This window comes from Aethalodelphis obliquidens, unplaced genomic scaffold (assembly GCF_003676395.1).
Source record: "Aethalodelphis obliquidens isolate GAN/ISIS:26980383/991018 unplaced genomic scaffold, ASM367639v1 scaffold3, whole genome shotgun sequence".
In the NCBI taxonomy this organism is placed as follows: Eukaryota; Metazoa; Chordata; class Mammalia; order Artiodactyla; family Delphinidae; genus Aethalodelphis; species Aethalodelphis obliquidens.
Genome location: NW_020837947.1, coordinates 50,275,886 through 50,347,974, shown reverse-complemented (window position 1 = coordinate 50,347,974; position 72,089 = coordinate 50,275,886). Strand labels below are relative to the sequence as shown.

The following is a 72,089-nucleotide window of genomic DNA, read 5'->3' as shown; positions in this document are numbered from 1 at the left end:
ACGGGGCGGCCGCGCACTTCCCCTCCGCAGCACTACCCGCGCCGGCATTCTTCACCGCGGTTACGCAGCTGGAGCCTCACGGCCTGGAACTGGCCGCCGTGTCCGCCACCCCTGAGCGGCAGACCCTCGTGAGCCTGGCTCAGCCCACGCCCAAGGTCAGTGACCTTGCTGGGCCCGAGACCTTTCCGAGTGGAGGGCGGAGAGGGGCGCGCCCATTCTTTTTCAGCTGGCATGGCTCAGGCAAAAGATGGAGAGAGAGAGACCTCACGGGGTGCTCGGTGCTTCGCCGAGCCCTGCGGGGAGCTCTAGACCTCCCTCTCTCCCCTGTTGAGCTAGGGGTGCTCAAATTTTAGTGTGCAGTAAAGTCACTCTCTAAGCTGACTGCAAACGTGGCCGCCTAGGCCCATCCCCCTTTCAGCAAATTTGAGGTGGTGCCCAGGAACCTGTATCTTTAGAAAACACCTAGTGTAAAGCCCTGGCTGAACTAAGAGGGCAGCCTAGGTGTTCCTGGAGGACAGAAGAGCAGAGTTTGTTTTTAGAAGAAAGAAGTTGCCTGCAGCTGGCAGAAGAGCCCCTGAATTGCAACTGCAGGGGTCTAATCTCTTGGGCAAAGCCATGGGTCCCTAATGCAAGAGAGAAATGTGGAGCTCACCTTGTTAGGACAGTTTGAAGAAGTTGGCTTCATTTCCCACTCCCCGTACTCTCTTCTGAGCCGCATGAATTTACACGAGAATTGAGCCTCTACTAGCAGGGACACCGCCAGAACCACCTCAAAGGGCTGCCACCTAGGGACTACCTTCCAGGCTTCCAGTTGGTACCTACCCAAAGCCCCCACTCCAGGCCGAGAAGGGCTCCAGATCTCTCTCCCCAAGAGGAGGGCCAGCTGCAGCCCCACACTGCAGGGAAGCCAAACACCTGGGCACACGCACACACACAATATTTAATATTGCTTTCTTATCCTTGATGTGTATAATAAGCTTGGGAAAGTAGTGTTATGAATATGTCGTCAGTTATGAATGGGAATGCTCTATGAATGATTAAGATGTCTAATTGAAATATTTCCATAATATACTAATCCTTTCTAAAAATACTCATATGCATATTTGTGTTTGGGATGCCTATTAATTTATACTTTCTCCACATCTATTTTTATTTACTCAAATGCAAGAAGCTCTTGTCTAAATTGGGAGACAGGCTTGGCACTTGGCTCAGCCTGAGGAAAATTTGCTGCAGGGGATAGAAAAGCCAGATGCCCCTCTTGAAGGAACAGGCCGCCAAAGAGTGGAAATGAGCCTCTCCCATCAATTATTATTCCCCAAACTCTATAGATATTCCTATCTCCTTCACTGGTCTAATTAGAAAATTTAAAATTTGGCTCTTCTTGCAAAGCTGCAGTTTCCTTACTCCCTGTTGTTTCTCTTTCTTCCCCACCCAGTACCCCCATGAAGTGAATGGGACCCCAATGTATCTCTATGAAGTGGCCACAGAGTCAGTGTGTGAATCAGCTGCCAGGCTTTTATTTATGAGCATCAAGTGGGCTAAGAGTGTTCCAGCTTTCTCCACGCTATGTTTGCAAGACCAGGTATGACCAAGAGGGCACTGAGCTCTTGGGGGAAGGGGGTTGGGAAAGAAGCAACAGTAGCCAGTCTTATGAAACGAGAAGTTACCTGGATAAATCACCAAGGCCAAGCATCCGTTCTTAACAGCAGTAGGAAATGATTTTTCTTAGCTTCTTGCTATGGGTTCAAAATAGCTAGCTATGGAATCCTTACTAAGAAATGTAATTATGTTATTCCAGGAAAGTTGGATATGATCTAAAAAAACCAAATATACAAGACCATTGTCTTTTTTTTCATTATCTTTTTTTAGTTTAATTGAAACAGCAAATTTCATCACAAATTTTAAAAATCTTAATGATTTTTAAAATTGTTAACAAAACAATATTTTCTTAAGAACACTGGAACTGAGAGACAGAACGTGATGAGAGTATTCCCTTGTAAGATTTTGGGAACTAGTCTCATTATTTTATATTTGCAGCTTTATATTTTCCATTGTGATGTTCATAGTTTTGGCCACTGATTGATCAGCATGAAGGATTAAAGAGTGCATTGCACACCTCCCTTGATTCTTTAAATGCTTTTAGAGTTTTTGTAAACAAATAGGTCTGGTGCATAATCCTGTGGTTGTAAATGACATTAAGAGGGAGAAAACAAAGTATGTGCCTTTAAAATTGCATCGTACGGAAACTCAGAAGTTTTGTTGTTAGGAATATCAGAAATGGCCTCTGCCAGAATTTTTCTGCCCTTAAGGGAAAGACATAAAATGAAGTATTCACAAAAATTGGCCGTCACCAGCACATTCATGGAAATTAATGACAAATTTCCCAAAAGGCTAATAAGTAGCTCCAAAAGCAAAGGATTTGTTTCTTTAATTCATTTTATACCTAATTAAAGCATAATAGTGCCCCTTAATATGAAGTACATTTCCTACAGAGAGCCCTGGCAATGTGCTCAAAACATTTAATCTTCTAACCTGGGATGTTCTTTTTTTCATGGCCTGGACTTTCAGACATGGTCAGAATTAGACATTGTTTACCTTGCATTTTTAAAGTATTATTTTCTGTATTTAATGCAATAAAACTGAAAATAAAGCACTTTGAAAATTAAACATTTTGGTCTAATTGTGATTTTGGTTACAAGCCTTCACAATTCAGCCCTTAGCTCTCAAAAGGAAATCCTCTCACATCCAGAACTGACTGGTTTTTGAGAGATTTTTCAAAAACAAATTTTTCAAGATGGTTAGTTTCTATCTTTGACCAGCTTTACTGGTTGACTCTGACCATTTGCTGTGTGTGTGTGTGTGTGTGTGTGTGTGTGTGTGTGTGTGTGTAAGTTGGCTATTTTTTCTCAAAACAAGTATTTGTAGACTCTTTAATCCAAACAAAATTTACTTACTGTCTGCCACTTAGCCCTTCGGCGGAAACCCTTTAACAACAAGCAAACTGCAGTGAAGTGGAATCCAGTACATTAATTTCGAAAAGGAGCCATATTTTCATTTTAAATATTCAGTAGCACATTTTAATAGAATGAAAATGACAAGCACCTTGATGCTGTCCACTTATGAGTCTCAGAAAAATCAGGCAGTGAGATGAGGTAAACTCAGCAAAACCTGATTAACATAATTACACCCTGATTTCCCTGCATGCCTCTTGGGAATTAGTGATCACTCTCCCAGCCCAGCCCGCTCAACCCTCCAGGAAGATGGGGGCCCACATCTGCATGCTTAGTCTGGAATCCTCAACCCTGATAATATCAACATTTTCTATGAGGGGAATCCACCTGCTGTGCTGCTGGTGACATTTCATAGAGCCTGGGTCTCCTGAGAAGTTTCTAGGTGGTCAGGAACAAATGGATGCAAGAACAAGAAGGGTAAACTCTTTCCCAAGGGAAGCAAAATTTGGGGAATTGGAATGGCTGACTCTCAAATGCATGTGCTTAAGTATAGACACCTTTTAATAAAGGAAAATATGAGAAAATAAGGGAAAGCTAGAATATTCAGAGGAAGAACTATCAGGACAGGCATTTAAAACACTTCTTAAAATGATGGAAATTTACATATTGAAATTGTTTATAAATTTATAAATTACACACTATATTATATTATACATCTATTGTATGACAGCTGATGCTTTTGGAAGATGCTTGGAGAGAACTGTTTGTTCTAGGAATAGCACAATGGGCCATTCCGGTTGATGCTAACACTCTACTGGCTGTATCTGGTAAGAATTGCACAATTTAATGACTTTGTTGTAGAAATTACCATAAAAATACATTACTGAAAAAAGAACAACATGTAAAGAATAACAAATTCCTGCTGAACAATAGAGTATACCTGTCATTTATAAATCTATATTTAAATGCAAATAATGTTGTTTTGTTGTATTCATGACTGCTTGCATTGTTATTTAAATGCAAATTACTGTGTTTGTTATCATCCAAGAGAAGATTTTATATTAACTTTCATACAATATAGCCAGTTTACATGGAATCAGATATCTTAGAGTGACAATTGAATAGATATTGATATGCAGGATTTTGTCAAAAATCAATATTAAATCATGAAAATGCCTTCATGTTAGAGCATTTATTGCATATTTTTATTCTAGGCATGAATGGTGACAACACAGATTCCCAGAAGCTGAACAAGATCATATCTGAAATACAGGCTTTACAAGAGGTGGTGGCTCGGTTTAGACAACTCCGGTTAGATGCTACTGAATTTGCCTGTCTAAAATGCATCGTCACTTTCAAAGCTGGTAAGCAGACACAAACTGCTGTCTCTTCTCCTTCCCCAGTTTTGCCATCTCACTAATTCAGCCACCTCCAAGTCCAAAAAAGAGGTGATGGTTTTCAAGAGAGCTGATACTCTTAGTCTGACTCCATTTTCGATAGCCATGGAACCTGCATGTTCTTCTGCTGGCCATCCACTTCCAGAGAGTGCTTTCCCCATCTGCATTTCCTGTGCTGCCTATCACAATTTCCTGGTCTTCATTTCTAGTTCCTACACACAGTGGTTCTGAACTGAGAAGTTTCCGGAATGCTGCCGCCATCGCAGCTCTTCAAGATGAGGCTCAGCTAACTCTCAACAGCTACATCCATACCAGGTGACCCTTGTTTGCCTTGAACGTGTACTTAAGAAAATTGCTTCCATTGTGAATGTGTGAGCAGACAGCAAAAAGCCAGTTCAAACATTGTGACTAATTATCCTGTTGCCAAGCCAGTTAATTTAATTAGAATCTGTGTCCTCGCGTATTTCGAAGGGTAGGTGAGAGGAGCAAATCAAATTACATTACGAAACTGAAAGCACTGCCAGACACCTTACACCTTTCCTGGATGAATAAGTTGATCCATCAATATAGCTGAACACATTGAGGTGAATGGGCCCAGATGTGAGCAAGGTGAAAAATGAAGGCTAAAGTGTTATGTTAGTTGATATATTAGAGAGTGGTCACATGACCCTTTAAAAAAGGCAAGTGCCTTTCTTTGGATGCCAATCCCAAATAGAAGGACCAGAGAACTTTCTAAAGCGGTCATCTTTAACCCCATCGTGACTGCTGTCTGGCTTTGGTGATTGGTATCTGTTGACTGATTTTGAGCCATAGCACCCACCATGTTACCTGGCCAAGCAAAGCCCACTGACAGAGGCTGTTCTTGGCTATTTGGAGAAACTCTCAGTCACTGGGGTTCCAGCAGTGCTCCTCCTGGCCCACCAAATGGGCAAATCCACCACGAGGTCTACAGACTTTCTGATTCCATTTTCAGACGAAAAAAGCAAGGCTTTTAAAGAGCAGTGAAACCTTGCTGGCTTCCTAAGTTAGGGCTGCAGTAGATCTGAGGTTAGAATAGAGTTGCTCTTCTTACTTATTCTCTAGATCTTGAAGAGAAGCCCATGGAAACCAGTCTCTATCATCTCAACATCACCCATAGACACTAGGCTGGGAGAAACTAAATCAAATGGGTAGAGGCAGTTAATGCTTCCATTACTGAAGGGGTCAAAGAAACCCCAAGTCACCTGTATTCATTTGGGATGATACCACTTCTGCAGGGATCTCCTTATCCTTTTATAAATCCTCTTTTGAATACTAATGAGTAAAACTGTTCCCTGTCCCAGAGTCGTTGAATGTAGCTTTTCGGAATTCCTATTCCTGAAAGCTTTAGGCTTCACAGTAGATCTTCAATAGCTGATAGCAACCAATATCTATTGAGTGCTTACTGTGTGCCTTACAACCCAGCATATTATGATTTTCCCTAAAAGTAGGGGAACAAGTAAATTTGTAAAATGTGAGTTTAACAGCAACAACAAATTGTTCCCTGTCCATGGAATATTACTGAAACTGTGATGAGTGGTAGAGCCTGTGTATGTTTTTCCAAATTAAAGTTCTGTGGTTTTAAATTTAAAATCCACATTTACTTTCAGAATGTATATAGTAAGCACTTACATTTGTTCAGAATTATAAAATGGAACAGTACATAATTTGGGCACTTTTTCCCCACTAAAAACTAAATTGTATATCATAACTGACCTCTGACATTTAGAGTCTTTAAGGTATAAAGAACATCACACCAGGAGAATATGATACTAGGTATTGATTCAGTCAAGCCTTTGCTGAGTACTCGCTTTGTGCAGGGTGGCTGGTGAGCACTGTGGAACACGAGAAAGGACAAGATACTACCCATTATCGTTGCAGGAAGTAGGCAGAAGTGTTACTCCAACTCAGACCAGGGAAGAGAAAAAGCAAAGTGGGGAGTGAGAGAGAGAAATTCTCGTTGGAGGGAGTGAGAAAAAAATCTGCAAAGTCTGATGCATCGAGAAGACATGTGAGCTAGTTCTTGGATTCCAGCAGGAGAGAAGGGGACCAACAGGAGGCAGAAGAGGGGCTGGTAGAGGTGCCATGGAAGGTGTAAGGAGTAAGGGAGAGGGAGTAAGGAGTAAGGGAGGAGAGGGAGAAAGGAGGGAGTAAGGAGAGTAAGGAGAGAGCCTGACATTTCAGGAGCTGCTTCTAGGACGACCTGAGAGAGTTAAACCACAAATTAACAGAAGTCTAGTTTCGAGAAATGACAAGTATACTACTCCTCTGTCACCCTCAAAACAAGGAAATTATTCATGGAAGAAACACATCTGCTTTGACGTGAGCCTTTCATTTCATGATATCAGCTACAGCTAGAATTTAATACTAATATCTAGAGTCATACATGTGACAAAACTGACTATACCTTACTGCTTAGCTCCTTCAAATCAGCGAACATTCTCCTCTAGCACTTTCCTGTCTAGAAAAATAAAATCTGAAATTGAGAAGTTAATGTGGCAAACTGAGCTAATTGTGCATTAATTGTTAAAGCTGCAAACTGAGCTGATTGTTACAGCCCGGTAAGTGATTTCTCTAATTACCTAGGACACGAGGAGAGGGCTAGAAATCGGCATTTCAAACAAACTATATACAACTATGTGTAACAACTATATATAACTACATATAGTGATAAACAATTTAGTTATATATAATAAACTATATAACTGACAATCAAATACCCGAATCCGTGACAGACACAGAACACTTACACCTGGAAAGAAAACTTCCAGTTATGTATGCTGATGGATGAAGTCAAGGGCAAAGATACTCTACAAAATAATTTTGAGCAGTCAGAGAGCCCCTCTCTTTCCTTCTCTCTCTGTCTCTGTCTCACACACACACATACACATGGTTATTGTTTCTGGGTAGTAGAGTACTCCACATATAATAAACAATTTGTGTTGACTGACTAACCAGCCCCTTCCTAACTAGAGAATAAAAGAAGTGGGTGAGTAGGTGAGTGGATAATCTACTCACAGAAAATCAAGAGTTAACTGTCTGTGGAGTCACCAAAATACGTCCTTTCTGAAAGTAGTTATTTCCCACAGTGTTTTCTCACTGTGGGAAACTTCAGCATGTTGGGTGGATGCTGCAGACACAGTGGGGGCTTATCTAGGCAGCCACTGCTTCCCACCCACTTCAGGGGGCTTCTCTCCTCTGCCTGCCTGAGAAGGGAAACAGAGCTGCTGAAGAGAGTAAGTGGCCAAGGTGAAAGGGAGACGTGGGCCTTGGGAATACTTTCCAGGAAACGTAGGAGATGTTTTTGGCAAGTAGAGTAAGCGGTGGGATTTATGTATTTTTTAAATGTAGAGAAGCTACACCGTGTCCATACCACATTATTAAAGGTGGTCTGGTGGTCCCTGTCCATTGGTGGTCATGAAGCTGGGCAGTGAAAGAGCCAAATGAGGTCCTCAGAGGCCCAGAATGAATGAGCAGCCTCGTATCAGGTTGAAGAGAGGGACTCTCTTGTGCCCAAAGCTAAGAGACAAGCATGAAAGTTGTTCCCCTGGACTCTGCACGGTGGGGTTATTGGGCAGTTAAACTCAGTGTTCAGCTACCTAACTCCTGTGTAGGAATTGATATCTGTCAGTTTCTAGCACCTGTGGCCATGGACTGAACCTGGCTGAGTCACAGATAAGTGTCTCCAGAGGTCAGTCTTTTGGGTGGTTTGTGTCAGTGGAGGGAGACCTCCTGGTAGACTGTATTGACACCTGCTTCCAAGCTATTGACTGAAGACGCATCAAGGCAGTGAGGAGGTGGCTTATAGGCATCTAAAGGCAGCAGAAAATTGAACTTGCACATCTGAGCACAGATGTACGTTGGACATCAAGAGAGGAAATTGTTCAGCAATTTCTCACATCTTTAATTATATGCCAATTTCATTGACATGAAAGTTGGGTGGCACTGCCAGCCAACAGAATTTAGTCTTTAATTTGCAGTGTAATAAGGAGGGAATTATTCCTGAGAGTGACTAAGTATAGTGCCTGAATAATAATTTAGAGAATTGCTTAGAAAAGGAATCCATTTTATTTGAGGGAAATAGCCTCATGAAGGAGTCTTGTGAATCAGACACTGTGGATGTTGTCACTAGTTTTGTCATCAATACCATTGGTTGGTTTCTACACTGGCAACCTTTTATTATTTGGTCTAAACTTAGTACCATGTTTCTTAAAATTACTTTTTCTCCAAAAAAACTGCAACCCCTGTGCTAATGAGGAGACAGTCACCGTGTGCTTTTGGCAGCATCATTATGTTCTCCATGCCTCAATTATTCCACCTGCAAAACAGGGACAGTAGTGCCTAGGCTAGGATTCTGTAGTATGTTATTAAAGAGGCTGAATCAGGAGATTAAGCTGAAGATGGTGTGTGTTCAAGGATGAGATATTAAGCCTGTTAGTGATGGATCTTACCTTGCTTTCATGGCTTCTCCTATTCCAGATATCCCACTCAACCCTGTCGCTTTGGAAAACTCCTGTTACTTTTGCCAGCTTTACGTTCTATTAGTCCATCAACCATAGAGGAAGTGTTTTTCAAAAAAACCATCGGCAATGTGCCAATTACAAGACTGCTTTCAGATATGTACAAATCCAGTGATATCTAAGCTCTCCAAGTCCCTACTTTTCAGGATGGGACAGTATCTGATGAACTTCTACCCATGGAGAACAAGCCTCAACTAACAAACCCTTCAGGAAGCATAAACCTGGGAATGTGTAGCCTTCAGGAAAAAATGTCAATTGACACAAAACAATTCCAGTAGCTCTGACCTGCTGCCTCACCCAGGGTGGGGTGGCCTGGAAGGAAAAGGGGGTGTAAGAGGACCGCCTGAGCAGAGAGGACTCACTGCTACCATGCCCTGGGAGGGGACCGAATTCGGGGTTGCCACAGGCCAGGCCATTCTGCCTCTTACCTGGAAGATCAGGCTGATCTATCAACAGCTGAAACATAAGTAGAACATTTTTTTTCCCTTTTAGCGTATAAAGTTGGGTAACCAAATATAGTTCTGTGTATAACATCATACAGCAGCCTTCAGAACTATCTTATGTTGAAGAATTTATTTCAAAAATAATGGTTAGGTTTTAAATCAAAAGTTTTATCAAAAGTTTCCCTTCTATTGTACTACTTCATAAAGTGGCCTTCAGAACTGAGTTAATAAGTGAAAGGTAGCTTATGCTGTGAGATTTGCTTTTTCTCTCTCTTCTTCCTTTCTCTTTCTTTCTTCCTCTTCCTCTTCCTCCTTCTCCCCCTCCCCCTCCTTCTTCTTCTTAATACCATAGGCCAGGCAACCTTGTCAAAGGAATTGGTGGACGAAAATGAGATTCTCACCAGGACTTCAGGTTGGATAACATCTAAAAATAGAAGAGCTTTACTAAAAGAACACAAGTCGAGGGAGGATGAATAAAAACAGCAAAACCAAATAAAGTGGAGATGAATGATGGAGTGAGGCAGACTGCTGTCCCATTAACACAGTGCTGAAACCAAAGGCAATGGGGGTCCAAACTCGTGTTTCAGCGAGTCACACCAGACAGTAAATGAACAGAGACATGAGACCAGAAGGAACTTCAAGGAGATGGATGCTAAAGGGCTTCTTGATCCAATGCTAACAGCCTGAGACTCTTCAATGCCTTTCAGAAAACCGGTTTCTAGTAAAGCTTTGAATGCCTGCACGTGCACACACACACTTCGTCCTACACTATAAGCTGCTCCTTTGGTATAAATCTCTACTTATGGAAATGTAGAAACAAACATTTTTAAATAGCTGCTGTACTTTTCACATTTTGATTTATTAGGTACTAGCACTGAGGAAAAATATTCAGCACTTGGACTATTATAGGATGAGTAAAACTTTCCTTGTATAAAGTGAATTAACTGATTTGTGAAGTTAAAAGGTTGTACTCATTGTATTTACAAAGAATAAAAAATATATTGAATTTAAATGAACTCTGCCTGATTTCTTAGCCTCCCTCCCCGGCTGGTTCTTATCTACCAGTTACAAGGCGGCGGCGGCGGCAGCTGGTGTAAAAACTGAAGCTCAGAGCACTGCAGCCTGAAGAACTGAACCACAAAGGCAATTTCCTTTTTACAGTGAATCCCATGTAGAATGATGAATAAAGAAATAAAACATAAGATTCTGTTCTCTGCAGCTCTCAAATGTAATTGCATCTGTTAGAAAAATTGCTGTGTGAGGAAGAAAGAGGCCGATTAACAGAGTCTTCATTCACTCACTCCTCTGTTTCTAACTCTCTTGCCAACATTTCAGTCCTGACCAGGAACTTAAAATTATTTAATGATCAAAAAGATAAAGTGTGAAGAACCATATTGGTGAGTAAGATGCGGAAAGAGCAGTAGAAAGTGCATTGAGATGTTCCCAGCAAATCTCAGGGCACTGGTCCCACAGCCAGAAGCCAGTGGTGGAAATCAGAGTTGCCCAAGGACATGGGCACTATGCGTTCCTCCTGGGCAGCAGCTCCAGCAAGAGTCTGGAGCAGAGGCACTAGCATCTCGTGGCTAAACTGACTTGGCAGATAGCATGTGTGGAAGTTCAATCAGCCATCCACTCCTAGTCCACTAATTCCACTGAGAAAAAGAACTTGGTCTTAAAGGAAAGCAAGCTACTCAAAGATTTGTACAAGAATGTTCTTTACAACACTGTTCATATTTAAGAACTAAAATGTCCACCAGCAGAGAATAGATAAATTGTGGTAAATACAGACAGTGTTACAATAGTTCAAGTGAATGGACTAGAGCTGATGTATAACATTGGTAAATCTGGAATATGGTGTTGGGGGAAGTGAATCCCAGAGGATACATACAGATTGGTTTTAATATAAAATTTTGCAACCTACAGAACAATAGTCCACCATGTTTATAGATATACAAATGTATAGCATATGTTTAAAACAAACATGAGTATGGTAAACACTAACCATATGATAGTGGTTACCTTTGGGAATGGATGGGATTGCTGAAGGGTACCAAGAAGACCCTCCCTCAGATGTTTCTGAAATGGTTGATTTCATAAGACAAAAGAGAATTGCAAACAAATATAAGTTCAATGACAAGATTTGGCAAAGATGAGCAATGGATTCAAGGCTGTTCATCCATGTATTAATCAAGTTTTACTTCAATAATGCTGAATTACAACCCCCAAGACTTTTAACAACAAACTTGTATTTCTTGCCCATGGGACTGCTGGGCTGGGCACCTGGCTGCAGTTTGGGTTCAAGTGGGCTCCAGTGTTTCCTCATTCTGGACTAGCATCTTCCTTAGAGAAACTTCTTTGCATAACAGAGTGCAGAAGTGCAAGGGGCTGAGCCAAACCATGCGAACACATTTAAAGCTGCTGCTCCCGACATGCGTGTTCACTTTCCACCAGCCAAAGCCAAACACATGGCCAAACCCAACCTCATGGGGTCAGGGAGTGTACGCTTTTCGAGGAAGATGAGGGGGGGAATCACTGACAAAAGGATAAAGAAGATGTGGCACATATATACAATGGAATATTACTCAGCCATAAAAAGAAACAAAATTGAGTTATTTGTAGTGAGGTGGACGGACCTAGAGTCTGTCATACAGAGTGAAGTAAGTCAGAAAGAGAAAAACAAATACCGTATGCTAACACATATATATGGAATCTAAAAAAAAAAAAAAAAAAGTCATGAAGAACCTAGAGGCAAGACGGGAATAAAGACGCAGAATAAAGTCCATTCTCTACTAGAGAATGGACTTGAGGACACAGGGAAGGGGAAGGGGAAGCTGGGACAAAGTGAGAGAGTGGCATGGGCATATATACACTACCAAATGTAAAATAGATAGCTAGTGGGAAGCAGCCGCGTAGCACAGGGAGATCAGCTCAGTGCTCTGTGACCACCTAGAGGGGTGGGATAGGGAGGGTGGGAGGGAGGGAGATGCAAGAGGGAAGAGATATGGGGACATATGTATATGTATAACTGATTCACTTTGTTGTAAAGCAGAAACTAACACACCATTGTAAAGCAACTATACTCCAATAAAGATGTTAAAAAAACTATCACAGTCAGAATCTAATCTATTGGAAATACTCTCAGTAAAGTTAAAAGGTAGTAAGTTTCCTGTGACATGCCACGGAATACTGATTTCCCACCGGAATTGCCTTTGTTTGGGGCATCTCTGCCATTACAAAGAAGAATCAAACCTGGCTTTCGTAAATCAACTATAGTTTCAAAACAAAACAAAACCAAACCCTGGCTTTCAACATTTGAGAAAGCCCAGAATTAAAAATCCAGTAGCGCTCTCATCTGGGATTCTGAAATCTCTGCTGTATGCAGCCTGGATACTTTAAGAACCTCACCGCTTGCTTAGATTTTAAGGCAGACATCCTCTAGGGCTGCTGTTGTGGGGCGGTGTCACTGCGGTCTTGGATACACAAATTCCAGATCTACAGTTTCAAGTTCTGCAATTTGAATATGCCAACAAGAGAAGGTGAACCCAGCCAAGTGATTACTGCAGTCAAAAACCAGACTTCAGTGCTTCTCCTTTGACAAATGTTTTTCTAAATCTGGGAGGGTCACATTTTAAGAGTAGTAATTGTGTACGATGACAATTAGATATGGAGTCTTACATTTGTGTTTGAATTACTTTTAGTTGTTCTTTGATGCTAGGGAAGAGAAAGAACAGAGGATGAGTTCAGAAACTGAATTGAGATTCCCAAATTATTTCACTTGTAGTTCAAGATTTTTAGTTCAGTTTAGGAGCCCAAGAACTGAACCCACTGGCCAGAGACCTGCACTGTGGTTGCTGTCCTTAATCATTTATATAAAAATGGAAACCCTCTGTGGTGATTGTTTTGTGATGTATAGAAATATCGAATCTATATCGAATCTATGTTGTGCACCTGTAACTAACATAGTGTTATAGGTCAATTACACCTCAGTTTTAAAAGAAGAAAGGACATGTAATCACAGTATTCTAATAGGTTCTGCAGTTAACAATTTTTACATTGTTATAATAATACAAACACTAATTATTGGTATAATTAAAAGTATGATAGGGAGCTTCCCTAGTGGCGCAGTGGTTGAGGGTCTGCCTGCCGATGCAGGGGACGCGGGTTCGTGCCCCAGTCCGGGAAGATCCCACATGCCGCGGAGCGGCTGGGCCCGTGAGCCATGGCCGCTGAGCCTGCGCGTCCGGAGCCTGTGCTCTGCAACGGGAGAGGCCACAACAGTGAGAGGCCCGCGTACTGCCAAAAAAAAAAAAAAAGTATGATAAAATTTTTGGACGAGGATGAGGGAGGAGAGGTGGAGGTACTAAATCTTCATCTCATAATATTTATACCTTTAAAAATTGCCTTTTCTTTTTATTGTATCTATGAGACGATAGATTTTAATCATTTCACAGTATGTAACTCAAAGCGTCATGCTGTGCAAGTTAAACTTATACAGTGACGTATGTCAATTATTTCTTAATAAAACTGGGGGAAAAACAAACAAGGTAGAGAACAGGAAAAAAAAAAAAAGGAAACCCTATACTTCTCTGAAGTTATTTGTGTATGTGTGGCTCTCTCTCCCAATGGTACATATGGCTCTACTTCATTCGTTTTACCATCTGCCTAATACTTCACTGTATGGATGGACTACAGTTTACCCAACGAATTCCTTATTGGTGGACTTGGGTGGCTTGCAGTTTCTCACTGTAGCAAATGAAACTACAAAGAGCTGTCCTTCTATGTACACTTCTGTGGACTTGTGGGGTATTTCTGTAGGATAAATTCTTAGAAGTGGCATTTCTGGGTCAAAAAGATTATATGCATTTTTAATTTTGATACCTATAACCAAATGGCTCTCCAAGAGGGTTGTATCAATTTGCACTCCTGTGAAGAGGGTATGAGAGTGCCCATTTCATTGCTCAGAATTTAAAAGTGCTTAATCAGACACAGGCTTGATGAACACTTCAGAAGCTGTTAGAAAAATACAGAGAATACATACATTTCAATAATGAATATGCCTCTGCTACTGGACTGGTGAAGTTGTTTTCACTTTTCACCCATGGTTAGAGCTTGGTTCACTAAATTTTTCAATCCAGGCCACTTCTGTGAACTTTTGACAGTACCCATATCACAATGAAGGTTGAGAGACAGTGGATAAATGAAAATATAGAAGGAGCTTGGCAGATACTTTCTGTTGCTAAGAAGCTGCTCTAAGAATCTCAAGTCACTCATTTTACAATAACATTTTTTATATTTGCTTATGGAGGGAGATCCCTGGTGGCCTAGTGGTTAGGATTCCAGGCTTTCACTGCCATGCCCTGGATTCGATCCCTGGTCGGGGAACTAAGGTCCCACAAGCCGCACGGCATAGCCAAAAAAGAAAAAAAAATTGCTTAAGAATAATAACTCCCTTTAACTGAATAGCTCCAGTACCTTTACAGCATATGGCTTATTTTTTTTCATATGGCTTATTTTTTAATGTAGTCTGTTTTTTAGATTTTTGAGGCTCATTTTAGAACATGAAGTTGTTTTTTTTCCTCCACATATTGCTGACCTGCATATAGACCATTAGGGAGGGTTGTCAGAGCTTTTGACCACCGCTGAGCTGGGCTTGTTGGCAATGTACAGAGGGCAGTCTCTCTCATGAAGAAACTAGGATGTTGCCACACAGCCTGGGTATCTTTCTGATGTACCAAAGTATTGCAGTGTTTTGCTGGGAAACTGTGAGTAGGGTCAAGTATTGAGGAGGCCAGGGTCATAGGTTTGATCCTCAGGGGAGCCAGGTGGCCTTATTCTGTCTGTGGCCCTAGTATCTCTAACGTCCTTCAATGGTTATGTCCCAGGACACTGAGCAAGTGGCAGTGGAGGCCTGGGCTCCTCTACTGTGAAGGCTGGAGAACAGCTCCCAGCTCTTGTCCCACCATGTGTCATCCAGGGCATCTTCTTTGCATTGACCCAGCCATGAGCCTAGAGGAAGGAGCGCTAGCCAGGGTGAAGAGACTGGGGTTCTAGTTATGACCAGTGTGATCTCCGGCAAGTCAGTTAACCTCTCTGCACCTCAGTTAGCCTCTCTGCACCTCAGTATTTTCATCTGTGCAAAGGAGCACTAGGCTTAGTGATGCCTAATTTCCCTTATTCTGTTCTCATCATTATATTTTAGTTGGGGCCAGGAGACCACTGGAAGAAATTCTCCTTGGTGGCAAGAACTAATCAGATTGATCGGATTTCCAAACATGCTCAACCTTGACTACTTTCCTTCCAAATCCTTTCATTTCAAATTGTTCTCAATCTTGGCTGCACATAGCATCACTCCAGGAGCTTTCGAAATGCTCAGTGCCCAAACTGCATCCACACCAGAGCAATTACACCAGAATCTCTGAGGCAGGGCCCAGGCACCAGTATTTGAAAGCTCCCCGGTGATTCCAGTGTGTGGCTAAGGATGAGAGGCACTGAGGTGGCCTTCCGTTGGGAGGCCTGGGACAGGGGTCATGTTCAGGCTCCCAGATCGTCTGTGTCCCTCATCCCTCGTGCCTGGTTGCTCTCCCCCTACTCACTGGTGACCTTTAAAAAGTTAATTCTTTCCCCTCTTTCCCTGCTCTGGCCTGTCATTGAGCTCACCCAGCTGATTGTGGCGCTTATGATTGAGAAGCTCTTCTGACCGCTTCCCTTTCCCCAGAAATTAACGTGATCATTAAGGCTTATAATTTCACTTACCAGTGCTATCAATCAAGGGGCTGCGAAACAGAGTTGAGTGCTTTTGTAATTGGCAGCAGCCTGTGATTCAGAGCAGGGCACCCAGGGGCTGTGAGAAGGCTGGAGGAGGGGAGAGTTGGTGTGCAGGAGGGGCTGTGCCTCCTTGAACTGACTCCCTCAGCTCTTTGTGACTGGCTCCCAGAGGGGCCAGTAAGCTCTCAGTGTCATCTGCCCTGAATGTCAAGGCGAGGAAACCAGTTCCTGCTGGCAGCGCTTCAGGCTAACCCTTGTCCACCCCAAGCTCTCTGCAATGGAAAGGAAGGTCTCTTCGGGTTCTGAAGAGAGGAATAGGAAAGATCAGTGGATTCTTTATACACTGGGCAGCTCAAGTCTTGTCAGGGAGGGGCAGTGGGTCTAGATTATCTGTAGTTCAGAAGTGAGGTTAAGGCTGTCAAGCCCAAGGGAGTGACACATTCCTCCCTAAACCGCTTGCTTAGAGATACCTTGGAACCCCACAAATAGCAGCTGAGCATGGAGCAATGCATGCTCTGTGCCCCCTCCTCCAGCCCAGAGTGACTCCAGGTTTCCTCCTGTATGCTGAGAGCTGGTGATCAGAGTGGCCCTGGGACTAGAGCTGTTCTCCCTCCTGGGAGGATTGGGCTGGCTGATGGAGTTTCTAACAAACACAGTGCCTAGTGGAATATCTCATACATACGTGGTAGGTGGATTATGGGCCAGAGGTGAAGGGGTAGTTATTTTTATTTCAAGTAAAACATTACAACAATATTAAAAGTGACTTTCTTTTATTAGATAGTAATATAGGAAATTTGTAGGGGAAAATTATATATAATTCCACCTCCCTAACACTATTTTTATTTTTGCCTATTTTTTCTAGTTCTTACACATGTACCTATATATTTTAACATAGTTGTAATCAGTGAACATACTTTCCGTTCTGATACTACTCTTAACATTCTATCACTAACATTTTTTACAGTATCTATGGAACTTAAGAATTCCTTTTGATGTTTTCATAATTCAGATACTTGGCATGTGCCATAGTTTACCTCTCATTCAGTTTTGGATAATTATTAACCCAAACGTTTAATAAAGTAAGTTCACATTATATGGAACAACACACATGAGACCTACCCATGTAAAATGTTAAAATGTAGTTTCCTGGTTCCTACCTCCTGAGATTGGGATTCAGCCAGTGTGAGGTGGGGCCGGGGCATCTGCACTCTGACAGTCCCGATGCAGGTGGTCCCAGCTCCATAGGCTCAGGCACGTGAGTGACATCTCCAAGGTCACACAGCTGCTCTGAACCCAGAAGCTCCCCAGCTTCTACAACTGAATTTTGCAGTCCATATAAAAGACCAGTCCCCTGCTTCTCAATATGGAATGTGTCTACTGAGTTAGTGCCTATATCAGGAGCTTACTTTTCTTCTCACTTATCTCCCAGGGCTCCTTCTAAGTGCTTCCCCCTCAGCAGTACTGGGGCCCCAGGACTCAATGCGCTCTTGAGTGCTCCCAGGAAGGGAAAAGAGTCTGGCCAGTGGTGTCATACTTCTTCATAAGAACTAGAGATCTAGTTCCCTGGTAGCCTAGTGGTTAGGATTCCGGGCTTTCACTGCCATGGCCCAGGTTCAATCCCTGATCAGGGAACTGACGTCCCACAGAGATCAAGGATGGAAAACACATTTTCTTTTCTCAACAAATTCTTAGAAATCATGACTGCCCCCTTAAAGAAATGATTTTTCTTTGGTCTTTTAAGCAAATTACTGACACATGCACAACATGGCTGAATCTTAAAACGTTCTGTTGAACAAAAGAATCCAGACAAAAGGAGCACTGGCTCAAGGACACAGCTTGGGATTTGAACCCAAGTCTGGGTGACTTTAAAGCTTACCCCTTTCTACTAGTCCCCAGCCTGCCTCTTGGTTTCTAGTCTGGGCTGTGGGTCTGCTGTTAGGGGAGGCCCTCAGCCAAGTCCCTTCCTGTGTTGGAAAAATGAGAGGCTTGGATTGAATTGCTTCTAAGATTCCTTACAGTTCTGATGTCCTATGATTCTGTAAGTCTAGTTCATTTAAACCATTTACTTATTTTTGAATAGTTAACAGTCACATGATATAAAATTCAAAAAGTTCCGTAGGGTATGTATACATGTCACAGAGCACAGGAGATTAAAGAGACACGACAGCTAAATGCAATGTGGTGTCCTGGATGGGATCCTGTGACAGAAAGAGGATATGAGTAGAAAAGCTGGTAAAAGTCAGTTTGGAGTTTAGTTAATAGTAATGTACCACGGCTGGCTTCTTAATTTTGTCAAAAATACTGTGGTCATATAAGATGAGGGGAAACTGAGTGAGGGGGTACATAGGAACTGTTCGTATTATCTTTTCAACTTTTCTGTAAATCTAAAATTATTCCAAAATTAAAAGCTTTTTTTTTTTAAGAGTTCATATACAGTGAAAGGTTTTCCTCTCAGCTCCATCCACTGGGCACCCAGTCCCCCCAATCAGACAACCAGTGTTGCTTGTTTCTTACATAATCTTTCAGAGATATTCAATGAATAATCAGAGAAAATATCTATATTATATAATATCATTTCTCAAAACAGAAATGTTTTATCTGTGAGATAAATTCCTGGAAGTGGAATTCCTGGGCATATAGTTTTGTTTTGTTTTGTTTTGCAGTACGTGGGCCTCTCACTGTTGTGGCCTCTCCCGTTGCAGAGCACAGGCTCCGGACACGCAGGCTCAGCGGCCATGGCTCACGGGCCCAGCCGCTCCGCGGCATGTGGGATCTTCCCGGACCGGGGCACGAACCCATGTCCCCTGCATCGGCAGGCAGACTCTCAACCACTGCGCCACCAGGGAAGCCCTGGGCATATAGTTTTGATAGTTATTGCCAAATTGCCTTCCATGGTGGGTGTGCCATTTATCCTCCTGCCAGACACTGTGTTTGAGGGCCTCTCATCTTACCAATACAGACTCTTGTCTGAGAGACCAGTTCACTTCAGTTTAAGTCATACTGTCAACTCCCAAAATATTCATGAACAAACCTGTCTAGAATGCTGCCAACAGAACATGGGTCCATTCTGAAGCACGTAGCCAAGCCACGCAGGGCGGCTGCAACGGCCAGAGGCGGCAAGGCTATGAAGAAGTGAGAGCAAATGAATAACATTCCTAATTTCAGTCACTACTGTCCTCAGGAGAGGACATTCACAGAAGGCCATTGTCTCTGCTCCCCAGCACACAAAGGGTCAAGCCTCATAAATTTGCTCATAGTGGGGAAAAAAAACCTCAGCAGGTCAAAGTGTTCAGATTACAGGTCCAGGAAAATCCCTTTGCAGAAAGAAGACAGCAAATCCCCAGTGCAGTTGAAAGGACAAAACTTTCTTCACCCTCAGAGACTCTTCAATGAATAAACCAGTTAAACATGGTTTGGATTTACTGAACATGAAAACAACTGGATTAAAGTATAATCTAGCTAGAAAGGAAAGGAAATGTACCGAGAAAGCTAAGTAATGACAAAGCTGCAGTGTCTACGTGTGCCAAGCAGGGATGGCCATTCCAGTTTTATAACCAAATATTCTTAAATGTTTAGCTTTCCTTTAGATCAAGATAATGAATCTCTGCTTGCATTGGCCTCTTTGATAACAACACTGGCATCAAGGCAACCGTGTGAACACGAGGGACAATGATGCCCAGGAGGCCAGAGGCCCTGGCTGTCACGATGGATGTGGCCTGGGCTCTGGCCTGCCTGCCAACAGTCTGTGCAATCCATATAGAAGGCAGCATCGCACAGGCACAGGCTTTAGAATCAGAAAGACCTGGTATGTATCCCAGCGTCACTTCTTACTGGCTCTGTGACCTTGGACAAATTACTTACACTCTGTCTCAACTCTTCTCTTGGTAAAATGAGGATAACACCCATCCAATAGAGTTGTTCTGAGAATTAAATGAGGTAATAATGTGAAAAGCCCAGGCTGAAACATTAAGTCCTCAGCTCATGGTCGGTCGGTTGGTTGTTTCCCAGTTTCCCTCTCATGCATGCACACCAGAACACTAATACCGAGTGAACCTACCCCACGCCACGCAGACTCAGGCACATCCAAATTACGTTCTATTACAGGAGGGTTCTGAATTTTTCACACTGTAGGTTCCTAACCCTTTTTGTGCCGAAGATTCCTACTCAGATGTTTATAAAAACACATAGGAATACAAAGGAAACCACACTCAACCAGTTTGTTGAAATACATTTATCCAAGTATTTTTTTTTTAACTTGTAAAAAAATGTGTGCTTTTTAAAAAACACATTAAATGAGATATTGGGGTGGGTCTAATCACTATAGTAATTTCCAGATAGTGAAAGTATTTCAAGATCTGCAGCAATAAATGTGATATTTGCATTTCTAAATTAATGACAGTCACAAGTTCTGCTTATACTACTACTCTGGTTTGCTACTACAATCATAATGAAAAAAATGCTACATTTCAGTTAGAGAATACTAAAGATACAACTTTTTTCCCATCCAAATTGAGACACCAAGTTAAGAACTCAGGTGTTATAAAACATCACCACTTCTGGCCTCAAGATGACTGATAAAAGGCATTTAGGATTTCCCTGGTGGCGCAGTGGTTAAGAATCCACCTGCCAACGCAGGGGACACGGGTTCAAGCCCTGGTTCGGGAAGATCCCACGTGCTGCAGAGCAACTAAGCCCACGTGCCACAGCTACTGAAGCCTGCATGCCTAGAGCCTGTGCTCCACAATAAGAGAAGCCACAGCAATGAGAAGCCTGCGCATCGCAATGAAGAGTAGCCCCTGCTCACCGCAACTAGAGAAAGCCCACGCACAGCAACGAAGACCCAACGCAGCCAAAAATTTTTAAATTAATTAATTATTTTAAAAAGCCATTTAATAACTGTCAAACCAGCACTCCTTTATTTTACTCTTCCCCTCTGGCTTCTTTCAAGATTTTCTGTTGGTCTTTGATTTTCTGCAGTTAGAATATGATATGCCTGTGTTGTTTTGTTTTGAATTTATCTTGGTGTTCTCTCAGCTTCCTGGATCTGTGGTTTCTTGTCTTTAATTCTGGAAAGTTCTCAGCCATTAGAACTTCAAATATTTCTTTTGCTCTGTTCTCTTTTCTTTCTGGCATTCCAATTACACATGTGTTACACCTTTTGCCAGTATCTCACAGTTTTTGGAAGTTCCGTTGTTTTTTCTATTGTTTTCTTTGCATTTCAGTTTGGGAAGTTTCTACTGACCTATCTTCAGATGCACTGATTCCTCCCTGTTTTATGTTGAGCCGAGTGGTGAGCCCATGGAAGCCATTCCTCATTTCTATGACAGTGATTTTGATTTCTAGCATTTCCTTTCTTTTTTTTAAAATAAATGTATTTAGTCATTTAATTTTTGGCTGCATTGGGTGTTCGCTGCTACACGCAGGTTTTCTCTAGTTGCTGAGAGCGGGGGCTACTCTTTGTTGCGGTGCGCGGGCTTCTCATTGTGGTGGCTTCTCTTGTTGCGGAGCACGGGCTCTAGGCGTGTGGGCTTCAGTAGTTGTGGCTTGCGGGCTCTAGAGCGCAGGCTCAGTAGTTGTGGTGCGTGTGCTTAGTTGCTCCGTGGCATGTGGGATCTTCCCGGACCTGGGCTCAAACCCGTGTCCCCTGCATTGGCAGGCGGATTCTTAACCACTGCACCACCAGGGAAGCCCTTCTTTGATTCTTAAAGTTTCCATTTCTCTAATTACATTACCCTTCTGTTTTTACATGGTTTTTTTTCCATTAAAACTTTTAACATATTATTTATTTATTTATAAATTTATTTATTTTTGGCTGCATTGGGTCTTCATTGCTGTGCGCGGGCTTTCTCTAGTTGCAGCAAGGGGGGGCTACTCTTCGTTGACATGCGCGGGCTTCTCATTGTGGTGGCTTCTCTTGTTGCAGAGCACGGGCTCTAGGCATGTGCAGGCTTCAGTAGTTGTAGCACATGGGCTCAGTAGTTGTGGCTCGCAGGCTTTAGAGAGCGGGCTCAGTAGTTGCTCTGAGGCCTGTGGGATCTTCCCAGACCGGGGCTCGAACCCGTGTCCCCTGCATTGGCAGGCGGATTCTTAACCACTGCACCACCAGGGAAGCCCTTGTCTCTTTCTTAACTCTGGGTTTCTCTCCTCCTCAGAGTCTGTCTTGCAGCTTTTAGCTGTAATCCACTATTATACTGGAGCCCTGGTGGTGTGGTGGTAAAGTGGGGGGCAAGGGCACATTCTGTAGTTTCCAGATTAAGTCCCAGTGTTTAGTTGGCCTGTGACCGTCACAGGTGTTTCCCAGGGGTATAGCTTTACCCCCTGTGCCCCTTCCTCCCTTCTCTGGCTGCAGCATTTCCCTGAAGTCTTGACCCCTGTGGACTATGTTTTATTTTTCCTTTAGGTGAGATAGGAAGGCTAGAGGGGCTGGTGTGGGAAGCATGCCCTTCCCCCATCAGGGATAAGGCTCTGGAAGTCTTATCCTGGAGAGTAAGCCTTTGTAATAAAGAAGGTTCTGGTATTTCACACTGATTATTCATCTCCTCTCCCTGCCAGAGACATAGGGGATCTTTCTTGATCTTCACCGTGGGAATCTTGTGGGGTTCCTGGACATAAAGCCCAGGTACATGTGGGGCCCCTCTAAGACCGTGGTCTCCAGGAGTTACTCTTGTGCTAGAGCACGCTCAACCCCCAGCAATTCAGTATCTGTATCACCGTATGTGTGTTCCTTACCAGTTTATGGCTCTAGCAGTTCCTGCTCCAGGTAAACAGGTTTTGACAGAGTCTGGCTAGATAAGCCTCTCTCCAGATTTGGGGGTGGTGATTTGCTCTGCAACATCAATTCACTGATGGGTGGGTCTAAGAAAAGTCATTGATTTTCAGTTTGTCCAGCTTTTCCTTGTTGTAAGGACAAGGGTGCCAACTTTCAAGTTTTTTACACATTGGGGCTGAAACTCAAGTCCGATTTATTTTATTTGGAATGGCTTTTCCCCTCCCTCCATTTGAACTCCCGTGTCTCTTCCATCCTCACATTTGCCGTGTCTCCTGTCTGTACTGTGTGAGTCTTTTCATGACAGTGTCCTAACAAGACTGAGTTTCTTAAGAAAAGGGCCTTTGTTAACCTCTGGTCTATGTTAACGCTTTGCTCATATAAAATGCTTAGTGTTGCTGTTTGATTTTACTGGGTCACTTCCATTTACGGCACTCATTCTAACAGTAAAAAGCATCTGTGGTGAGGCGTTAACCCAGCATCCTCTAAACTTCCTTTTGTGCTTTTAAATGACTTTTCCCGGTCTCAAGGTCCTATTTTCTTAGCAAAGTTGGAATAAGGCAAACTTGATTTACTGTAAATCAAGATTTACAAAAGTAATTTCTCAAGATCTGATAAGTCCTGACTTTTTCTCAATTTCCTGATTGCTTTTTGTAATGACTTAAGTAGCCAGGTTAAGATCAAATCTAACCAAATACCAGGAAATCAAAGGGCCTCCTAGCTAAGTGCCCAAACTTGGCTGTTTCAGAATTACCTGGGAAGCTTAAAAAAAAAAAAAATCCTGGACTCAGTCTTAGACGGTAATTGTGGTGCACAGCTAAGTTTAGGAAAATAAGATACTTCCGATCAGCTAGCTCTTCATGCCCCAAAGTGCTTTTTATACCCACTTAAAATCAAACTAAAAAACAAAACAAAATCAATTCATTCATTCACTCATGCTCAGCCTAAAGGACACTGGAAACGTTACTGGAAATTCACCCTTTCATTCAATCAATAAATTTACTGAGCGTTAAGTAAGGGCTGGGTAGGTGCCAAGTCACAGGCCTGGTCCACAAGAAGGAAGTGAACCAAGGTATGGCTTTTAGAGGCAGACATCCTTCCAGTCTAAATCCAGAACCATCACATCCTGGGTAACCTTGGGCATATTACTTAAGCTTGCAGAGCCTCAGGCTTCTCATCTGTAACGGATAATGTTATTTACTTCATAGGGAAGTTCTGTGACAGAGATCACAAAGGAACTATCAAGGAAAACATACTCCATCCTCCTAAAACAGTTTCTAACTTGTTTCCCAGTCCAAACACTTTCATATTGTAATAATCACAGCTGGCACTCACGGAGCAGTTAACCTATAAACCAGGCAGTGTGCTAAGCTACCTGTTCATTCATACCTCAAACAAATTTTATCTGTAAAGGCTTAGAGGCCAGCAGCCTCCTCCTTTCATTGGCTATATTCACCCAAAACAGGCAAAGCAAGCTGAAGCAACAGGAGTGGCCCTTAACAAGAGGGCTGAGTTAAAAAGATGCCGGATATAATAAAAAGGAGATGCTCCCTCATGTCCAGCCCAGAGGTCATCATGACTACTGAGGGTCATGACGGCAGAACCACCGAGCAGGAAACCAAATACCAGATAAACCTATCCAGGAACTGCCATGGGCTTAGTGGTACCATCGGCTGCTGCTACTGCCACATCTGTGATTTCCACTGCCATTGGACAGCTATCATTAATTCTTTACATGTCTCAGGCACTGCAGTTCTGTGGATTTTACATTTGGTCCTCAACAACTATAAGTTACTAAAGGCACCACTGCTGTTGACCCTTTACATCTTGCAGGAGTTGGGACAAGGTGATAACTTACTGAGAGGACCCGGAGCCTGAGACTCTTGCTGCATAACTCAACTGCCAATTTAACTTCTATTCTTTTAGGAAGACTCTTAAGGGCTTCTGGAACTTCCTCCTATATCATTAGAGTTAACAGCGCCTGCATTTTTACTTCACAGGATTAAAGGTGTCGTTTTAATAAAGACCATGGTTTCAGTTCTCAAAGAGACAACACTGAGGAGTACCTCCTACATTAGGTAAAAACATGTTACCTAGAATAAACAACCTTTCATCTAATTTGAAACCTTCAAGTTTCTAAAAGCAGGCCTGCCCTTAGGAAATTGTAAAGACTAAAAGTAAGCAGGCCAGTACAACCTATCCTAAGCCACACTATTCCCTTGTCTATAAATGATCAAAAGAAAAAGAATTCCACAGTGAGTAGAAACCTAGGCACTGTTGACATTTTTCTGTTGTGGGAGGTGGTCCTCCCACAATCAAAAACAGTGCAATCAAAAACAGTGTAGGCAGTTTAGCAGCATCTTTAACCTTCTGCCCACTAGATTCCAGTAGCATCCCCCAGTTGTGATAACCAAAAATGTCTTGCGAGGGGCTTCCCTGCTGGCGCGGTGGTTAAATCCGCCTGCCAATGCAGGGGACACGGGTTCGAGCCCTCGTCTGGGAAGATCCCACATACCGCGGAGCAACTGAGCCCGTGCATCACAACTACTGAGCCTGTGCTCTAGAGCCCACGAGCCACAACTACTGAGCCCACATGCCACAACTACTGGGCCTGCGCTCTAGAGACCGCGAGCCACAACTAATGAGCCCGCGTGCCACAACTACTGAAGCCCGCACGCCTAGAGCCTGTGCTCCACAAGAGGAGCCACTGCAGTGAGAAGCCCACGCACCGCAACGAAGAGTAGCCCCCGTTCGCCACAACTAGAGAAAGCCTGCGTGCAGCAACAGAGACGCAACACAGTCAAAAGTAAATAAATAAATTAAAAAAAAAAAAGTCTTGCGATATTGCCAGATGTTCCCCGGGAGGCAAAATCATGTATGCTTTAGAGGAATTATTGAGTTTAGCAGAACTACCATTACTCTGTTCTGCATACCAAAAACTGACAACCTTTGATTTGACTGCTCTAGCTCACTGAAACACAATTCACAGTTGTTTAGCTCTGTACTTTTATGGAACTGTGACATATTTAAGCAACAAAAGATATTACAGAGCAGCTCTGACTTCTTCCTATGATATCCATCTGCTTGGGGGACATCGTAGTTTGGTCAAGGCCTAAGCTGATTTCCTCTCAAACGGACTGACCTGTCTCTACATGAGACACTTCTGGAGTGCAGGGGCAAATTTTCCTTACCTTGGAGTTTAACTCTAGGTCACAACGGGTTCCCCAAGCACCAGATGTTGTGCAGATTCAAATTGGAGACCACATTCTGGCCGTAAAGGTCTGGCTGCAACACAAGTTAGGCAGCAAGGAGTCATGCATTTGCTGGTTTCTTATCAATAATACAAGTCAGCTAGAACACTGCCCTTCTCCCTTGGTTAAAGAGGAGAAAGCGTGCCACTATCCTAAACCAAACTAAAGAGAAAGCATGAACCTGCTAAGAAAACAGTTATTACACCCTTGCTAAGTTTAAACAAGTCACTCAGATGAGCTAGGGAAAAAATTCTTCTGAAAAATAGGGGGCATGCTATTGACTTATCTTAAAAGGCCTTTTGAAAAGAATGACTTGAGATTATAGAGCATTTTCCAAATACACAAAGTGCTTCATAACAACTCAGTAAGCTTTAAGGAATGCTTTTCCTAGTACATCACTTTTTTTGTTGTGTAAAAGAAAATAGCCCCATTCAAAGGGTAGTAGCATATTTGATATCACCACTGCTTAAAGAGGAATGGAGTTACAGGAATGAGAAAAGTATATAATTAGTAAATAATCCCTCTCAACAAGTGAGTTAAGTAGGAAAGTCTTCTGAAGGGAGAAAAGAAAAGCCAGAAGCAACACAATCAGTGCATATCAGAAATGCATTTTTATTTTTATTTGAAAACAACTTAAATTTTTAGACAAATGATTTTAGTATATAAATTTGATTTTGTTTTTATACAGAATATAAAGATTTCCCTCACCGATCTTCCATGTGAAGGGGATTACAAGCCTGAAGGGAGATACTTTCTGCACACAAGTGTGTATCTTACGTGTAGGGTACTGGAAACCAATGTGTAGTGCTTCCACACATAAATTAGGTCAAGTGACACCACGTATTAAAAAGGGGATAAGAGAAAAATTCTATTAATCAGATTCAAGAAGCAAACATGACACAAAAACTGCAGGTAAGACCAAATGAGTAACTTTAGTTAGGACACTGCAAGTTATACTAGAGTAACAGGTTTGTGAAGCTAGAGTGTGCACCACATTAAAACGGCTATTTCTATAGAAAGGCTGGAATGAGGGATTTTTTTCACGAAAGCAAATTAACTTCTTGTCAACTGCCAAAACAAAACAGAACTGAGCATATGAGTGTTAGTATACTGAAGGCATATTATACCAGTTTTTGTGCAGCATGCTAAAGTTAGTTAGAACTTCTTCACTGGTGCATATGAATCATTAATAGTCATGGAAAGTTCTTCTTGCCCCTTCTTGCCAAATTTCAGGCATGTCTTATTTTAGATGGAGTATAGCTTTTATCTATAATTTCATCCTGTAAAAACATATGAAGACAACGTTCATTCTGTGCCAGAGGATGACCAGCGACCCTAGGAATAAAAGATACAAATTCAGTCCAGTCTTTTATAAAAGTGGTGGAGGGGGACCAAATATACACATTTTAAGGTTAGGAAGCACAAACAACTTAGTAATAATAAGTGTTATTCTGGACTGCCCATAAAGCTATAGTCTATCAACTAACAGTATATTTTCTTTCCTTCAGATCATAAGGGTAATTTAGAAAACATTTAATCACTAGCTTTGTACTGCCTCTGGCGTATGTACGCAATTAACTTCTTTACATATTAGTTGGTATATTCGTAAGAAACCTAAATGAATTTTAATGTTAAAAGTGAAACAATGTCATTGATTCTAAGAATCCATTTTAAAGAAGGAAAAGATATAGGATTATAGTTAGAAATACACTGAAGTTCAATAAAAGCTCCAAAATACTAAGAAATAGGCACAAATGTTCAGGTTTTTTTGTTTTTGTTTTTTGCTTGCTTTTAAACGTTTCCATCAGACTAAACACAAGATCAGACTGAGCAACCAGACTTTATTTCAGAATTTAAAAACATCCAAGCTAGCACTGCCTTCTCCAAAAAGAAAGTATGTTCATAAGAAGACAATGAAGGTTGTGTGCTCTCAGATAACTAAAAGTTAAGGGCTTTGTATAACTTTCGCTCTGTTTACCACTCACAGATCTTCAAATTACTAGATAAAAATTAAAGTATTGCTAATAAATAAGCTCACACAACCGTATTCTCTAGGAGTTGACTTTATTTGGTCAAACTTAAGGCCAAATGCACAATTATAGTGAGCCCTTTCCAGGCGTAACTCTTCCAAAAAAGAAAAAAAAAAGAGGCTATATTTCAAATAGGAATAAAATTAAAAGCTAGAGTTTGAGTTTATTAAGTTTCTAAAGTAAAAGATAAATGATACAGTCTCCTTACATTTTCAAAAGAATATATTTTGCCACAAAAATTTTAAATGTGCACCTTTACACAAGACATGCTGATGATACTTCCATCTGCAATCAAAATGATTGCAAGTGTATTGTAAGTTTTACTGTTCATGCTAGAACATACCTTAAATCAGAAAGAATCCTAAGTAAAACTATTTTTTAAATGCTGTAATTTTAAACGTAATTTGCATAAATTAACCAAGAAAAACAAATACAAAACTTAGGTCAACACAAAGATACTCATATTACTCAAGTGTGTTAATATTTATCACGATATTCAACTTGTTATATGTTTTCACTTTGTTTAAATGATACAAAAAGTTAGGAAATGACCAAAAAGAAAAAGCACCAGTTTAGTCTGATATCTAAATTAATAAACAGCAGTCACCTAAAGACAGCTCAGAACACTATTCACTCTTAGACCCTGAGGAACAGAAAGCACTTACTTGTTTATAAACTGCTCCAGCCCTTGCTTCCTTTCTTCAATAAAATTGTCATCAAATATTCCATCATCTCCTCTAAAAGGAAGCTGACGCAAAAACGCTTTCCCAGGGAGTGGGGGGACTACAACCTAAAACAAGATAAGGAAAGAAAGTTCTTGAACATGCTGACTGAGTTGGGAAAATAATAGCATGAAGAGCATAGCATGAAGACAAAGTATATCTTCACTATGAGAACCATCCCATTGTTAAACTAGTTTAAATATACAGTAAAAGGGAATCAATAAAAATACACTGAAAAATGATTAAATGTTTTGGAGGCAAGATAACCAAAATGCCACAATAGTCCATCAGACCAAAGCTCCTCAATGGCAGGGCCCACAGCTTCATTTTCATTTTTCCTGGACTTATCAAAGCACAAGTATACAAAGCGAATAATCAATACTGAAGTAAAGGCTACCATGCCCCTCAGACAGTTCTGATGTCACTTGGGGAAGACAATGCTTTATTACAATGGTAACTGAAGAGATCAAACTCAACTCTCAATTAAATGAAGAAGTAAAATACTAACAATGTTCTTTCTGGCATGGGCAGATAAGAATTCTGTGGTAAATTTCTTCTACCTCATACCATCTGCATATAATCTTTCCTACCTGTGTTTTGAGGTGATGACAAAATAATCAACTCTACTTGTTGCCACTCTTCCATTTCCTAGGCTAAGAAGCACGTCAACTTTCTCCCAAACCCATTATCCTATCTTTCCCCAAAGACCTGTCATTTCTTCCTTCTCACACTAGAGGAATATCCCAAATTTTCCCTGTCAAAGCCTAACTTTCCTCTAGGGACAACTTATGACTGATCTCCCTCTTCTGGGAATTATCTGGAGCTCAAATATTTGTTTGAATTAAATAGCACCTAGCTATTTATTTCACAGGTTAGTTGGGTTCTCTATCTCAGAATTTCTCAACCATGGCACTATTAACATTTTGAACTAGATAATGTACTGGGGGGAGGGGTTTCTTGTACACCATAGAATACCTATTCAACAGCATCCCAGGCCTCTACCCACTAGACGCCGCCAGTAGGCACCCCACAGTTGTGACAATAACAATGGTCTCCAGACACTGTCAAATGTCTCCTGGGGAACAAAACTGCCCCTGGTGGAGAACCACCAATCTATCCTATTAATGCTTTCAAATCAAGGACCCTTGTCTCAGGCTTTTTATGGTTATTTTAAGAAAAGCTGGGCATACAGCAGAAGCTCAAATATCTGTTAAATGACTAACCACTTAGGTGAATCCTTATCTTATGTTAAAACACAGAAAAGGTGTGGGCAAACAAGTCAAACAAGGAGAAATATAAATAGTAAACACCAGTAATAAAATCATATATATTCTAAGAGGTAAAACCTAAAACCCTTGATGCAGAGTTTCTATCCTAAAACGATAATTCAACAAGGTAAAAAAGGGAAAGATCATACAACTTCTTACAGATCAGCAAAAAACAAAGAGCTAAAAAGAAACACAAAACCAATGCCCAACATAAACTTTGTAATTCCTTCCTAGAGCTACTCTCCCCAGATACCCAATGCTTAAGACATCTAAAGATTTGTCTTCATAAGTTTGCTTTAACATTCTTAAATCTCTCCCCTATATTAGCATTTGTCAAGTTGAAGAGTTAAAACCTGCAGGGAACTTACAATTAAAAAACAGGGATCATGACCACTAGCTGAGCTCCAGCAGAATAGTTTATATGATGGGCAGGAAAAAACATCTGTATCTATAAAGCTATTATAAAAAAAGGAATATAGAACCACTGTGTTAACGAAATGACCACCATTAATTCAGGGTAGAATTTAGCATGAAATATAAGATTAAAAATTACTATGTATTATCATCCGTAGAGATACGTTCTTACTAATACTCAAAATACTCATTGAAATGGATGGTAAGGTTGTAGGCAACAGGATTAATCACCTACAAAAATCATGAGTGGTTTGTCCAGCTAAGATCCCAAAGATCTTCAACATCAAATTATTTTTGCTTAAGCAGTCTGAAAAGATCTACTTAGAATTCTTACACCAATTTAAAAGTAATGAGTCTGATGATATGTGTGTGTATGTGGGGCAAGAAGTGGACAGAAGGCTATCTGGCCAGCATAATATAGTGAAAGCATACTGAAATAAAAAAAGCTAAAAGATTGAACCATAATGACCAGTAAATACAATAAATTTCATCTACTTTCTAGTCTAGTATAACAGATCTTAATTAAAAGTACTAATATATAAATAAAACAACTTGATTAATTGTTCTTAGCAATACTAATATATGTACAACTTTCACACAGGTTAAATGCCCAAAATAATTATCTGGTCTAATGTTAAAAGTGAAGTACTGTGCGTCAAAGGACAACATCAAGTGAAAACAATTCACAGAATGGGAGAAGATTTTTGCAAACTGTAAATCTGATGAGGGACTTGTAAGAGGTTTTTTTTGTTTTTTTAGTATATTCTATATACAACTCAATAATAAAAGAAACTCAATAAAATGGGCAAAGGATCTGAAAAAAAATTTCTCCACAGAAGATATGTAAATGGCTGATAAGTACATGAAAAGATGATCAACATGATTAGCCATCAGGAAAATGAAAACCACGAGATACCACTTCACACACGCTAAGAAAGCTATAATAAAGAAATCAGATAATATTAAATGTTGGTGAGGATGTGGAAAAACATGGAACCTTTATACATTGTTGGTGGAAATGTAAAAATGGTATAGCTGTTCTGGAAAAAAAAGTCTGGGAGTTCCTCAAAAGGTTAAACAGAGTTATCATATGGCTGTAAATCCATTCTTAGGTATGTACCCAAGAAATACAAACACATATGTCCATACAAAAACCTGTACATGAATGTTCACAGCAGCATTATTACTATTTTTTAATATTTATTTATTTATTTATTTGACTGCGTGGGTCTTAGTTGCGGCATGCGAGACCTAGTTCCCTGACCAGGGATCGAACCCGGCCCCCTGCATTGGGAGCATAGTCTTAACCACTGGACCACCAGGGAAGTCCCATAGCAGCATTATTCTCAATAGTCAAAAAGCAGGAATGACCCAGATGTCTGCCAATGATAAATGGATAAATAAAATGTGGTTTATCCATACAAAAGAATATTTTGGGGAAATAAAAAGAAATGAAGTAGTGATTAACAATACAATAGGATGAACCTAGAAAACACTCTCAGTGAAAGAAGCCAGTGAAAGAAGCCAGACACAAACGACTACATATTCTACATTTCTATTTATATGAAATGCCCAGAACAGGCAAATCCATAGAGAAAGATTAGTGGTTGTTTAGGGCTGGGTGAGGAGAAATTGGTAGTGATTACTCACGGGTATGGGGTTTCTCTTACGGTGTGATTACAGTGTTCTAAAACTGACTATAGTAATGGTTGCACATCTTTGTGAATATAGTAAGAACCACTGAATTGTACACTTTATTTTATTTTTTTACATCTTTATTGGAGTATAATTGCTTTACAATGGTGTGTTAGTTTCTGCTTCATAACAAAGTGAATCAGTTATACATATACATGTGTTCCCATATCTCTTCCTTCTTGCGTCTCCCGCCCTTCCACCATCCCTATCCCACCCCTCTAGGTGGTCACAAAGCACCGAGCTGATCTCCCTGTGCTATGCGGCTGCTTTCCACTAGCTATCTATTTTACGTTTGGTAGTGTATATATGTCCATGCCACTCTCTCGCTTTGTCACAGCTTACCCCTCCCCCTCCCCATATCCTCAAGTCCATTCTCCAGTAGGTCTGTGTCTCCACTCCTGTCTTACCCCTAGGTTCTTCATGACATTTTTTTTTCTTAAATTCCATATATATGTGTTAGCATATGGTATTTGTCTTTCTCTTTCTGACTTACTTCACTCTGTATGACAGACTCTAGGTCCATCCATCTCATTACAAATAACTCAGTTTCGTTTCTTTTTATGGCTGAGTAATATTCCATTGTATATATGTGCCACATCTTCCCTATCCATTCATCCGATGATGGACACCTAGGTTGTTTCCATCTCCGGGCTATTGTAAATAGAGCTGCAATAAACATTTTGGTACATGACTCTTTCTGAGTTATGGTTTTCTCAGGGTATATGCCCAGTAGTGGGATTGCCGGGTCATATGGTAGCTCTATTCGTAGTTTTCCAAGGAACCTCCATACTGTTCTCCATAGTGGCTGCACCAATTCACATTCTCACCAGCAGTGCAAGAGCGTTCCCTTTTCTCCACACCCTCTCCAGCATTTATTGTTTCTAGATTTTTTGATGATGGCCATTCTGACTGGTGTGAGATGATATCTCATTGTAGTTTTGATTTGCATCTCTCTAATGATTAATGATGTTGAGCATTCCTTCATGTGTTTGTTGGCAGTCTGTATCTCTTCTTTGAAGAAATGTCTATTTAGGTCTTCTGCCCATTTTTGGATTGGGTTGTTTGTTTTTTTGTTATTGAGCTGCATGAGCTGCTCAATAAATTTTGGAGATTAATCCTTTGTCAGTTGCTTCATTTGCAAATATTTTCTCCCATTCTGAGGGTTGTCTTTTGGTCTTGTTTATGGTTTCCTTTGCTGTGCAAAAGCTTTGAAGTTTCTTTAGGTCCCATTTGTTTATTTTTGTTTTTATTTCCATTTTTCTAGGAGGTGGGTCAAAAAGGATCTTGCTGTGATTTATGTCATCGAGTGTTCTGCCTATGTTTTCCTCTAAGAGTTTTATAGTGTCTGGCCTTACATTTAGGTCTTTAATCCATTTTGAGCTTATTTTTGTGTATGGTGTTAGGGAGTGATCTAACCTCATACTTTCACATGTACCTGTCCAGTTTTCCCAGCACCACTTATTGAAGAGGCTGTCCTTTCTCCACTGTACATTCCTGCCTCCTTTATCAAAGATAAGGTGACCACATGTGCGTGGGTTTATCTCTGGGCTTTCTATCCTGTTCCATTGATCTATGTGTCTGTTTTTGTGCCAGTACCATACTGTCTTGATTACTATAGCTTTGTAGTATAGTCTGAAGTCAGGGAGCCTGATTCCTCCAGCTCCGTTTTTCGTTCTCAAGATTGCTTTGGCTATTCGTGGTCTTTCGTGTTTCCATACAAATTGTGAAATTTTTTGTTCTAGTTCTGTGAAAAATGCCAGTGGCAGTTTGACAGGGATTGCATTGAATCTGTAGATTGCTTTGGGTAGTAGAGTCATTTTCACAATGTTGATTCTTCCAATCCAAGAACATGGTATATCTCTCCATCTATTTGTATCATCTTTAATTTCTTTCATCAGTGTCTTATAATTTTCTGCATACAGGTCTTTTGTCTCCTTAGGTAGGTTTATTTCGAGATATTTTATTATTTTTGTTGCAGTGGTAAATGGGAGTGTTTTCTTGATTTCACTTTCAGATTTTTCATCATTAGTATATAGGAATGCCAGAGATTTCTGTGCATTAATTTTGTATCCTGCTACTTTACCAAAGTGGGGTTTATTCCAGGAATGCAAGGATTCTTCAATATACGCAAATCAATCAAGGTGATACACCATATTAACAAATTGAAGGAGAAAAACCATATGATCATCTCAATAGACGCAGAGAAAGCTTTCGACAAAATTCAACACCCATTTATGATAAAAACCCTGCAGAAAGTTGGCATAGAGGGAACTTTCCTCAACATAATAAAGGCCATATATGACAAACCCACAGGCAACATCATCCTCAATGGTGAAAAACTGAAAGCATTTCCACTAAGAAGAGGAACAAGACAAGGTTGCCCACTCTCACCACTCTTATTCAACACAGTTTTGGAAGTTTTAGCCACAGCAATCAGAGAAGAAAAGGAAATAAAAGGAATCCAAATCAGAAAAGAAGAAGTAAAGCTGTCACCGTTTGCAGATGACATGATACTATACATAGAGAATCCTAAAGATGCTACCAGAAAACTACTAGAGCTAATGAATTGTACACTTTAAATTGGTGAATTGTATGGCATGTGAATCATGTCAATAAAGCTGTCATATAAAAAGTGATGTATACATTCATGAAATGCGTATTAAACACTCCAGTGTGCCAGGTGCTATGTTAAGCAAAGCCACAAGCCTATCAAGACACTTCTTCCCATAATCAGACAGAAAAAGACAAATACTGTATGATCTCACTTATATGTGGAATCTAAAAGAGCTGAACTCACAGAAACAGAGAGTAGTAGATGGGTTGAGGGGTGGGGGAAATGAGGAGACATTGGTCAAACGGTACAACCTTTCAGTTAAAAGATGAGTAGGTTCTGGGATCTAATGTATAGCATGGTAACTATAGTTAACAGGATTGTATTGTACTCTTAAAAGTTGCTAAGAGAAACACTGAATGTTTCAAGAGATATTGAATGTTACCACCACTAACAACAAAACAACAAAAACAAAAACCCCTATGTGAAATGACAGATGTATTAACTAATTTTATTATGGTAATCATTTCACAATATATACATATATCAAATCATTGTGTTATATAACTTAATGTTATTTGTTAATTCTATCTCAATAAAGGTGGGGGAAAAAAAGACACTTTTCCCTATGGTCATAAAAAATTTCTTCTTTGTTACCCAAAACTTTCCTAACTTGTTTTGTACATTTAGATCTTCAAACCATCTGTAATTTATATACAGTGAGTTATAAATCTTTATTCCCAAATAGCCAAATGTTTCAACTCCATTTACTGAATATAAATTCCTTTCTGCACAAACTGACAATGTTATTTTTGTTATGAACTAAATTTCTAGTAAACATGTGGTCAGCTTCTAAATTTTCTGACATTCTGCTAATCTATTTGTCCATACCTAAAGCAATACTACATTGTTTTAATTACTATAGTCTTAACATATGCTCTGATGTCTGCAGGTGCTAAATTATTGGTAAAAATAACTTTTGGCTATTCTTGAGCTTTCTCTGATTCTAAAGCTCTATATAAATCTGCAGGTTTATAAAGAACTCCAATAAGATTTGTATTAGAATTTTACAAATTTATAAATAAGTTAGGAGATACTGCCTTATTTCTGTCAGGTCTACTGCTAAAATCCCACCTCTAAGAGAGGCCTTCCCTTGAGTATCCTATATGACAGTAGCTCTCCTGGCACTCCCTATTTCCCTTAATTTTGATTTTTAGAGCATATTACCATCTAACATATTATATATCTTACCATCTTTTTCTGGTCTCCCTTCACCACTACCCCAACTTACCCAATAAAGTGCCATAAAAGTAGGGACCCTTCATTTGTTCACAGTTCTGTCTGCAACTGACAGAACACACAGAATGAGCTCTCAAATGTTTATAGAGTAAATGAATCTTCAAAAGTGAATATTCCAAACCAGGAATGTAATATTTCTGTTTATTATGGTCTTCTTTTGATCTTTCAATGAAGTTTTAAAGTTTTCTTTACATGGGTCTTATATTTCCAGTTTTATCTGTAAGTATTTTATACTTGGATATTCTTTGGAGTAAAACTGTTTTTCCGTTTTGGATGGAATGCTATAATTGGTATATGTTGCTCTTATATCCAGCCACATTTTTCTGGTTAAGGACGTTTTCCTTCCTTTTCTACCTTAGTACGCTTCAGAAGCGAGAACGAGTTAGCCTTAACCTACTTCAGGGCTCCTACCATACCCACTTCTTATCCTACTACACTTGAGTCACAAGATAACTTTTCGCTATTCTGAGTGTACTTTTCATGACTCCATGCCATATATGTCATTCTGATGTAGGGCTGAAATAAGAGGCATTAGAATGAGACCTTGTTCTCTCTACGTTGCAGCCAAAGCCACCAAATTTCTTCTAAGAGAAGACAATTATTATCAGGATATATGACAGTGTTCTAAAACTGCAGGTAGCAACCCAACAGTAGATCATGGCCATCATTTAAAAAGCTAATCTGAGGAATATCAGTACCTGTCACACAGAGTAAGGTAAGTACTGGTTTATGAAACTTCTGTTATATGTAAATGTGTGATGATAAAAAAAAAAAGTATAGTGTCAGTAAAAAAGAAAATGGAAATACACTGATATAGGAGATGTACTGAAGAAGAGAAATTTAGCAAGGGGAGGAGAGGAAGGTGGGACAGGAAGATCATGGAAAGGAAGGAAGCAATAGCAAGAAAGTTCTAAGAAGAGTTATCTAAGTGTGAGTCAGCAAAGGCCTCAACTGGGCCACTGAAGTAGACATGAGAAGGAAGAGTTCTAAGGAAAAACTGCACACTTCCCCCATCTCCTATGAAGTAAAATGAAATTGAACTATTTGAAAAAAAAAAAAGAAATGTTTTATTTTACTCACTTTATTCAAGATCATTCTCCTGAGAAGTCTTAAACGTTAAAATTTGGAATGTTTTGTTTTACAGTCACATTACAAATAATTCTTACCTTACTCTCTCTTTCTAATTCACTTCGCAGCCATTCAAAGTCACTGTATCTTCTTCTAACAGTAGATTCCTTCAGCTTGAAAATAGGCAGATTTGTCTGAAACAAACAGAAAATCACTCCTAAGTTGAAGCATGTTATAGTGACTTCAAAAAAGTGGGGGGTTGGGGGAGGACCTGTTTGTCAAATTGATAATATGGCAAGCCTAGTTATGTTAATATAAGAAAATCATAAAGTTATTAAGATGACATTTTACCTTTAAATGTAAAAAAGTACATTTTTTACACGGCTGTTAAAAAATATGTTATTTATACTAGAATACAACTTTTAAAATGCACGTTTGTACATATGCTTTTGGATGTCATTCTGCCTGACGTCAGTTACATAAATATAGGTCAGTTTTTCTATTTCAGTAAGCTGTAAAAATGTCAGGAGTGAGATGAAGCTAGCTCTGATTGCTATACAGTTTAGTATACAACGCTCATAGGGGAAACAGACCTTAACTACTTTGAAATGAAATACAAAATATTTTGTTATTACGACTAAATTAGATGTTTCATAGTGAAAGAAAAGAATACAGAATTATTCTTAATAGTCTTCTTAAAAATGCGAGAAAACAGCAGGGAAAGAGTGCAATGCACTCTTACCACCAATAGGAAATTAGGAGTCATACACATAAGGTCTATCTATCCAGAGCTTACAGGCTGAGGGCAAGTTTAAGAACTGAAAACATAATGCCCAGTACCTTGAGGTTACATTGGAATGGAAGACTATTCTTGAAAGAACGCAAAGACTACTTCGGTCAAATTCTAAACTTAAAGTAATAAAAAAGATTTCTATTATCGTTTACTGATCCTAAAGAGAAAATACACTACCAAATGCAATTTAAAATGGTTTACGACTGAGGGCTATTAGCAGAAGCTGTATACCACTACAATTTTATAATCAAGAATAGATTTTAAAATGCATATAATATCACAAAGTTGGTAGGGACAGAAATGACCTAACACAATTAATGCCATACCATACTGAAAATGCTATTTAATACTATATACTCTCAGATTATATTTTGTCCTTTATTCAGTCTTTGCACTTGTAGAATGACAAACTGTTTTAAAGCTGAAAAGAAAAAGTGTCACCAGAAGGAAAGACTGGCTTCTTACAGGGACATCATCATCATGTAAACTTCACCCCTAAGAAACTTCCAATCATTTGTTAAACTTAATGCCACTAGTAAGTGTCATTCAGCAAAAGAAAAGCTTTTTATTCAGGACCTTAAACCCATTTTGCAGTGGTTTCAATTTTTTCCAACGTGTATTAACTTCTCTATGTAGTATACCTTATAGCTTGGAATCTTCTACAGATGCTATTGGGCATAACACTGTATAGGTTTCAAGCATGAAACCAAATCTCACAAGAGGTTTAAAAGCACTTGAATTTTCTTTCCCAGGTAACCACAACATTTGTTCATTGTATTAATGACTAAGAGCAAAATTGCACCTAACAAGACTCTTATTATACTAAAAGTCAAGCTTATATTTAGAGATGCTGGCTTGCTGTACGGAGGGGTATTCTCACTCCCCACAGGGAATAAAATTAGGTCCCCTGGAGAGCAGGATGATAATTCCCAGAAAGAAAGCACTGGATTATTTCTAATTTCACCCATTGGCTTTTTAACCAAGTTCACCCTTCCGCATTAAAATATTAAGTCTTTGTAAGTGTCTAAAGATAGAAAGGCCTTTACAGAATTGAGTGTTTTCTGCAGGTGAGACTTTACATTTTGAATTCCCTCCTCTCAAATTACTTTACAAAAGGGATTAGCTGCTCTCTTTATTCAATATGTTAAGATCAAGCTTGTGAAAAGAGTTCCCTAAGAATTTTCATACTTATGGGTACGGAAGTCTATAAAGTTAATCTCTGAAACAACATATCAAGCTTACAGGTACAATGTTGAGGGAAGAATGCCAATTCAGCTCATTTTACCTCCATTTTCCCTTTTGAACTTTTGACACAAGCATGATTATATCTGATTCACTTTAATAGACAGGCAGTGGGAGGGAGAAAAAGTCCATTCCTTTCTATGATTAGCTAAGAGTTTGATAGATTATATATTAAAAAAAAGATCATGGTTAGCTTAAGAAAATTTCATGGTTTTCTCAGCTGGTTATAATTTCTCTTTATATGAGGACTGCTTTAGAGTTTTTTGTGGTTTTTTTTAACATCTTTATTGGAGTATAATTGCTTTACAATGGTGTGTTAGTTTCTGCTGTATAACAAAGTGAATCAGCTACACATATACATACATCCCCATATCCCCTCTTATGTCTCCCTCCCACCCTCACTATCCCACCCCTCTAGGTGGACACAAAGCACTGAGCTGATCTCCCTGTGCTATGCAGCTGCTTCCCACTAGCTATCTATTTTACATTTGGTAGTATATATATGTCCAGGCCACTCTCTCACTTCATCCCAGCTTCCCCTTCCCCTTCCCTGTATCCTCAAGTCCATTCTCTATGCCTGCGTCTTTACTCCTGTCCTGCCACTACGTTCTTTAGAACCTTTTTTTTTTTTTTTTTAAGATTCCATATATATGTGTTAGCATACGGTATTTGTTTTTCTCTTTCTGACTTACTCCACTCTCTATGTCAGTCTCTAGGTCCATGCACCTCACTACAAAAAACTCAATTTCGTTTCTTTTTATGGCTGAGTAATATTCCATTGTATATATGTGCCACGTCTTCTTTATCCATTCATCTGTTGACGGACACTTAGGTTGCTTCCATGTCCTGGCTATTGTAAACAGCTGCAATGAACATTGTGGTACATGACACTTTTTGAATTATGGTTTTCTCAGGGTATATGCCCAGTAGTGGGATTGCTGGGTCATATGGTAGTTCTATTTTTAGTTTTTTGAGGAACCTCCATACTCTTCTCCATAGTGGCTGTATCAATTTACATTCCTACCAAGAGTGCAAGAGTGTTCCCTTTTCTCCACACCCTCTCCAGCATTTATTGTTTCTAGATTTTTTGATGATGGCCATTCTGACCGGTGTGAGGTGATACCTCATTGTGGTTTCGATTTGCATTTCTCTAATGATTAGTGATGTTGAGCATCCTTTCGTGTATTTGTTTATAGAGTTTCGATAAAGTCACATCAAGTAATTCTTAGTATTATTTGCCCATTATTTTTAGAGTGGTAAGTGTGCCTGTTAACTTCTCCCTGATCATCACAAGGACTTGCAATTCAACTTGATCAAAATACAAATGAAAGATGCTGAGGTTTTTTGTTTAAGCCACTGGACTATCCCTGTTGATTACAAACTCTCATGATTGGTCACTTTCAACTTATTTAACCCTTATAAGATATTCTATTTTGGTTTTCTAAAGAGAAAAGAGTAAGGATAATTTGTTTCCCCTACAGTTTTGGGAGGATGCAACTATTACTACAGTTTAAGAGCATCTATAAAAGGGCACAGTGCTAGATAAGATGAGTAATATAACAATGAGTAAGATGCAGTCCCGGCCCTTATGAAGCTTATAATATGTTAGGTTACAAGATAAGCATATAAAAAGTTAAATTTACATGGTTAAAAATACCATACACCATAAACAAAAAGTTGAAAGACCACAAAAAACTGTAGACAAATATATGCAATAAAAAACAAAGAAATAATTTCATGAAAATGTAAAGAACTTAAAAACTAATGAAAGATAAAGCTGAATAACCTGACAAACAGAACAGGCAGAACACACAAAAACTATGTCAATAATGTTCAACTTCACTCACACAAGAAATGCCAGTCAAAACAGTAAGATCCCATTTTCATTTGTCAGACAAGCAGGTATTAAATTTTAATACCCAATGATGGTGAAGATAGATAGGCATCTAAAAAACTTGCTGATAATAGTGAAAACTGGTACAACCTTTTAAGGAGGGTGTTTTGGTGATATCTATCACTCTTTTAAATGCATTTATCTTTTTTTCTTAGTTTAATTAAAAAATTTTTTTCAATTTATTTATTTATTTTTGGCTGCGTTGGGTCTTTGTTGCTGCACGTGGGCTTTCTCTAGTTGCGTCGAGCAGAGGCTACTCTTTGTTGTGGTGTGTGGGCTTCTCATCGCAGTGGCTTCTGTTGTGGAGCACGGGCTCTAGGCGCGCAGGCTTCAGTAGTTGTGCCACGCGGGCTCAGTAGTTGTGGCGCACGGGCTTAGTTGCTCCACGGCATGTGGGATCTTCCCGAACCAGGGCTCGAACCTGTGTCCCCTGCATTGGCAGGCGGATTCTCAACCACTGCGCCACCAGGTAAGTCCCAATGCATTTATCTTTTTTTTTGCGGTAGGCGGGCCTCTCACTGTTGTGGCCTCTCCCGTTGCGGAGCACAAGTTCCCGACGCGCAGGGTCAGCAGCCATGGCTCACGGGCCCAGCCGCTCCGCGGCATGTGGGATCTTCCCGGACCGGGCACGAACCCGTGTCCCCTGCATCAGCAGGCAGACTCTCAACCACTGTGCCACCAGGGAAGCCCGCATTTATCTTTTGAGCCAACAATTCCACCAGGAATTAATCCTACAAATATTTCCATATATGCAGAAAGGTATCAGGGCATAGAAATTTACTTTAGCATTGTTTATATAATAGCAAAAAACAAAAAATCACAACACACACACAAAAACCCAGAAAACTAAAAATCTTATTAAACTGTTACAAACATAAAATGAATTATTATACAGCTTTTAGAAAATATAACTCAGCCATAGATCAGGAAGCCTGCCTGGGACGTGTAAAGTATAGTATAAGAAGTTTCAGAACAGTATCTATCTACAGTATGATACCATTTGTATAAAGAAAAAGGAAAAAGCATAAAGGAACTGACGATTGGTTTGGTCAGTATTCCTTTAACACACGGAGTCAGCCATACTTCAGGAGACAGTTGAGAATGGTGAAAACAGTGTGAACTACATGCAGAGAAGAAAGAAGTATATTTAGGAAGTAATTCTTGTATATTCTAAACCATAGGAGACGATGGGAATTAAAACTGAAAAGCCTGAATGTCTGGCTAAGGTATCTCCTGTGAGCACCAGCAGTTAACAAACATCTCTGAACAGGAAAATATCTTTAAATAAAAAAAGTATAACAGAGAAGTTACTATGAATTCAACAGATTAGCTACATGTACTACCAAGGGGCAGCATGAAAACAGATGGTTCTATTCTCACCACACATAGAAGCATTTTTTTGGTGGTAATTATGTATGATTCTGGATATTAACTAGACTTATTGTGGTGATCATTTCACAATGTATACAAATATCAAATCATTATGTTGTACACCTGAAACTAATATAATGTTATATGTCAGTTATTCCTTAAAAAAAGAAAAAGGTTGGTTCTAGCTAGTTTTAAGTTTTATCTGCTTGAAGAATATGGAAAAGAGACAGACAACTGAGGCAAATTATAGCAAAAATTCTTTAAAGGTTTTTTTTTGGATATCATTTAAAATGTTTTTGACTTATCCAGAGACAAAGTGCTGAATTCTGAAACTAAACATAAATCAGACTTAACTATGGTTAACTTAAGATGACTAAAACTTCTGAAACTTAAAAGGCAAGATTTAGTATCTTTTCATCCTTACATTCATATTTTCCTCCTAATTTCAAGAAAAGTTGCTCTAGGGACTTCCCTGGTGGTCCAGTGGGTAAGACTCTGTGCTCCCAATGCAGGGGACCCAGGTTTGATCCCTGGTAGGGGAACTAGATCCTGCATGCATGCTGCAACTAAGAGTTCACATGCCGCAACTAAGAAGTCTGCATGCCGCAACTAAGAGCCCGCATGCTGCAGCGAAGATCCCATGTGCCACAACTAAGACCTGGAGCAGCCCAAGTAAATAAATAAATAAATAAAAAGAAAACAAAGAAAAGCTGCTCTAGTTGCTCAAGCTGAGCATAAACTAGAAACCACTGTTTTCCTCTAGCTATGGTTCATTTTACCTAACAGGTAAAAGTGTCAAACTCAGCCATTTGTATGAAATAACAATATTTGAGGAACAGTGACCAGAGACAGGCAAAATCAGAGACAAGCAAAACTAAAGTCCATCATTAGGCAGGAACCATAAACTAAGACAGCCGTCAGCTATTTGTGTAGGTATGTGTTATTAGTAAATGCTGAAGGTAAGCTTAAGTAACCTTGGCCTATTTTAGACTTCTCAGTTTCACTCATGGAGTTACGAACGTTCTGCAAAGCAAAGACAGAGGCTCCTATAAATATTTACATCAACTATTGTCATACAGATAAGAAACTGCAAATTAACCATAATTTAAAGCTATGTCAGGGCTATGGCCCAAACTAACACTTAAAAAGCAGAAAATTATAATCATCTGCCCCTCAAAAAGTTAAGTTGGTTGCCTGGAATCCATAAAGTCTATAAAAACTATTTTATTCCACATTGAAAATATTCTTTTAGTAATCATTATAAGCCAAATACTAGTTAAATGTCACCACTACTTAATAACATTTTTTTGGAAAACTATAAAATAGGTTACCTATATTATCAAGGGAGGCAAAAGCTGAGAATACAACACGAGTGATCAGATCTGGCACTGAAAGGAGCTTTTAAAGTCATATCTAAATATAGAACACAATATTAAAAAGTCAGAGCTAAAAAAGTCAATCCAAAATCTCTACTCTGTATCCTATTCCTACTACTGAAGTCAAAGAAGTCTTCTTCAACCTGGTTATGCTTCAGAATTACCTGAGTAGTTTAAAACAACTTCTTAAATGAAGAATAACACAAATAGAGAAAAGTGCACAAATACATTGAGGGTACAGCTCAATAAGTTTTCCGGTGGTAGTAATCTGGGTAGTCCTAAAACAAAACAAAACAAAACATGGGGTGTCCCTGGGGGCGTAGTGGTTAAGAATCTGCCTGCCAATGCAGGGGACATGGGTTCGAGCCCTGCTCCGGGAAGATCCCACATGCCGTGGAGCAACTAAGCCCATGCGCCACAACTACCGAGCCTCTGCTCTAAAGCCTGTGAGCCACAACTACTGAGCCCACGTGCCACAACTACTGAAGCCTGTGCTCCTCAACAACAGAAGCCACCTCAATGAGAAGCCTGCGCACTGCAACAAAGAGTAGGCCCCGCTCACCGCAACTAGAGAAAGCCCACATGCAGCAACGAAAATCCAATGCAGCAAAAAATAAATTTATTTAAAAAAAAAAAAAGAATCAAGCACTGCCTCATTATTCCTCTTTTTTTTTTAACGTTTAAAGTTTTTACTGATTTGACACAAAACGAAGATAACATAAAATTCTTTACAAGATTCACACTGGTAACAAATTGGTTAAGGAATGTCAGTTCAGAGTATTTAAGCTTAATACTGCACAAAGAAAATTCAAAATGCCCATAAATATGACAATTCATAAAATGAAAGAACTTGATGGAGACTTCCCTAAATTTGACAAGCCCCATAATCTACATGGCATTACAAATAATGATATATGACACTATTTTTTTCTTAAATTATCAATAGTAAAGAACAAAATTTTATTCTCCATGCTAGAGGAAGGAATATAATTTTTTAAAATTTTTTCTATGTAAAATATTATAAAATTGCTGTCATATGTAGAAGTGATCGAGTATACAGCAGCAAAAACCTCAAAAAAATATAGAATGGTGTTAGGCAGTTAGTAAAAGTATGTTAATTTCTGAATTTTGTGATATCAGTAATATTCTGCAGTTTTCTTTTTTAATTGAAGTACAGTGGATTTTCAATATTATATTAGTTTCAGGTATACAACAGAGTGGCTCAAAATTTTTATAGATTATACTCCATTTGTATTATAAAATATTGGCTATATTCCCTGTGCTGTACAATATATCCTTGTAGTTTATTTATATATGCCTTGTTATCTCTTTAGTCTCCTTCAATCTAGAGCAATCCTCCTGCCCTTTTGCCATTTAAGACATTGGCAGTTTTAAAGAATGCAGGCCAGATATCTGAGACACATTATACACTTGAGTTTGTCCTTTTCCTCATGACCAGTTTCATGTCGTTCATTTTTGTCAGGAATGTCCTTACAGAAGGAATGCTGAAGCTTTCTCAGTGCCCGACATCAGAAAGCACGTGACGTCAGCTTGTCCTATTATTGGATCACTTGGTTAAGGTGAGGTCAGCTAGATTTCTCCATGTAAAGATTTCTCCCATGTAAAGTTACCTGTTTTCCTCTTTATAGTGAGGTTTTTTTTTATTCTTGCACTTACCCTTCATAATAAAATTTAGTGCCATTTGGAATTTACCCAGCTAAATTTAAAACTTATAGAACTGGCAGAGCACAGAATGAATTCTTCTTGGAGAATTCACATTTTTAGGTGAAATTACTTGCCTGACTTTAACCATTAAGAGAGAGACTGGCTTACTGCAGGAAAGCCCTACTCTCTGCCAGATACAGTGTGAACACGCAGATGTGTAAGGACATTATGTTCACAATTTGTTGATTCAGAAAAATTAAGAAGACTTACAGTCTACTTGGCTAGAATGAAGCCATGGATATTTGTTACTTGTCCTATGCAAAATTCAGGGCAATTCTCAAGCTTCTGTGTAGCTTATGAAAAGGTGATGGACTGATCACTATATAAGAAACCTGGGGCATTCAGAAAACTAGAAAAGAACAAGACTAACAGCTTGAAGAGAACTATTCAATATTATTTTATTGCTCTTTATTTTTCCTAATAATATACCAGAAACAAAACTGCAAAGGGATGAAATGTTATGAGAGATGCCTATATGCCTGATACTCTTAAAAGGCTATTTATATAAAAGAGAAACCAGTCATTTCCCACAAGGTATAACTAATCACATAGGGTAAAATCATCAGGAATCCAAACAGACATTATATACTAAAGAACAGATTTTGAAACCATGGTATAGAGCTCTAAAACAAGTGCTCCCTTCATGTCAAAGCAGAGGAAATGGCCACATTATTGGTCTCCAAAAAGCTAGGTCTTACACACTTACACAGGCTGACCTATTAAAGTCAGCAGCTCACAGATACCCTATATGTAACCTGATTATCACTGATAGCCAAGCAGAAAACCAAGCCTCAAAACGTGGTCACCTGAATATAGCTTAACAATAGATATTAGAAAAATGTTTACTAGGTGTTTCTAGTATTTCTTCAGATAGTGTCATGTGTACATTTGAAAAAAGAGACTGGCAAAGACATCAAAAGTATACCCAATAGACCATACTCTATTCAACCAATCCTAAGAGATGTAAATGGATGCCTCACTACAGTTCTCATTAAAAGGTTGTATTTCTCCAAATATCTACATCTAGAGATAAAGGATAAGCTGAGAAGTGCTTAAGCTATTACCTCGCCCTTCAGTACTTTTGATACTTGTTTTACCCAAACTGGAACAGCATGAATAACTGGAGATATGGTTTATAACCTAGATGAACTCTAAATATGGCTTGGGAGAAGTCATTGAAGTGAAGAATAAGCTTTTAGTCTGGAGAACCTTTGAAATGTAGATTGTCATTAAGCCAAGGTATTTAGTTTAGTTTCTTTCTTTCTTTTTTTTAAAAAATAAGGACGTGGCCTTCCTGTGATACAATTTCCCGTTATTTTAAAAGAAGTATCCTTTATGGTATAATTTCTGAGACAGTAGAGAAGAAATTATCTAGACTGGTTTAATGTATAAACCAAGTAATTCCAAATACTTTTCCTACTTTGTTCATATTCTTCATTTGTGAATGGCAACAAGATTCATTTGTGAGCTCATGCAAGGTTCTCAATGAACAACCTTTAATGGAATTGTGCAGTAATAATTCTACTGTAAAGGAAAATTTGTTCTTAATAGTTCATGAACACTTACATAATCCTACAGGCTTTTGCTGAAAGAACACCGCCTATTAACAGGGTAACCTTTTTTGAACAATTTTTGAAGTGCAAAACTACTTTCTATCTCTTTCCAACGTGCCTAATTGTAAGAATTGCCTCAAGAGGTTTTATTTTTTTTTAATTTATTTTATTTATTTTTGGCTGCGTTGGGTCTTCATTGCTGCACGCGGGCTTTCTCTAGTTGCGGCGAGCGGGAGCTACTCTGTGTTGCGGCTCGCAGGCTTCTCATTGCGGTGGCTTCTCTTGTTGCGGAGCGTGGGCTCTAGGGCACACGGGCTTCAGTAGTTGTGGCTTGTGGGCTCTAGAGCGCAGGCTCAGTAGTTGTGGCTCACGGGCTTAGTTGCTCTGCAGCATGTGGGATCTTCCCAGACCAGGGATCGAACCCATGTCCCCTGCATTGGCAGATGGATTCTTAACTACTGTGCCACGAGGGAAGCCCTGGACACTATCTTCTTATATCTTATCATATATCATAAGATATATCATATCTTACTACCAGGGAAGTCCCTCAAGAGGTTTTAAACACACTCCCATCCCCACACACTCCAAGTGCCCTCATCTAGAGAATCTCATTCAAATTAGCATGGGTTGGAATCCAAACATCAGTATTTTTAGGTGATTCTAAGGTACAACCAGGGTCAAGAACCACTGCCCTAGGCTTATTAAATGTGAAACAGGGTAGGGGGGGACTCAGGAATCTGTATGGTCACCAGTGATTCTAGTTTAGCCAGGACAGATAAGGGCAATATTTTACCTCCTCAAGGATAGTGATCTGGAACTAACACTATGAGAACACTGAACTGGAAACGGGATGCAAAGTCACTGTAAGTAAAACTATAATGTAGAAACCAGTGAAAGAATATTAGTTAAGAAGCTCTTTTCAGTAGGTGTATTTTAAACTTCAGTATATGCATTACCAGGCACATATGGACAACAGAGATCTAAAAAAGACAACCTCCTTAAGAGATATTTACAGCATAAAACTGGGGGGTGGAGAGCAAAGTAGTCTTCCAAGATTTATTACCTTTAGCAGTGAAAACCATAATTCATCACAGACTTACTGTTTAGATAAAAGGGTAGAAACCTGCACTAGAGTAATCAGTGTAGAAATGAAATAGACATAAAACATACACACATGAATATATTAGGTTAAGTCTGCATGGTAGGCTCATAAAAAGTATCCTTACCAAAAAAAAAACAAACAAAGAAAACACAATGGTACATGCTCATTTGCAGATATGTCATTTTGATACATTACTGACCCCTGAACAATGCTGGGTATTAGTGGCATTGACCCTCCTGAGAGTTGAAAATCCAAGTATAATTTATAGTTGGCCCTCCAAATACATGGTTCCTCTCTATCTGCGGTTCTGCAAACATGGATCCTGTAGTACTGTAGTATTTACTATTGAAAAAAATCCGTGAATAGGTGGACCCATGCAGTTCAAACCTATGCTGTTCAAGGACCAACTGTATATCCTTTCAGACTTCCATATATACAAATTTTATTAAAAATATCAGCTTCAAAAAAAAAAAAAATATCAGCTTCTCATTTGATATCGTTAACATGATTGTGTAGAGTCATCATCTACATGAGAGACAGTATAGTACAATGGTTAAAACATACAGCTCTGGAACCAGACAATCTGGTTTTAATCCCAACTCAGGCATTAATCAGCTATCTGACCCTGGGCAAAATGCTATGGATGAGAGCTAGATGAAGCCTTAATATAGATCCAGGGAACTGATACACTGTCCTTAGGACAAACCTCTAAAGGTAAAATTACTGGGCCAAAAGCTATGAATGTTAAGGCTTCAAAATGTCCTCCAGAGAGGCTGCTTTGCTGTAGACTAAGGAGGTACACAACTGTAGTAGGCTATTACTTTGGTGGCCTACAATAAACAATGCCTCTCAGTATCTTTCTTTCTGTATCCTCCATATCTTTCTGTATCCTCTCCCATATCAGCCTGGCCATGTAACTGCCTTTTATCAATGGTATATTAGCAAATATCTATTGATTACAATAGGGCTGGTCCTCTTGGAACGCTTCTTCATAAAGACATTGTCTCTTGGAACCCAGCCACCGTTATTCTATTAGAAATCTAACTATCCACATGGAGGAAAACTCAGGACCTGATCAACAGCCCCAGCTTACCTCCCAGATGGTAGCCAGCACCAACTTGCCAGCTAGATGTGACTGAGTCATCTTAGAAATAAATCAGCCCCAATCAAGCTGCTCTAGTAGATATCAAGGAGAACAGAGATAAGCTGTCTGTTCTAAGATCTGACCAAACTGTAGAACTGTAATAAAGTGAAAGTAAATTGTTGTTTTAAGCCACCAACTTTTGGGAGTTTTGTTACACAGCAATAGATAACTGAATCAGTAACCTGACTTTGGTAGAATCATGCTAATAAACAAGAAGAGACTGAGAGGACAGTATTTCACATATAAAAATGTGATACCTAAAGAGCAAATAGACTTAAAAAAAATTTAAACTCTTTGCTGTTTACTTTACTTCCTTATCAGCTCTTGACTATTTTCTGAGTAGCTGAAGTTTCCAGAAAATCCAAAAGACTTTATTGATTCTGGATTATTCAGCAAAGGAAGTGTTCCTCCATAACTTAAGAAGCTTATCAAATGAGCTGAACCTGAAGATTTCCTACTCTGAACAAAGGCAAAGTTTTAAAATAATGGTTATAATTTAAGATTGAGTTGTTTTCTCTACAGTAACTTGATATATCTCTAGGAATAGATAGTATGAAATAGTTTGCCACCAATATTATAAAAGAATGAAGCTAAGGTGTTTCTTCAAAGAATTACCTGGAAAACTATAAAAAACATCAAAGAAGGTATTTAATGATTCTTAATTCTCTAAGACATGAGTGATCCCCATAGTAACAGACTCCTTTCTCTTCTAGTCAGAGTGATTAGCTATAGTAAGAGCAACTAGACAATGATATTAAACACTATATGCATGCATGATTTAAATTTACAAATTGATAGCAGTGCCATTACAATATTTTATTCCTTTCATAAAGCTGCACAAAGAATGATTATTGTTCTATTAACCTGAAAGTACTCAAATCACTAATGCAAAATCTTTTTATTAGAAATAGTAAGTAACTCTCTAAGAATCCTCATAATATACCATGACCAACAGCACAGGTCACAAGAGGATTTGTAACTTGTCATCAAAGGTTCAATATATTAATAATTAGGTCAGTATAATTTAAAAAAATTTCTGGCCAGCAGATCCTCTTTAACCGTTAGGTGTAATCAGTGTTTGAGGTAGGGCTGGAAAGCAAGGCATTCTGGTTCTTTCCCTTATAATGTAGGTTCATTTCAGAGTACTCTATCTAGCCTCTTTTCTTCTCGTACTTTCCTTTCCGTGACCTCTCCTCCAAGCTGTGTTGTGAAGTTTGTAAGAAAAGGAAATCATTCCAGATCCTTCACCTTTAGCCCCCGAACCCTACTTGAAACCCTATAAATATTTAATATTTATAAATATTAATGATAAAGTCTCATAAGCCATTAAACTGATGTTAGAATGCTAATAAGTATGCAGAAAAAAAGGCATTTACTGAGACTCTACCATGAACGCTGACTAAGTATATTGACATGGTCCCTGACTTAGATTTTATACAGACAAGCATAGGTTAGGGTTAGGAGGTAGACACTAAGGAGAGTGGAATACCATGGGGCAGTTTCTGTGAGATAGTACTCAGTTTGGGGAGTACACTATGATAAAGACATGTATGTACAACCTGTCAAAGGTCTTAAAGCTAATAGAAAAATTTTCTAAGTATATTTTCATGGCTGCTTACATCATTATGTATCAAAAGTTTTCAAGTTTAGATGTGGATGAAAAGTTTAAAATCCCCGTTTTTTCCATTTACTTAAGGTATTCAAGGTAACAGCCATTAAGGTTGTATCTCAGAGAGAGACATAAGGTTTAAATAATTGTTGCAACACTTTTAGTGGTGGAAGCTCCTGACATGATACATTGTTGGGGGAACAAAATGCAAGCAAATATATATGAGTATATATACATTCATTCAGTATTTCCTTTGTATGATTGTAGACTTAGCATAATAGAAGCTAATCACAAATCTGTGACAATGATTTCTGATTCCTGGAAGCAGCAAACAAACAAACAAAAAAACAGATAAATTAATCAAGCAGACCTGGGCTCAAGCCCTTCTCTGGAACTAAACAGTATGACCCTGTCAAGTTACTTTCCCCCTCTATAACTGAGTTGCAGTATCTTTAAAATGAAGATACTGCCACTTAGCTCAATTAAATAGGAACTATTATTACTTCACACATATTATCACTTATTGGATACTTAGTGTAAAGTTTCACTTTATGGCTGAAGAAACTCAAAAAGAGGAGATATGAAACTTGTTCAAGGTCACATGTCTACTAATAGGCAAAGAGATAAAGAGGATTCTTACCTATGTTCAAGGTTCATGCTCTTAAGGAACACTATGGTTAGAGTACCTGACCCAAAAGAGATGTTAAACAAAAAAGGTTAGGGGCTTCCCTGGTGGCGCAGTGGTTGAGAGTCCGCCTGCCGATGCAGGGGACAGGGGTTCGTGCCCCGGTCCGGGAGGATCCCACATGCCGCGGAGCGGCTGGGCCCGTAAGCCATGGCCGCTGAGCCTGCGCGTCCGGAGCCTGTGCTCCGCAATGGGAGAGGCCACAGCAGTGAGAGGCCCGCCTATCGCAAAAAAAAAAAAAAAAAAAAAAAAAGGTTAAAAACTCTACTAAAGGGACTCCCTGGTGGTCCAGTGGTTAAGAATCCACCTTGCAATGCAGGGCACGTTGGTTTGATCCCTGGCTGCGGAACTAAGATCCCACATGCCGTGGGGAAACTAAACCCGTGTGCCACAACTAGAGAGCCTGTGTGCCTCAACTACAGAGCCCACGCACTCTGGAGCCCATACGCCACAACTAGAGAGAAGCCCACATGCTGCAATGAAGAGCCTGCACACTGCAACTAAGACCCGACATGGCCAAAAATAAATAATTTTTTAAAAATCCACTAAACATTTAATAAACAGTTCAACAACTACTATGTGCAAAGAGCTGTAAGTAATACTTGGTTAAGAGGCTTTTAAAAATATTTAAACACTGCATAACAAGTGCTTCTGAGCACCCATAAATTAACATTAAAACATAATAATATGAACTAACACAACACTGTAAATTAACTATACTCCAATATAAAATAAAAGTTAAAAAAACTTTTATTGACATATATACACTAATATGTATAAAATGGATAACTAATAAGAACTTGCTGTAAAAAATAAATAAATAAAATTTTAAAATTCAAAAAGAAAAAAAAGAGTACTTAAAAAAAAAAGTTTAAAAAAAATACCAAAAAAAAAAAAGGAGAGCTTCCCTGGTGGTTCAGTGGTTGGGAGTTTGCCAGCCAATGCAGGGGACACGGGTTCAATCCCTAGTCCGGGAGGATCCTACATGCCGCGGAACAGCTGGGCCCAAGCACCACATCTGCTGAGCCTGCACCCTAGAGCCCGTGAGCCACAACTACTGAAGCCCATGCACCACAACTACTGAGGCCCGTGTGCCTGGAGCCCGTGCTCCGCAGCAGGGGAGGCCACTGTGGTGGGATGCCCGCGCCATGGCAGGGAGTGGCCCCTGCTCACCACAGCTAGAGAGGGCCCGTGCGCAGCAACGAGGACCCAACGGAGCCAAAAATAAAATAAATAAATTTAAAAAAAAAACCATAATGCGTAAAACGTTGTTTCTTTAAAATATGGAACCTAAAAGAAAGGTGTAATGTGTGGACTAAAAATGTCACCTGCCATATCAGAAGCAAAGGATGTTGAGGCCATCAAACCATCAGCCACTGCAGCCGGTCCTCCACTCCACCCCCTCACACTGTGCACCCTCAAGGGATTCAGGATGGAGAAAAACAGGATACTGGTCCTAGATAGTTAAGGTGCATATCAAAGGAATGATTTCAATGAGCCCAGACTCTTGCATCTTCCCATACATAAAAAGTGCTAAATTCATTAACCTGATGTCTGTTTGTCTTTATTAATCTTTTGATGTTCCAACTACCTGGTATTTGTTGCAAAAACTCCTATGTATCCTAGCTCCTCCCTTACCTCTTTGGAACAGTCCCTCAGAGCTATCTGAGAGGCTGCCTCCCCGGCTTAAGTCTTCAGCAAGTCTGCAGAATAAACCATAGTTCTTATCTTTCAGGTTGTGCTTTTTTTTTTTTTCTTTTTCAGTCAACAAATGTAAAAAGATAAGGGTGGAACTGCTGAATGGTGGGGTAAGGAGCTTGGTAAACTCTCTCCCTCCAAAAAAATCAAATATAAAACTAGTAGTTCTACCAGTGAGGCAACCTGTGCAAACCAGCACCATTGCTGCTAGAGGGAGACAGATCACTGATCAAGAGTAGAATGCAGAAAAGTTCCATATACAGGAGTGTTGTTAACAATAGTGATCTTGGTGGCAAACAACTGGGGAAGGCCAATACTGCAGTAGTCCAAGGTTGCAGTACTGACTGGGGCAAGAAACAAATCAATAGACTTGCCAGAATTTTAGCAGGGGTATCCTGAGAATGACACAGCAATGACAGGCCTTGATAAGCTCTCACTTACCCCTGGTGGTCTGAAAGGTTATGTGCTTGCACAAAGCTGTATGCAAGCTCAGAAAAGAATGGTGAGGACCTGCGTTATCCATACATCTGTAACGGAATATGAGGTCTTTCAGAGATACAGGAGAGATAAAGACATGAGAAGACTTGGCACAAAGTGAAAGCTGAAACAAACTTGTAACCTGGCTTATACTTTCAATTCCCCAACCTACATACAAACAAACACACTAGCAAAGGGCAGAAGCCTTACTAGCTCAAGGTGTTTATGCAGAACCTCTGAACAGTCACTGTCTGACCACTAAAGCAGTCCTGATCCAAGGGTGACCCTCTAGGAAGCCAGGCTTAAAACACACACACACACATACACACACACACACACACACACACAGAGAGAGAGAGAGAGAGAGAGAGAGAGAGAGAGAGAGAGGAAAAATATCAGCAACTGCAAACTACAGACTTAGTACAGGCAAGTCCTTAAAAAAAATAAAGATATAGCATCAGAGCTCCCCTGGGAGGAAAGCCAAGAGGTGATCTAGCTCAACAGTCTCTAAAATGTATCATCTAAAATGCTTGGTTTAACAAAATAATTATAAAACATGCAAAGAAACAAGTAAGTGTAACCTGTATGGGGGTGAAAACAGTCAATAGAAACTTGTCTCTGAGGGTGTTCAGTTGTTGGACTAAGCTGACAAGGATTTCAAAGCAGCTATCACAAATATGTTCAAAGAACCAAAGGAAGCCATACTTACAGAATTCAAAGTATGATGACAATGACTCAATGAACAGAGAATCTCAACAAAAAGAGATTATAAAGAAGAACCAAATTGGAATTCTGGAGTTGAAAAGTACAATAACTGCAATGAAATCACTGGAGGGGCTCAACAGCAGATCTGAACTGGCAGACAAGAGAATCAACAAATCTGAAGACAGATCAACCAACTTTTCTATTCTGAAGAATATACAGGAAAAAAAAAAAAACGAAAAAAAAAGCAGTCTCAGAGACCTGTGAGACTCCACCAAGCATACCAACACAGGTGAAACGGGAGTCTCAGAATGAGACAAAGAGAATAAATAATGACTGAAAACTTGCCAAATTTGACTAATATCTTTAATCTGCACATCCAAGAAGCTCAATGAATTCCAAGTAGGAGAAACATAAAAAGACTCTATATACATCATGGTCAAAGTGTTTAAAGACAAAGACAAGCAGAAAATTTTGACAGTAGCAAGAGAAAAATGACTCATCACATACCCGCCAATCCCCCACAATAAGATTAACAGCTGACTTCCCCCTGAAACAATGGGAACCAGGAAGCAGTGGAATATTCAGAATGTTGAAAGAAAACACAACAACAAATAATTCTGTACCTAGCGTAGTAGACAGAATTCTGACATGGCCCCCCAAATTCCCACCCCATGGTGTACACACCTCCTTTTAGGTATGGGTGAGTCTTATGCATGTCACTTCAATGATTAGATTACATTCTCTGACAAAGTGAAAGAATTTTGCAAATGGAATTAAAGTCCCTAATCATTTTGACTTTGAGTTCATCAAAAGGGAGATTTTGGGGGGATGGGTTTGACTTAAATCAGGTGAGTCCCTTAAAAGAGGGCTTTAGTTCCTCTTAGACCAAAGAGATAGTCTGACTAGCCTTGAAGAGGAAGGCTACTATAAATTCTATAACCTCCAAGAAAATGAATTCTGCCAATTCTGTGAGCCTGGAAAGAATCCCAACCCTCACATGCGACCAAAACCTTGGCCAACCCCTGACTGTAGGCCTTGTGAGACCTGAGCAAAGGGCCGAGCTAAGCCATGCCCAGACCTCTGACTTATAGAAACTGTTAAGGTAATATTTTAAGGTACTGCATTTATGATAATTTTTTTTTGCGGTACGCGGGCGTCTCACTGTCGTGGCCTCTCCCGTTGTGGAGCACAGGCTCCGGACGCGCAGGCTCAGCGGCCATGGCTCACGGGCCCAGCCGCTCTGCGGCATGTGGGATCTTCCTGGACCGGGGCACGAACCCGTGTCCCCTGCATCGGCAGGGGAACTCTCAACCACTGTGCCACCAGGGAAACCCCAAAGTGTGCAGTTTTAAGTGTACAGAGTTCTGTAGCATTAAGTACATTCACATTGTTGTGCAACCATCACTACCATCTATTGCCAAATAATAATACATTCTATAAGAATGTTTAAAATAATACATTCTATAAGAGAATGAGTAAAGGGTTCTTAAAACTAATCATTTGCTGAAATCAGCGCTTTCTTCTCCTTTTTGACAGTGCAATAAATAGAAAGCTGGAGCCAACTCTCAGATAATAACAGCAGCGGCTAATATTAAATAAACAAGATAGTATTTAAAGTCCATAACACACGTCATTTAATTCTCATGTAATTCTGAGGAAGATCCTAACACTCTAATCTTAGGATGGACAAAAAGTTCAGAGGGGTTAATTGATCAAGCGCACTCAATTAGCAGGTAGGGCAAAACTGGGATATGAATTCATGTCCATAGTTCAAGTGTTAAACACTTAGAATTTGTTAAACTTATCTCCCAAATAACAAAAAAATTAGTAGACTCTAAAAGAATGGAAGTCCATGGTACATAAGTACTCAAAGTTTTGTTCCTCTACCCCCAACACACATAATACTAAGTCCGCCTCCAGTTCTCTTCTACCATCACTAGGTTGGGAAAGACTGCCCCAGATGTTTAGATCAGCTGGGAGAGAAGTCTAGCTTCCTTGAGAGGAAAACTTAAACACTATGATAGACCTATCAGTCAAAACCCAAAAAGAAAATGAGATATGTGTCAGGTCTTCTGTTGGTGGAATAACATCAGGGAACCCTATAAAGGAATGGATGGAGAGTGAGAGAAGCAAAATGTAATGTCAGGGCAAGTATAGGAAATAACAATAGTAAATAACAGCAACTAGGAATTAAAACAAAATTTCTCTGCAGACTCTGGCATAGAATATAGAATTTCTAGCAATACTGACATCAAAAAACTGCTAAGATGTCTCTGAAACCACATGATACTCAATTTCCTAAAGTAATAAAATGATCCTATCAAGAAAATAAGTCGGACTTACCTGCTGACAGTGGTTAAGATTCCGCCTGCTTGGGGGCTTCCCTGGTGGCACAGTGGTTGAGAGTCTGCCTGCCGATGCAGGGGACACGGGTTCGTGCCCCGGTCCGGGAAGGTCCCACGTGCCGCGGAGCGGCTAGGCCCGTGAGCCATGGCCGCTGAGCCTGCGCGTCCGGAGCCTGTGCTCCGCAACGGGAGAGGCCACAACAGTGAGAGGCCCGCATACCGCAAAAAAAAAAAAAAAAAAAAAAAAAGATTCCACCTGCCAATGCAGGGGACATGGATTCAAGCCCTGGTCTGGGAAGATCCCACATGCCACGGAGGAACTGAGCCTGTGCGCCACGACTACTGAGCCTGCACTCTAGAGCCCGCGAGCCACAACTACTGAAGCCTGCGCACCTAGAGCCTGTGCTCTGCAACAAGAGAAGCCACTGCTATGAGAAGCCCGCGCACTGCAATGAAGAGTAGGCCTGGCTTGCAGCAACTAGAGAAAGCCCGCGCGCAGCAACGAAGAGCCGATGCAGCCAAAAATAAATAAATTTATTAAAAAGAAAAAACCTTGCCTCTTGGGCAACTTAGAAAAAAAAAGAAAGTAAGTCTCTAACCTTTGTTTGATTAAAAGAGAGAAATTAAGAAAATTTCTCTCTCTCAATCAGTAAAGAATGGGGTGTGTCTGCAGTCAGTCACACCTAGAGTTTGGCCCAGGGGTTAACAGTGACCAGATTGTGAGTGACCACTGACCAGAAACACAGAGAGACAGGGCAAAAAGGTAAAAAGCAAAACAAAACAAAACCTCAGGAGAAAAAGCCCTGGGTGCACTGGTCCCTTCATATATGGGCCATCCTGTATATTTGAGGCCAATATCAATTATAGTCAACTAAAGACAAGTCAAACAAGTCAATCTGAATTCCAAGGAAAACTGGACAAAGATATGTCTGGTAGTCTGAGTCTAAAACTTTAAATAGCCCAATGTAGCTAATGGCTACTGTATTAAAGCAGATTTAGACAAAGAGTATCAAAAGTTCTAGAGAAAAGCAGATCAAAGAACATATTAGTTCTAAATAATCCACTGAAGTATATCCATAACTGATGTCCTACTTCAACCTATAAAGCTTTTCTTAATTTTATTAAAGTTTGATCAGATTCTATATAATTATAATCCTTCTACAATGCTCTGTTAGCTTTGACATTCTTGAACCTTCTTCATAAAGAAGCTCTGGGTACCATACATATTTCATACATATTTTTATATGCTTCATAATCTTTTAAGTTGGATTTTTAAAACCTATTCTGTCACAAATGGACGTGGGTGTTTTAAAAGATTGTTTTTGTTCATTTTGAATGACTGCCTTAAGTTAAGGTTCAGGTTTCTTCTCAAAATAGAAACATAAAAAATCGTGTGCCATCAGAAGAAATTATTTAGTTATACATTCACTGTTTGAAATCCTTAAATATATTTTAGACTTTGAGACCTAGAATCACAAGTTGCAATAGTCAAAATACTTTTCTCCTAAGGTGTGCAGTGGATGGAAGATACTTTTGCTTTAAGACTTTGCTTGGAATTATGGAGGGTCAAAGGCCTTACAATAGAGTATGAAATCTTTTCTAAGTTTTAATCAAGAGCCAATAACCTAAGGTATTCATCACCTAAAACATTATTTTACACTTGTCTAGTCTCAGAAGTTATCCCTCTCTCATTCAAAGGCAACAGCAAGGGTAAACAACTGTATCAAAGATTAGGTGGTTCTTCCTCTTATACTCAATACTTTTAAAAAAATGCACTGTTAATTTTGACCTACACTTGGACAGCCAAAGTGACAGTCTTTTAGTAATTTTCTCTATAGTCTGGAAAACTAATCCTCTACAGGCTATTAAGTAACACGCTTAACTTTTTCCATGAGAAAAAATATTTTTCTATGCCTTTGGTAAAACACCTTGGCAGACTAGAAGGCAAGGGATAATGAGAGCTGATGGTGCTAGATTCTGATGGAGAAAAGAAAGATACGGCTGTGTGGCCTATGACCAAGGCTCAGAGTCAGGGTGAGCCCCAGTCCCCACTGACTCTCATTCTCTTGGAGTGAGTCTACAGTGTTTCCTTCTGTTGGAAATGATCTTTAGGACAGCGGCATGTCATTCTTACTAGCTTCCTATTGCTGCTTTAACAAATTACCACAAGTTCAGTAGCTTAAAACAACACAAATTTATTATCTCACAGTTTTGGTGGTCAGAAGCCTGAAATGAGTCTCAATGGGCTAAATCAAGATGTCACTAGGGCTGCATTCCTTCTGGAAGATCTAGGAGAGATTTGTTTCCTTGTCTTATCTAGATTCTGGAGGCTACCTGCATTCTTCAGCTCATGATCCTTTCTTCCATCTTCAAAGTCAGCAATAAGATCACTCCAATCTCTGCTTCCATTGTCACATCTTCTGTAACTGACTCTCCTGCCTGTTTCACTTATAAGGACCCTTGTGATTATACTGGACCCACCCAGATAATCCAAGACAACCGATCCATCTCAAGATCCTTAATTTGATTATTATCTCCAAAGGTAACATATGTAAGGTAACATATTCACAGGTTCTAGTTATTAGGGAGTAGAAATCTTTGAGGAATTGTTATTCTGCTCCCACAATCACCCAAGCCACAGGTGCCACCAACTATGACATTTGGAGGTCCCTAACAAGTAATGTGTGGTAAATAAATGTTGCCACAAATTCTTTGAAGAACCTTCCATCTGAGAGGTGGAGTCTATTTGAATCTAGACTAGCTTTATGACTTGCTTTGACCAACAGAATGTGGTAGAAGTGACAAGCAAGTTTCAGAGCCTAAAACTCAAAAGGTCTTGCAACTTTCTATCTTCACTCTCTTGGAATGCTATTCTAAGACTGCCATATAAGGAAGCCAGTATAGCCTACTGGAGAATGAAGCCATATAGAAGAGAATGAGGCACCCCAGGGGATAGCCAGACATGCCATCAAATGCCAGACATGCCAAATCTCCAGCTCAAAAGCTGGAGAGCACAGGCAAAAACTAGCAGAGAAACTGCCCAGCCAAACCACAGAATGGATGGAAATAAATCACTGTTTTATATCATTAAGTTTTGGGGTGGTTTGTTATGCAACTGATACAATATTGGTTAGTGGGAAAACCAGCCTATACAATGTATATATATCTGGATGAGCTTTTGCAAGGAGGAATAAATAAGGTCATTTGGGTTAGGTTTGGGAGGAGGACAGCAGGTAAACTTTCTTGGCTATATTACAAAGCATGATCAGGCTGATAAAGGAAATGACTACTGTTAAGTAAGAATGACCCTGGTTTATTTCTATGATCTGTTGTAACTGGAAATGAGAGTCATTATAGTTTCTAAGAAAAGGCAGTCAGATAACTAAAACTATATCAAAGAAAACACAGAAGAAAGTGCCTACCATACTGCCTGAGATATAGCAATTGCCCAAGAGATGCTTAAAACAAAACAAACCATAAATAAAGAGGTAGAGAAAGATGTACGAGCCAGACAGTAACAAGGGGTCCCAGGGCATAAAGTGGTCAGAATCCAGTATTAATACTGTGTGACTTTGGCAGGTTATTGACATCAGATGTTGGCAGTGAAGGACGGAAAAGACAGCTGCTCTCTCTGCCTAGAACATTCCCGGCCCATTCTGCCCTTACACCCCCGGTCCCTCATGCAGGCTTGGGTTCCTACTGCACATTATGACTGTCTTCACCAAGTAGTACCATTAAATTGAACTGAATTGAACTGAATTGAATTGACCTACCTCCCTACCTCCAGTCTATAAGTTTCTTGCCTTTAAGGGCAAGACATATGTTAGCACAGTATCTGGGATGTAGTAGGTGGTTCACAAATGTTCATTTATTGGACACTTTTAGGGAAAACTGATAAAAGAAAACGTCTAGTCCTGTTTCAGGTTGGTGTGAACTTGCTAAATGCAGCAACCATGTCTTATTAAACCTAGCATTCCAAGTGCTCAATAAAACAACTGGCCCACAGGAGCTACTCAAATGCCAAGTTAAATCTAAAAAGAAACTTAGTTAGATTAGAATCTTGAGAGAATAAAACTGGGCAAACACACAGAGTACAGATATGAACCATATCCTAACATCTTAGCGAAAAGCTCTATAATTTATTTCAACTTCAGTGTATCAACATCAACTACCCTTTAAACTAAGATAAAGATTTTACCAATTTACTATATTGTCCCGTTTTGAGAGCTAATATTACAGTTCCTCAATTTTCAACTTAACCCCTTTCTACAACTCAGACGTTAAACTTACCCACGTCAATAGTTCAACCAATACTAATTTAATCATTTAATAATGGTATACTGCCATAATACGGAGAGAGTTACCATGTAAGAACACAAAACATTAAATGATGATATGGCATGAAAAATTAATTCTGAGCTGAAAAATATCCAAACCCCAATCCTGGCTAGAACTTACTATAGTTTTGTCAGGCACCATCTTCAGTTTTGCCACTGGTTTATTGACTGAACCTCAACTACCATAAACCAGCTGCTTAACAGTTTTTATCAGCACCAACTCTCTCTAAGTAGTTATTCAAAGGAGTTTATGAAAGGCTTCAAGTAGGCAAATTAATTTTATAAACTAAAAATCCTTGTGCTTGGCCTTAATATGAATAGTAGATGTAATCTAATAACTCACAAAGTTAGATTGTGTCTTTGCAAAAACAGGACCTTCAGAAGGAAAAAATGGCATCTAATATTTCCATTCAGCACCGAAGAATAGGACTATGCTTTAAAATCCTATTGGTATTTGATGAATGTCTAAGGAAAAAAACCTAACTAGCAGTGTTATATTTGACTACCATTTCCTCCATCATTTACTGCTGGCATTCTAATTGAATGTTTTTTTCAAAGTCTCATGTTTTGAAAATAAGATTCTCCAAGTGCTTTTGATTTCCAATACTTCAATGCTACGTAAAATTTAGACCAGGGATTGGCAGCCTTTTTCTCAGATGGCAAGACAGTAAATATTTTAGGCTGTTGCAACTACTAAACTCTGCCCTTTCAGCGCGAAAGTAGTCATAAATACTATGTAAACAGAACATTACAAGGTGTGCTGTGTTCTAATAAAACTTTACAGAAACAGGGAAGCCCATAGCTTGCTGATCCCTGCTCTAGAGTGATTAGTGTCTTAAGAATGTTCTCAGTTATATAATATGGAGGTAATATTTGAGTGTAAATTTAAACAAAGATCTGGTGATACACAGAAGTATGCCTAGCCAACAAGATTTTTATCTGCTTCTATTTCCACCTGAAGATGATCAATAATTGCATGGCAAGAGAGGAGATTGAGAAGTAGACACGAGAAGGGGAGCTTTGAGGCTCCTTTTTTCCTCTCTATGGATTAGAATGCCCAAACTTCCTACAGAACAGAGGAGCTCATACCACAAGGACAGGAATGGAAAAAACAGAAAGCAAACAAGCTGTAGGTGGCAGGTGTGGAATAATTTTAGGAAAGCCAAGGAAACAGAGATGCTACATCATAGATAAAATCAAAGTCTAGAGGGCAAAGAATTTAGAAAGTGACCATTCCAATATTGTTAGGCACTAAGTAATTTTATTAAAATAATTTAAAGTCTTCCTACGATTCTCTGGTAAGAGACATTGACCTCACTTACTTAGGTGGCTCAAACAATATACTCCATCATTCAATGTCATCAGCTAAAATGCTGGTCCTAGGTAAAACCGCCTATAGTTTTAAAGTCACTGAAGGCCAAAAAATGTTAATCATCTATTTTCAGTACCTCTGAACCAAACTCAACCCCATGATATACCTCTATCAATACGCCATGTCTTCATGCGTGCCTCCTTTCTCTACTCACCAAAATTTTCTCAGGAAGGGATGGAAACTTATTCACATTTAAGAATGTCAAAATGGGAGCTCAAATTTTATTTCTTACAAATCAAATGAACTTTCTCTAAACACTGAGATTTCAGTCATCAGCAAAGGAAAGAATCAAGAGACATGATCAGAATGTTGCTAGAGCCATACCCGAGAAGGCTGATCCCAATCACTTATTTGCCACCGTGGTGAAGCAGAGAACAGTGTCTGTTCCTCCTTTCTTCATATGGCTGCCCAGCTAGACTAAATTCCAGCTTCCTTTGTAGCCAAATGTGGCAATGGGACAGGAATATGCCTTCCCCTTGGCTAGAATATGGATGTGATACTGGGAGCTGATAGTCACAATACCAGCCCTGGACTGCTAGAGACTTCTTCACAAGAAAAAAATAAACTCATTTTTTGAGGTCTCTGTGAGACCAGTCCAAACTGTATCTTAATTGATACAAGCTTTCTGGCAAACTACAGCATATGTCACATTTTACTACCCTGTCTAATTTCCTAGATTCTAAGTTAAATATTTCTTTAAAAGAAGTAGAACTTTGGCTGAGAGCTTTAAGTCATTTAACTAAGAAATCAGTAAACAGCAGTACCAAGATTACAGTATTGCTTTTCTTGGACACCATCTTTCTTATCTAATACTCAAACAATTGCTGGCTCTGCTTACATGGAAGCAGAATATGGTACAAACATAGAAGTATCTAAAAGTAACAGTTCAATCCTTTTTTTTTTTTGTAAGCATGATTGTGAAGGTGAGGAGATGAAAAATCTCTCATGGAATCACCAAAACAGCTAAAAATCAAGCACTTGTAGATTTTCCACTTTAAAGGTATAGAGTGGGAATATTAATAAAATATAAAGATCTTTTAAGTGGATAGGTATTTTGTCTCTTCCTGATTTCTGGCTTACTCTCATGATTATTACACAGGGATATAGACATGGATGGTGCAAGACAGGGGCAAAAAGATCTGGCTTGGCTGAATGTAGTCAGTGCCTTCCCTTCTTCCCCCAAAGCTAAGCTGCTGGCATGCTTTCAGCTTAGTATCTAAACTGTCTCCCCTCTAAAAATAGTTTTCATCTTTGGCAAATATCACTGGTTTTCCTCTTTGCTGTAAGGATCTGCTTCTTCTTTCTTTCCCCCCCCCCCAGAATTTGCCTTTTTAAAAAACTCATCAAGGCTACCAACCATTGTGGCTCCATATTTTTTTTTTTCATACTTCTCTGCTACCTGTCATTTCTCAGAGACAGAAAGCTTGGTGCCACCAGGGATAATCCTTGCTGCATATCAGTGAGGTGGCCTTGCTGGGGTGCTTTTTAAATAGCCACTTCCCAAATCCCACCCCAACCCAATTAAAAGAGAATCTAAAGGGTTTCGGAAGTGCTCCAGGTGATCTGAATGTTCAGTGAGGGTGGAAGAAAAAGGACTCTGAAGGTCAGAAAATATACATTTAAATCCTAGTTCTGCTATTTAATAGCTGTGATTTTGGACAAGTTACTTAACCTCCCTAAACTTCATTTATTCCGAAGAATCCACTGCATGCCAAGCACAATGTCAGGTGTTGAGTAAGGGTGATCATGACAGTCCCTGTCCTCTAGGAGGTTAGAGTAGAAGAAACAGGAACTAAAGGAAGCTGCAGACAAGCAAACAGACTTAATCCTAATAGGGCTACAAGGGCACCCAGGAAGGAAATCCAGTCTAGATTCCAGGGATCAGCAAAATCTCTAAAAAGGTAAAATCAAGGCTGAGTCCTGCAGGATAAGTAATGATAGATGAGGCTGCTAAAGGAAGACTTTTTAACAGAGGAGGAAGTGTGTGCAAAGGCCTGGATACCAGTCAGCTTCCTTGGGAGATACAAGTAGTTCAGCAGGACTGAAATAAGGATGAAGGAAGGACAATAGATGAGGACCAAGAGTGACTTCAGCTTTCACACTTGCAAAACAAAGATATCATCTGCTCTGCTTGGTTACCACAAAGATCAAATTATACTATATATAGCAAAGTCCATTGAACAGAGCAGGTACTCAAGTGATAAATCCCCTCACTTTTCAGCTTTAACATAACATGAGAAAGCCAAGCAACACACTTTTTCTTCAGGTCATCTCATCATAGCACAGAATTCAACAGTAAGCTCTTTTAAGCTATTTATTTTTCCTGGGTGCATCTTATCTACTGTGGATTACTGAAGAGTCAACTCTCAGGTCTCAAGGGTGCCAACACTGGGATTTCCTTCTAAAGGTTCAGACACTTGAGGGTTACCCAACACTAGGCAGTAGATAACAAAGGTTTTAATGTATTGTTTTAAATTCAGTTAACTGCAGCTGTGAAGCAATTCTGACCCAGGACCAGAATACTTCAAATCCAACCCTGGCTCTGACACTAGTTAGATAATTTACTTTGGGTTAGAGACAACTTTCTGTGCCTTGGTTCCCTTATTTGTCAAAATGAACAACATAGAACATACTCCCTTAACACAATATAACAGGGCTACTTTTTAATTGCCACTGCCTCCCTCCCCCCATCTTAAGGGATGGGTTAGGTAAGATGAGACTCTTCAAAGCTAGCAAAATGCCTTTCCCTGATAGAGATCCTGGAGGTGAGCTGTAGCTGGCAGCAAATATGTATATCAGACAACATCTCATGGCCAACTGATAAAGCTACACAGATCCTGCAGATGTCCTTTGGCTCCAAAATGCCTTGATTCTTTAAAAAACTATTTTGGCCCTTTAACAACTGATTCTTATAAATCCTAAAAACAAGTCTAAAAATTAACTTATTTCTGATCAGGATATTAATGACTCTCAATTTAAAATGAGAGGACTCATCCAGAGAAGAATCACCAATACAGGTTTAGAATGGCAAATACTGTCAACATGCGACTTTCACTATCTTTCTCATCACACTGTTTATTTGCAAACTTTACTATTCAGTGTTATGTTTTAATATGCCTCAATTTCAAAAAGCTTCTTTTAGAACTATGTGTAGTGATGAATATTAACTAAAGTTATTGTGGTAATTGGACTTCCCTGGTGGCACAGTGGTTAAGAATCCGCCTGCTAATGCAGGAGACAGGGGTTCGAGCCCTGGTCTGGGAAAATCCCACATGCCACGGAGCAACTAAGCCCGTGTGCCACAACTACTGAGCCCATGTGCTGCAACTACTGAAGCCCGTGCGCCTAGAGCCCATGCTCCGCAACAAGAGAAGCCACCGCAATAAGAAGCCCACTCACCGCAACTAGAGAAAGCCTGCACACAGCAATGAAGACCCACCGCAGCCAAAAAGTTAGTAAATTAATAAATAAATTTATTAAAAAAATTATTGTGGTAATCATTTATATATATGTATATAGCAAATCATTATGTTGTACACCCTAAACAAATACAATTTTGTAGGTCAATTATATCTCAAACTGGAAAAAAAATACTAGTACAATCATAGGAAACATACTACCTTAAAATATGGAGTATTCTATTCATTATTTTTGTTCTTAAGTATGAAATTTACTATGTTCTGAATGGCATCACAACTTCCCACATGGAATGCCACAAAATATATGTTTCTTGACAAGAAAATTCAATGATTTTAGTAGCTCAACTGCACATTAACATAGAAAATGTAGTTAGCTGATCAAAGACTTGTTTTTTTTTTTCGGTACGCGGGCCTCTCACTGCTGTGGCCTCTCCCGTTGCAGAGCACAGGCTCCAGACGCACAGGCCCAGCGGCCATGGCTCACGGGCCCAGCCGCTCCGCGGCATGTAGGATCCTCCTGGACCGGGGCATGAACCCGTGTCCCCTGCATCGGCAGGCGGACTCTCAACCACTGCGCCACCAGGGAAGCCCCTGACTTTTAATTTAGAAGTAGCTGTATTTAGAAAGAGGTAACTTTTGAGTGCCTATTATATATCAGTCACTGTGCTAAAGAGATTTATGTGCATTGTGGCATTTATCCCTATGAGGTAGGTACAGTCATCCCTCAGTATCCACGGGGGATTTGGTTCCAAGACACACACACCTCCATATTAAAATCTGCAGATGCTCAAGTTCCTTATATAAAATGGCTTAGTATTTGCATATAACCTACACACATCCTCCCTTTTACTTTATTTTTAAATAAATTTATTTATTTATTTTTGGCTGCATTGGGTCTTTGTTGCTGCACGTGGGCTTCCTCTAGTTGCAGTGAGCAGGGGTTACTCTTCATTGCAATGCGTGGGCTTCCACATTGCAGTGGCTTCTCTTGTTGCAGAGCACGGGCTCTAGGCATGTGGGCTTCAGTAGTTGTGGCACACGGGCTCAGTACTTGTGGCTCGTGGGCTCTAAAGCACAGGCTCAGTAGTTGTGGTGCACAGACTCAGTAGTTGTGGTGCGCAGGCTCAGTAGTTGTGGCACACGGGCTTAGTTGCTCTGCATCATGTGGGATCTTCCCGGACCAGGGCTCGAACCTGTGTCCCTTGCATTGGCAGGCGGATTCTTAACCACTGTGCCACCAGGGAAGTCCTTCCCTTTTACTTTAAATCATCTCTACATTACTTATAATACTTAATATACAATGTAAATGTTATATAAATAGTTGCTAGTGTGCAGCAAATTCAAGTTTTGCTTTTTGGAACTTTCTGGAATTTTTTTCTATTATTTTAGATCTGTGGTTGGTTGAATCCTCCTATGAGGAACCAGCAGATTCAGAGGGCCAACTGTACTATTATTAGCATACCTATTTTACAGAGGGGAAGTGGAGCTTAGATTCTGCACCTTACTCTGCTAATAAATGATAAATCTATTCTTTGAACTCAGAGCTAAAGAAAGATCCTTAACTTCACTCCTATTCAAAACAGTTGTCTCCAGGTACAACAGACCTTAATTAACTTAAAATCTCCAGAAAATTAAAGTTACATTATAGCACAAACTTCATAAACAGTGACTGAATCTCACCTTTAGCCTTCTCTTTAATATGCCAAAATAATTCTAGACCCTGAGCTTTCAAAAACCTTTAATCATTATGGTGCTCTCTGCTATATCTACCATTAGAACAATTTTAAAAAACATTACCACTGTACCAATTATTTTCAAAAGCCCAGAGATATTAATCAAATGATTCTAATAGTCTTAAACACTATCCTCAAACCAAAAGATAAATGGAGATTGGGAAACTGGCATTCTAAAGTGCCACCATCCAGATAAAATTACTCTGTGAATTAGAGTAATTTCAATCAGATCCTATAAAATGGAACATTTTTCTCAAGATTAGAATGAGACAGTAACTATAAGATAGTTTAAGGGCCCAAACTTCGTAACATAAAATGGTTTGCCACATGTCAAATTCAACAGCAGAAGGCAAGCAGCAGGAGCTAGGGATAGCAGGAAGAGTTCAGAAAAGTAGTAATAAAAAAAATGACAAAATGACTTACCTATCCATCTCCCTGGCAGTTCTACCTTAATTTCTCTCAAAAATCACATGCTGCTAAAATAAGTTCTACTATCTTACTATATGGTGTCCTGAGTTTTAAGTTAATACATTACATTATTAAGAGAATCCCGAATGGCATTTCATAAGCATTAGAAACTCAATTACATTTTCTTAGAGGGCACATGACTTATGACTTAACAGTCATTAACACAAAACAAACTGGTGTATATAATCTAACAAACCAGTGTAGATGTGTACTTTGTTAATTCCTTAACTCATTAATCACTCTTAAAAATGATTTTAATCTCCAGAATACAAATGATCATACCATAAACACTATTTTTAAGTGTCACATAAGCTATTTGGTAATAAAATATCAGATGAACTTTTAAAAATAATTATCCTACTAGAGTCCATTTAATATAATGCACTCAGCATGATAAACACAAAGTTATTAAATGGAGGAAATGTAGGCAGGAGATTCCACTTCAGTTGTGTGACAGGAAGTACTAGCTCTGGAAGTTTAGAAATAGGACCACCAAGCTCTGTTTTAGCACAAGAAATAAAGGAAAACATGCTAGTGAATAAGGGTAAAAGAGGAAGTTCTTTTTAGTGAACGATCTGCCATATATTTAAGACAATCCCAAACCATTCCAAGTTAAAAAAAAGTGCCTCATTTTTTTCACTTGGCTTACGTGATAATGTACTTCCCTAGGTACACTGGAGCTCAAATTTTGCAGTTTCACTGTAACAAGACTGCTTGTGGCCCACGCATCCTTAGGGAGACAACCATGGCTTGTAACATGAACCTGTTCGTTTCATATCTTAAAGTTTGACGACTGTTACATTTTTCTAGCAACACATGAAAAGTAAATCATTTTTTAAAGTAAGTTTCACAACAGTGAATAAACTGAACACTACTAAACTGTACAGTTAAAAATGGTTAAGATGTTAAATTTTGCTGCATTTTACCACACAAAAAAAGTGAGTTCATGAGAAATTACTCCACTTAAATGTTAATAGTAACTTGTTATGTAAATTTTGATTACTCTAAAACCAAATTCTTACGCTTAATTTTTAGTAATTTGTTGTTGTCATTAACAGCTGGATTCGTTTTACATAACTAATTTTTAAGGATACTTCCATACATGAGGAAATTCTTTAATTCTGAACTAGAGAGTGAAAGTGAAGCACTATTCTCAATTAGCATCTTTCAAATCATCTGAATTTTTTACTGCCAACAAATACTAGTTATGAAATTATAAATGTGTTTCTACTTCAGCTGATTCCTTCATTCAGTGAAGTGCAAATCTCAAAAGTAGGAGAGCAAAATCCTAAATGAACAGGCTTTTCTTAAAGCAGTGGTAGTTTTGATTGTGAGGTAGGCAACACTCCCCACTCCTCAGCCTTTAGCACGACGGTGGCCCAAAATACTAACGTCAATCATTTCCAATCACCGTTCTCTCCTGGCTCAGCCCTACCAAATTTGCCAGGCTTTTGTGAACTCCCATGAGGTTCTGTTCAGAAAAGCGTACAACCTAGGTGAGTTTGGTAGCTTGGGAAGGGCCTGAAGCAATCAGCTTGGCTTGGCCACCTAGGAGAAAAGTATCCAGGAAAAGAAAACCGGAAATACTTCAACTTTGCGCAAACCCCCTTTCTCAGTCACAGCTAGCTCCCTTCTCGATGAAGGGCTGTGTTCTCGAAAGATCTACCCCTTTCCAACTCAGATGTCATTCCCAGATCAGCTGCTTGAGGGGCAAGCGGCGCTCAACCCACGCCCTCTTCTTCGAGTACCTTCTTCAAGTGCCAGCGCTGGGCTCAGCTCACTCTGCCGCCCCCATCCAAACCCTACACGAAGAAGGGCCCTGGCCCACGACCCCGCCCGTGGACAGCCGGGAGCCCCGGCCTAGACGGCCTTGGCCGTTTGAGGGTTTGCGCTCCAGGGTCGGCTGGGGGCACCAGGGACCGCAGGAGGGGTCTCTCCGTAGGGGAGTAAGACGGCCTCACCTTGACCCTGATTTCGTAGGTGGTGAACCGGCCCCGGCCGACTCCCACTGTCTGCGGGTTGCTCACATCGATCTCGAGGAAGTTGCTGGGAGGCCCGTAGGCGTCATTCAGGTTCTGCGGCTTGGTGATCAGCCGCCGGGTGTCCGCCACGGTCTCCGCCATTTCGCTGCTGCAGCCGCCGCCGTCGCCGCCGCGGGCTCCGTCCACCCCCTCGGCGTTCCACCGATCCCGCTGCCGCCGCTGCTGCCCGCCGCGGGGACGCCGGGCTCGCGCGCAGCGGTCGCAGAGCGAACGAGCACGTAGAGTGGGTGTTCACTCCGCACGCGTAGCTCCTCCCCGCGCCCCTCCGGCTTCCGCCTCCTGTCCCCAAGAGGGGAACAGCTGACCCGCCGGAACGCTGCGTCCCGGCCCGGGAGTCTCAGCGGAAACCGCGGAGCGTGACAGCGCACCAGGCAGAGGAAGAAAAGCGCAGTCAGGTTACTTGTAGGTACGAACACGTTCCGGCCAGACTACAGCGCCCACAGTGCATCGGGCGAGCGCGCCGCCGCGGATCTGCGGCCCAGGTGCTGCGGGACCGGGGGTGCGAGGGCGGGCGCTTCCTGTGTTTCTGTGTCCGTTTTGGCCTGGACCAGTGGGGAGAACGCCGGAAACGGTCTTCGCGGTCTTGGGAGCTGCGGGGACAAAAGTTAAAAGGCGAGGTAGGGGAGGTTTGCCCGCAATCCGAACAAAACTGCCTACGCTTAATGGCAACCTATCCACTAGTAAACCACTGAAAACGCCTTTCTAGGTAACCTTGAATTGATGCCTCAAATGATTTTGATATCAACTTGAGAGTTTCACCGTACATGTGTCTGGCTTGGTAAATTGAACGTGGGAAAGTAGAGTGGAATAAAAACAACGTCGCGAGATCATAACCGTACGGTCGAACCGTTTGGGGAGACTGGTCGGCCCTCTAAAACAAGATAACAGATAATATGGCTGAAACCTGCTTTGACTTTCTGGTGTTTGAGTGGTCTGCAACTTTTTCCCTTCAGTTCCCACAAAGTTCTAGTAACTTAAAAAAAAAAAAAAAAGCGGTAAACGTATTGGTACAGCATTTGAAATGGAACTCAAAAAAACCTTTATCAGAAATGAAAAAAAGACAACAGTTAAGTAGATCGCATTTAATCTCCAACAAATGCAGACTTTGAGCATTGAAGTAGAAGGATAGATGTCTATTCCTGCCTGGGGAGTTCTCTCCCTTGGTGTTATAGTCTCACAGCTCTTTCTGTTGTTTCTTTCTATGTTGAGTTTCAGAAAACCCATTCACTTTAAATAATCTGATCTGTCCCTTAAGCTGAAAAATTGTCTGGATCATTAGCAACCATTCTTAATAAAAATAAGAAAAGTTGGTATTAAAAAAATTTACTTAAACGTGATGTAGATTATTTTCAAGAAAACTCAACGTTCATTCATTAAACAAGTATTTATTGAAGGCCTACTAGGTGTTTTCAACTCTAGATACTAGAGGTAAAAGGGTGAGGAAGACATTGAAATTCCTTGGTTTCATCAGATTAATTGTCTAGTATATGCTTTATCTTGGGGAGACAGATAATAAAGCAATAAATAACATATCTGCCAAAATGATTGGTGCTATAAAGAAAATAAAACTGGAAAATGTGAGAGTGACCCAGACAAGCTCATTAGGGTGGTCAGACAAGTTCTCTCTGAGTATATCTCCCTGTCAAAGAGTATGAGTAATATCAGAATAAGTACCCAGGCAGGACTCCCTGCTGGGCCTGTTGCAAGAGACCAAGTGGAAACTTGACTGCTGTGATTAGGGCAGTGAGCTCAAAAATGTGTGTAAATGACTCTTGGAATTGGAATATATGAGAGCTAAGAGACCAAGAACCACTGTATTGTGTTGTCATCCACAACCACTG

The 72,089-nt window shown here is 39.9% G+C and overlaps 2 protein-coding genes across 2 annotated transcripts in view; one reads left to right on the top strand and one right to left on the bottom strand.

The window, feature by feature from the left end:
- Window positions 1–10,488, top strand: part of NR2E1 (nuclear receptor subfamily 2 group E member 1) — a 21,066-nt gene extending 10,578 nt beyond the window's left edge. Inside the window, exons 4-9 of the mRNA XM_027089250.1 lie at window positions 1–155; window positions 1,436–1,582; window positions 3,682–3,778; window positions 4,166–4,315; window positions 4,558–4,663; window positions 8,846–10,488. The exon at window positions 1–155 is cut by the window's left edge and continues 81 nt beyond it. Coding sequence (XP_026945051.1) covers window positions 1–155; window positions 1,436–1,582; window positions 3,682–3,778; window positions 4,166–4,315; window positions 4,558–4,663; window positions 8,846–9,008 — 818 coding nt within the window. The 3' untranslated portion in view covers window positions 9,009–10,488. The remainder of the gene's footprint in view (window positions 156–1,435; window positions 1,583–3,681; window positions 3,779–4,165; window positions 4,316–4,557; window positions 4,664–8,845) is intronic.
- Window positions 10,489–26,699: 16,211 nt separating this feature from the next.
- On the bottom strand, window positions 26,700–70,673 carry SNX3 (sorting nexin 3). The gene is made up of 4 exons (XM_027089216.1): window positions 70,168–70,673; window positions 37,257–37,352; window positions 28,807–28,931; window positions 26,700–27,446 (listed from the first exon to the last, which is right to left on the bottom strand). The coding sequence occupies exons 1-4, from the start codon at window positions 70,327–70,329 to the stop codon at window positions 27,341–27,343; spliced, it is 489 nt and encodes a 162-aa protein (XP_026945017.1). The 5' UTR covers window positions 70,330–70,673; the 3' UTR covers window positions 26,700–27,340.
- Between the last annotated feature and the right edge of the window lie 1,416 nt (window positions 70,674–72,089).

Excerpts from the sequence above, each read along its gene's own strand:
- SNX3 (XM_027089216.1), bottom strand. The coding sequence starts at position 70,329 with ATGGCGGAGACCGTGGCGGACACCCGGCGGCTGATCACCAAGCCGCAG. Across the intron at positions 28,932-37,256 it reads AATTAGAAAGAGAGAGTAAG|GTTGTAGTCCCCCCACTCCC; the intron begins GTAAGAATTATT and ends ATCTTGTTTTAG. Across the intron at positions 27,447-28,806 it reads CTGGAGCAGTTTATAAACAA|GGTCGCTGGTCATCCTCTGG; the intron begins GTAAGTGCTTTC and ends TTTTATTCCTAG.